This window comes from Megalops cyprinoides, chromosome 25 (assembly GCF_013368585.1).
Source record: "Megalops cyprinoides isolate fMegCyp1 chromosome 25, fMegCyp1.pri, whole genome shotgun sequence".
NCBI classification, from domain to species: Eukaryota; Metazoa; Chordata; class Actinopteri; order Elopiformes; family Megalopidae; genus Megalops; species Megalops cyprinoides.
In genome coordinates, this window is record NC_050607.1 from 19964521 (window position 1) to 20036609 (window position 72089).

General features: G+C 42.9%; 1 protein-coding gene, 1 non-coding gene and 1 pseudogene across 2 annotated transcripts; 2 read left to right on the forward strand and 1 right to left on the reverse strand.

Moving 5' to 3' along the window:
- Positions 1-1241: 1241 nt before the first annotated feature.
- On the reverse strand, positions 1242-27444 carry LOC118771742 (annotated as a pseudogene).
- Positions 27445-28510: 1066 nt separating this feature from the next.
- On the forward strand, positions 28511-28670 carry LOC118772236. The gene has a single exon (XR_005004645.1). It is a non-coding gene; the product is annotated as a U1 spliceosomal RNA (small nuclear RNA).
- A 24093-nt stretch (positions 28671-52763) lies between these two features.
- LOC118771743 (nanos homolog 2-like) lies at positions 52764-53231 on the forward strand. The gene has a single exon (XM_036519749.1). The coding sequence runs from the start codon at positions 52764-52766 to the stop codon at positions 53229-53231; it is 468 nt and encodes a 155-aa protein (XP_036375642.1).
- The last annotated feature ends 18858 nt before the right edge of the window (positions 53232-72089 follow it).

Genomic DNA, 72089 nt, shown 5'->3' on the forward strand with positions numbered 1-72089 from the left:
CAGATTTCTCTACCTCTACCTGAGAGCATCCTGACCAACTGCATCACTGTGTGGTATGCCAGCTGCACAGCTGCTGAGCGAAAGAGCCTGCATCAGGTGGTGAAGGTGGCCCTGCGCATTGTAGGGACGGAGCTCCTGAAACTGGACACCATCTACACCAGCCGACTGAGGAAGAAGGTGAGCAGCATCATCAGGGACACCACACACCCCGTCCACTCTCTGTTTGAACCGCAGCGGTCCGGCAAATGGTTCAAGGCAATAAAATCCCGCACCAAAAGACTGAGGAATAGCTTCTTTCCCAAGGCTGTGGCCTCCATCACACCCCTCCCTGCCCAACCGCAGAACAGAATGCAGGAGCTGTGAATGCATACACACATCAGGACTATGATACACACACACAGCAGTGTCTCGCACACACTCACACATCAAAGACTGTGACACACACACGCACGCAGGCACACACACCCATCCCCACCCCCAGAACTGCTACCACACAGACACAATTCTCTGCAACTCTGTGTATGTGTAAATTCTGCTGCTATTACTGCTATCTTGCTGCTACTACTACTATCTTACTGGCACTGCTTTTTATTTTTTTATTTGTTGTATTTATTTGTCAATCTGGCTTTTTTTACTACATTGGGAGAAGCCATGCAAAATTTCATTGTACCTGAGTATAATGACAATAAAGACCATTCTATTCTATTCTATCAGCAATGATTTATTATACAGCAACAACGTGGGGAATCATTTTCTCTTTAATAGACGTATGTGTTTCATAGCATGCTTTCATTTAACATGCTTTTCATGACTCGGATCATTTTAAAACTTGAAACTTTACAGGCCCTTGAAAAGTTCAGAACCTTACTGCTCCCTGCTGAAGAAGACAGCAGAAGCAACAGCAGAAGAAGAGGACCATTAAGCAAAACAATAGATGTGGCCAGTCAAATTAGCATGTCCATAGTGTGTGCTGGGGATGGAGGATGAGCAGTTGAGATGTGGGGAAATGCAATGACTGTGGTGGAGTTTCCCTACTTTCAAAATACAAAAATAGATCAGCACTGATTTATTATACAGCAGCAACTTGGGGAATCATTTTCTCTTTAATGGATGTATGTTTCATCGTAGTAAACAAGACAGAGACGAACTTATGTGGGTGAACGTCATGATAATACTTTATCACATATTTTAAACATGGACAGTTACATGTTTGCCGTTACTATTCATTCTGTTTCATCCTATTATGGGTCACTGGAATCAATCTGTGGTGAAGAGGGGGCAGAGCTGGTAGCGGAGGTGGCAGTGGTGGCCGTTGCTGAGGTGGTAGCAGAGGTGTTGGCAGTGGCAGCCGTGGCTGTGGCAGCATCACACGCAGAGTCTAAGACCATATCTGACTCGTGGGGCATATTGGTGATGTAGACACCACGCTTAATAAGCTCCTTCACCAACGCGAAACGACAGGGCCGGTGGGGCAGAATCTCACACAGATGGTGGTAATCCCAGGACTCGTTGGCCCGGACCCACTCCCTGGCGGATTTCTTGGCCTTCTGAAACTCAGCCGCTCTTTCTTCTGGCGTGTTCTTTTTCATACACACCCTAGCCAGGTGTACAGGGAGGTTCTCCTGAGGCTGTTTGCACCGCAAACAGTGCACAATGTTGCGATGTGCAGACCTTCAAGATAATGACAAAAAGATAGACATTCATAACAGTAAAATAAAGAAGCTCAAAATGCAGAAAAATTCCACTGAAGGAAACACCAATAACACAAGCAAATAAAGATAAGGAATAAAAATATAAGTCTTACCTCTTCTGAGCTTGTTCAGCCATTGTCAAAGCAGTTTAGCAGGAGCAAAAAAAAAGTTAAGCAAGAGAAAGCAAATAAGCAGGTAAAGCAAAGTCGCAAGCAAAAAAATCAAGCAATCGCAGGAACAGAGTATGTGTCTTGTCAAAAAACACAATGGGCTGACTTGAATTTACCTCCTGTATTTATACCAAAAATGTTTCAAGCTCTCCATCTGAAGGCATGATGAACCAATCACCTTCATTGAAAGCCCCTTTCAGGTGAGCTGGGGTTGGGCCATTTTCAGGGTATGGGTGCCTTGAAGTTGGAGTCTCCTGAGGCCAAGTGTAAACGACAGTCGTTGTTTTTGGGCAAACAAAAAGTGATGTCTACCTTTGCCTTCAACCAGACAGAAACTATTTTGAAGCTTGGCATCCTGATTGGGACTGACAAGTTATTTTTCTTTCATTCTTTTCTTAATTTGTATTATTCCAGTAATATAAGATGATTGCACATTCCATTCATCAAATGTTATCCATTGCATGTTTGAGTTCGAATACAGCATTTTCATTAAAGTGTAAAAGGATTTTATTGTCTCTTCTTTGCTTGCCATTTACAAACTTTCCAGACTGATGGGCCATTACCTTTGACAGTGGGGAGGGGGACTATTACAGTCACCTGAGGCCAAGTGTGAATGGTTGCTGAATCTCCTGGGAAGGGATGCAAGGACAGCTAAGGGGGTGGAATCAACAACAATACAAACAGGCCACAGTGCCCCTGCTGGTGCTGTTTGCTGCATAAGACGAGAACCCCTTGGCAGTGGTGGGGGCATGTCTCTTCTCTGCAGAAGACACAGACGTGTGTAGAAATAACATGGTTGTTATACTGTCTGAGTATGAAAATGAATAGAGCAGGTCATGTTCCGGAGAATCCACAGCGAGCGAGTGGGTGTGTTGATGACCTTTCTATCATGCGACTGGCGCGAAACCGGAAGAATACAAACATCAGCTCCGTACTCTCTTCTGCGTGCCTCTATATTGTTTTCCACTCTTTCGTCGATATTGCAGATACATCCAAATACATGTTATTCAATGAGTCCAACGATCGTTAAAGAGATAGTTAGCTATAGCTATACTGCCAAAACTTGTCTCATTAATAACGTTGGTTAGTAGTTTATTATCTGGTTAGTAGCTAGCTAAGCTGGGTACCCCTCTATTTATTTTATTCAATTTATTCTTTTGTTGTTTTGATGTGTGCCGGACGGTGCAGTTGTGACACTCAAATTTCCTTCGGGATTAATAAGGTATTTCTTATTCTCAATAGTGGTATAGTGAAGGTACAGTGAGATAAGTGAACTGGTGATTACATAGCGGACAACAAAAACTTACCTTCCTGTTATGATAAATGTATAATTAATAATAAATAATGTGTACCGGTAGCACCATTTGGATGGCTATGTGTGATGTTTTTATAGGCTACCCAAAAGTACAATAGCTATGTTTGCCTTCGCCTCCTCCGTGCCGCATTATGTGGCCGTACCACCGAAAGGTAAGACATTGAAAAGAAAAAAACCTGAAAATACGTAAACTCGCGAATACTTTTCGTGAACTCAATACTTTTCATTCGTGAGAACGCTAATGGCATCAAACTGGAAAATACCACGAAAAAATCTGGACATTTCTAAACTCGCAGTTATTTCACTCGACAATGTAACATGCTATAAATGTAATGATTAATGGTCGCATACTGGGTACTACACTGAAAAATAGCATACAGTATATACTTTTGTAATACGCAGTATGCAGTAGGCGGTTTCCAATACAGCCACTGCGATTTCTGCAGCGTAGTTTTTGCGTCATGTCCTGTCTCCTGCACACTCTACCTAGGCGCCGCCCCTCACCTAAACCAGACGGAATATTTCCAATAGGTGAGAAGGCGTCTGACACGGACAATCTACTGTTATGTGCTACATGTGTGAACGAGCAACTATCCGGACATTGTCCGGAGTTCATATGCAAAAACAGCTTATGAGTGTAACCTTCTCCCCCTCTCTGCTTCCCCTCCTCCACCAACACAAAGGTGTCTTTGTTTTTTAAATCACACCTTTGTGTACGCCCTTGTGTGACTCTGCCACAGAAGCAGAGTAAAAGAATTGTGTGCCTCTCTGGGAAGACTTGACATGACCTCAAAATGCTTTGTAACTGCTCACCGTATGGATCATCACAAGGCTTTGTAAATAGTTGTATTTCATGTATTTTTTGTCATATTTTCTTCTGTTTCTTGTCATGAATTTCAGCCACATGAATTAAGGCATGTATTGTATGTATGTCATTAATTTATAACATTTTTTCTGTGACAATAAAATGTATGTACTAGGGTTGGGCGATGTCTACAGTGAAACATCGCCATGGATGATGACCGGGGCGTGTAGCGGTTAGGGTTATTTGTTTTTCAGTTGAATTATATTTAAGGTTCAAGAAAAATCCCTGTTAAAAAGATAAGAGTTTTTTTTTACTCTTTCGAGCGTATGGTCACACCGGTGTGATTTGCCCTTTAGCACGTATGCTAAAACCGGTGCAATTTCAACAGGAGATTGGAAAAATTCTGGCAAATTTTAGCTTTGAAGAAACAGCTATTTAACGTTAAAAACATATAGCCAATGCTAGCTGAACATTATGAGAAGCTTAATTACGCTGATGAAAACATACATCAGCGAGAGTTTCCTCTAGTCATTACAATATTAATAATTCATTGATTATGATTTTCCTATACATGAAATATGGTTAAATGTGCAGGGTGAGACATGGTGAAAAGGGAATTATTTGTTTAAGACAGGTGTAGCAGAGAACGGGAGAGTTCGCTCTGTAGGTAAGCTTTAATCAGTTTTGCGATACAAATAAAGACTCGCCCCCTGATTTACTAAGGTAGGTGCAAACCAGGTAGATTTAGAAATAATGTTTGTGTTTGCGCCTAAATTAAAACATGCCTTCACTGGGCAGTATAGTGTTATTAAATTAGCTGTTTTTCCTTTAAATCAGGCGCAAGGAGCTAATATAATATTTAGAATAAACCCATCCTGTTTTTGTAATTCCTTGTCTTATTTTTCTGTCCATGTTTAAAATATGAGATAAAGTTCATCATGACTTTCACACACATAAGTTATTCTCTGTCTCTGTCTTATTTACTACGATGCAACACATACGTCCATTAAAGAGAAAATGATTCCCCAAGTTGCTGCTATATAATAAATAAATAACATTGGTAATAATAGGATAAAACAGAATGAATAGTAAAGGCAAAAATTTACCTGTCCATGTTTAAAAGTCAAGGGCTTGAATTTGGTGTATAGCATTCCTGTGCTGCTTTTAATTTGACCTGCAGGGCGGCGTTAAATCTGTAGCACTACTTTAGTCTTTTTTCACAAAAATGAAAAATGCCATAATTTGACTGCAGACAACTCCAAAAGTGTACTAGATAGCACACTCTGGTCACTGGTGAAAAGACACAGCTGAGAGGATTGTTTTCATGTGCACTTTGTTTTTGTGAAATTACACTTGGGGGATACGCAGAGGTCAAAGGTTACGGCAGTTCTGCACCACTGCAGGAGCATGGAAAATAGACATAATATTCCAAGCTGCTCCACCTTCTCTTGTTTCTTGGGACAGTTGCATATTGAATCTTAAGATAAACATCTCAATAATATTTTGCTTAAAGGACCAATTATGTCTGGATCTTAATTGAATATTAAGAAATCATTTATTTGTCTGTGTGTATATATAATTTAATATACTGTCATGAAATGACCTAAAAAGTCTGTATGTTATGTATTGGGAGGCATAAAACCCCACTGAACATGTTTTGCTCTTAATACTGGTTGTGCCAAGGTTATTGTGCTACCCACAACTGAACCTGTGCACCACAAATGAACTTTGACCACATTTTCTAGCCACTTGTGAGTCAGACACACAGATTATTTCGTAATGGTGACTAAAAATGCCAGATATGCCCCCATGAGCTGAGGCTGGTTTGAGCGCATAGCTTCCAGCGATTGTTCTGGAACGGGGCTTTTCTCCTTCTGTGCATGTTTTCCATTGCTAAATCATCTGCAGTCAGTCATTAGCTTGGAACAGCAAAGAGGACTGAGACTAAAGAACATTGCAGTTGACAGGAGGCAGACATGAGGTACACAGAGGCCTCTATGCCTCAAAAAAAGCCAGTCTGAAGATCAGACTCAGTCTGCATACCTGAGTCATAACTGAGGCACTGCACTGCATTCTGATCAAGGAGGAATGTTCTGTATGTACCAGAAGAGCAGGCTGTTAACACTGGCACATACCACATTACACAGATGACTTACAGATCACAGTCACACAGGGGAGAATAACAGATCACAGTCACACAGGTGAATCTAACAGATCACAGTCACACAGATCAGTCTAACAGATCACAGTCACACAGGTGAATCTAATAGATCACAGTCACATAGATGATTCTAACAGATCACAAAGTACATTTTCATTGCACAATTTCAAGTATTCTATGCAATTCTATCTCCCCAAATTCTATAGACAGCTATCAGTGTTCAGCAAGGTAACATTTAGCAGTTTGAAATCCATTAAGTCAGTTAGATTTTCGTACTTGAACTCAAAATGAACAATTGTTATTATCAAGCTGCTACAATTTGCAGATAGCCTGATTGCTATCGTAAACGTGTAAGAAATTATAGCTGCTTACTGCAGAGTAGGGCTAGCCAAGATCTAGCTCGAAATTTAGGCTGGTAGTTGATTTTAAGGTACAGTTATGATCGTGGGGATTTGCAATTATGATTGAGATTGGACTAAAATGTGGGTAATTGGATAGATGTAACCATAAACTGCCTTATTTTTGCAATTCAGCGTAGCTTGGCTGAGAAATAAACGTTGAAAAGTAACAGAGCTTAGAGTAACGTTACCGTTTTGCTGCATATATAACTGACAGGACAACAAATAAGTTACATATCAACAAAGCCTGTAAAATGTATGTAAGCTTGAGTAACAAACAAAAATGCACTTACTATATGTTAAATAGGGGTTGTTATTGTTTGTTGGATTTTCAACACTTCAACACTTACAGACCCACTGTGTGCACTGGCTACCTAATCTGGTGACTAGGAGGGGTGGAGCCAAGTGCAAGTGTTTCTTGTTATTGTTTTTTGCACGATGCAAGCTCCTGCTTGCCTTCCATCCTGCTGAGCTGTTGCCGTCCCCCTTTATCCTTGAAGTACGGTACAGTTCTGACCATCCAGGCTTTGGTTATGAGGAGGGGTGGAGCCGTCGTTGTTTTCGGGGATCGTCTTGTGATGAGGGCAGCGGCAATCCACCTCAGCCACATGCTGAGATTTCTTGTACACTGCAGTAGCGCGCAGCAGGGTGCCAGGGGGAGGGGGCTGTCCACCAGCATCTCCACATCTTCCTGCTTCCTTCGGGCTGCAGGGCTGACTTGGAAGATTCTTTGAAGCTGTCTACCTGCAGCATCCTGAAGTTATCTTTCTTTCTGTCACGGCCTGGACAGGCACAGACCCTCACCTCAAAACAGCGACGACCAAAACTTGCCCCTCCGGTGTTTCCAAGGTGATGATGGTAAGGATGGGCCTGCGATTCATGTCCCCGATGCAGCTGCTGTTGCACATGAAGTTGTAGGATGGTAGTGCACTCTGAACCAAGCTGTGGAGGCTAGTATTGCACCTGGACGCTGTGTCTCAGGATGTTGTTGTCTTCAATGTAGTGTGTGCGCTGGTTACCCTCTACACACAGTGTTCCTCAAAAACCCATTGTTTTCCCCATTCTCTGCCAATGCTTTCACACTGGACATTCCTTAAATATGTACGTAAAGTACAGTTTGTCACATATGAGTACGGCCCGGCGCGAGATTTACAACACTTGCAACCATACCTGTGTGGGTTATTTTAAATGATTTCAAGCAAGTCCTTAGAAATATACTCAAGAAAACATGTACAATGGAGAGAGGAGGTCCCAAGGAGTATTTTGAGGTATAGTTTGTCACAATTTATAGTCATTTTGTCGTGCAAAAGCTGACTTTCTTTCATTTGACTAATGGTGAGATATGGGGAAATGCAATGACTATGGTGGAGTTCCCCTATAGTTTGTCATATATATAGTAGTCACAATGTATAGTAATTTTGTTGTGCAAAAGCTGACTCTTTTTCATTTCATTGTGCCACGGGGTTTCGTGCGGCCCTGTGACTCGCGCGCGTGTTAGACTCCTTGGTCCATGTTTCAAGACAGGTCGGGTGGGTTGCCAGAAGTAGCCAACTGCAAGTGTTTCTTGTTATTGTTTTGATGCACGACGCAAGCTCCTGCTTGCCTTCCATCCTGATGAGCTGTTGCCGTCCCCCTTTATCCTTGAAGTACGGTACAGTTCTGACCATCCAGGCTTTGGTTATAAGGTCTGCATGCGTGCTCTCTATGGCTTTGGTTATAAGGTCTGCATGCGAGAGGTTTCCCCAAGCGTTCCTACGTAACGTTCCTACGTTCCTTCCGTCAATTCCTTTAAGTTTCAGTTTTGCAACCATATTCCCCCCGGAACCCAAAGACTTTGGTTTCCAGGACACTGCCCGGCGGGTCATGGGAATAACGCCGCCGGATCGCTAGTTGGCATCGTTTATGGCCGGAACTACGACGGTATCTGATCATCTTCGAACCTCCGACTTTCGTTCTTGATTAATGAAAACATTCTTGGCAAATGCTTTCGCTTTCGTCCGTCTTGCGCCGGTCCAAGAATTTCACCTCTAGCGGCACAGTGCGAATGTCCCTGGCCGTCCCTCTTAATCATGGCCCCAGGTCAGGAAACCCACAAAATAGAACCGGAGTCCTATTCCATTATTCCTAGCTGCGGTATTCAGGCGACCGGCCCTGCTTTGAACAAGTAATCGCTTCGGACCCCGCGGGACACTCAGCTAAGAGCATCGAGGGGCCGCCGAGAGGCAGGGGCTGGGACAGGCGGTAGCTCGCCTCGTGGTGGACCGCCAGCTCGATCCCAAGATCCAACTACGAGCTTTTTAACTGCAGCAACTTTAATATACGCTATTGGAGCTGGAATTACCGTGGCTGCTGGCACCAGACTTGCCCTCCAATGGATCCTCATCAGTTATCAGTTATCATATATCATTTTTATTGTTGCTTTTAATTTAGCTCTATTTGGTATATATACTTGTGTTTTAATGCAAAATGTAGACCTTCATTTTTATATCCAAGACATGGGTAAGATACAATGAAGTGCTTATCATCACTGAAAAGAAAAAAATTTAGATTTTTAATTTGATGTATATTACTTTTTATTATTATTATTTTTTCATTATTTTTTTTTTATTATTTTTACTTTTATCATTATTTTTAAAAATTATTCTTCTCATCATTAATATGATTTTAAATTGTGGTATGGTAAATTAACAGGTTTGACAATATGGCTTTGCCAGGATGCCTTAGCCAAATGGGCTGCTGAGACAAAATATAGCCCGACTTTCTTGTATGTTTTCCCAGAAATAGATATGATATAATGTTCTGCTTATCATCACTGAAAAGAAGAGACTGAGATCTATTTGATGTATAGGCTATTATTTGCTTTGGAAATTTTAGGGTGGCAGTCAGACCTATGGCGAAAGCACTATTAAGTACGTTTTAAGGTTTAACATCGGCTTTGGGTTTCCTGAACATCCTTTACGAAAGTTGAGTCGATGTGTAGATGCAAATTAGCAATTTGGCTCTATAACAGACAGTTAATCAGATAAAAGAGATCGGTTCCCAATTTAACCGAACATTATGTTTACATCTGTGCTAGTAATACACGCCACGCATAGCCTGTACAGTGCAGTGCCGTAAGTTGTTACATACGAGTGTTTAGCTGATGTGGGGTAACAACAGCTATCAGTGTTCAGCAAGGTAACATTTAGCAGTTTGAAATCCATTAAGTCAGTTAGATTTTCGTACTTGAACTCAAAATGAACAATTGTTATTATCAAGCTGTTAACGTTACTCAAAAGATTACTACAATTTGCAGATAGCCTGATTGCTATCGTAAACGCGTAAGAAATTATAGCTGCTTACTGCAGAGTAAGGCTAGCCAAGATCTAGCTCGTAATTTAGGCTGGTAGTTGATTTTAAGGTACAGTTATGATCATGGGGATTTGCAATTATGATTGAGATTGGACTAAAATGTGGGTAATTGGATAGATGTAACCATAAACTGCCTTATTTTTGCAATTCAGTGTAGCTTGGCTGAGAAATAGAGGTTGAAAAGTAACGGAGCTTAGAGTAACATTACCGTTTTGCTGCATATATAACTGACAGGACAACAAATAAGTTACATATCAACAAAGCCTGTAAAATGTATGTCAGCTTCAGTAACAAACAAAAATGCACTTACTATGTGTTAAATAGGGGTTGTTATTGAGAAATTATATGTTTTTGAATAAAAACAACCTTGCAATGATGACAGGGAACATATCTTCTATTTTCGGTCAGACAGAAGAAAACATATTTTTTGATTTGGGTGGATCAGAGAGGTCTGTACAAGTTGGTCATACCTGGTATGTCAAATTTGAGTGTTTTTTTTTTTTTTTTCGTAAACTTTCTTCCATGAATAAACTATGGAAATTATATCGCAGGCAGATGCTATCTTATCTCTTTGGTGCTTGAGCTTTATTTTCTGAAAATATTTTGGATTTTCAACACTTACAGACCCACTGTGTGCACTGGCTACCCTCTACATGAATCTGGTGACTAGGAGGGGTGGAGCCAAGTGCAAGTGTTTCTTGTTATTGTTTTTTGCACGATGCAAGCTCCTGCTTGCCTTCCATCCTGCTGAGCTGTTGCTGTCCCCCTTTATCCTTGAAGTACGGTACAGTTCTGACCATCCAGGCTTTGGTTATAAGGAGGGGTGGAGCCGTCGTTGTTTTCGGGGATAGTCTCGTGATGAGGGCAGCGGCGATCCACCTCAGCCACATGCTGAGATTTCTTGTACACTGCAGTAGCGTGCAGCAGGGTGCCAGGGGGAGGGGGCTGTCCACCAGCATCTCCACATCTTCCTGCTTCCTTCGGGCTGCAGGGCTGACTTGGAAGATTCTTTGAAGCTGCGTTTAGTCCCGCTCGGTGCCTTGTCAGCAGTCTTCTCCTACAGCTTCCTCAAGTTATCTTCCTTTCTGTCACGGCCTGGACAGGCACAGACCCTCACCTCAAAACAGCGACGACCAAAACTTGCCCCTCCTGTGTTTTCAAGGTGATGATGGTAAGGATGGGCCTGCGATTCATGTCCCCCATGCAGCTGCTGTTGCACATGAAGTTGTAGGATGGTAGTGCACTCTGACCCAAGCTGCAGGGCTGACTTGGAAGATTCTTTGAAGCTGCGTTTAGTCCCGCTCGATGCCTTGTCAGCAGTCTTCTCCTGCAGCTTCCTCAAGTTATCTTCCTTTCTGTCACGGCCTAGACAGGCAGAAACCCTCACCTCAAAACAGCGACGACCAAAACTTGCCCCTCCTGTGTTTCCAAGGTGATGATGGTAAGGATGGGCCTGCGATTCATGCCCCCCATGCAGCTGCTGTTGCACATGAAGTTGTAGGACGGTAGTGCACTCTGAACCAAGCTGTGGAGGCTAGTATTGCACCTGGACGCTGTGTCTCAGGATGTTGTTGTCTTCAATGTAGTGTGTGCGCTGGTTACCCTCTACACACAGTGTTCCTCAAAAACCCATTGTTTTCCCCATTCTCTGCCAATGCTTTCACACTGGACATTCCTTAAATATGTACGTAAATTACAGTTTGTCACATATGTGTACGGCCCGGCGCGAGATTTACAACACTTGCAACCATACCTGTGTGGGTTATTTTAAATGATTTCAAGCAAGTCCTTAGAAATATACTCAAGAAAACATGTACAATGGTGAGAGGAGGTCCCAAGGAGTATTTTGAGGTATAGTTTGTCACAGTTTATAGTAATTTTGTCGTGCAAAAGCTGACTTTCTTTCATTTGACTAATGGTGAGATGTGGGGAAATGCAATGACTGTGGTGGAGTTCCCCTATAGTTTGTCATATATATAGTTTGTCACAATGTATAGTAATTTTGTTGTGCAAAAGCTGACTTTTATTCATTTCATTGCGCTACGGGGTTTCGTGCGGCCCTGTGACTCGCGCGTGTGTTAGACTCCTTGGTCCATGTTTCAAGACAGGTCGGGTGGGTTGCCAGAAGTAGCCAACTGCAAGTGTTTCTTGTTATTGTTTTGATGCACGACGCAAGCTCCTGCTTGCCTTCCATCCTGCTGAGCTGTTGCCGTCCCCCTTTATCCTTGAAGTACGGTACAGTTCTGACCATCCAGGCTTTGGTTATAAGGTCTGCATGCGTGCTCTCTATGGCTTTGGTTATAAGGTCTGCATGCGAGAGGTTTCCCCAAGCGTTCCTACGTAACGTTCCTACGTTTCTTCCGTCAATTCCTTTAAGTTTCAGCTTTGCAACCATATTCCCCCCGGAACCCAAAGACTTTGGTTTCCCGGACGCTGCCCGGCGGGTCATGGGAATAACGCCGCCGGATCGCTAGTTGGCATCGTTTATGGTCGGAACTACGACGGTATCTGATCATCTTCGAACCTCCGACTTTCGTTCTTGATTAATGAAAACATTCTTGGCAAATTCTTTCGCTTTTGTCTGTCTTGCGCCTGTCCAAGAATTTCACCTCTAGCGGCACAGTGCGAATGCCCCCGGCCGTCCCTCTTAATCATGGCCCCAGGTCAGGAAACCCACAAAATAGAACCGGAGTCCTATTCCATTATTCCTAGCTGCGGTATTCAGGCGACCGGCCCTGCTTTGAACAAGTAATCGCTTAGGACCCCGCGGGACACTCAGCTAAGAGCATCGAGGGGCCGCCAAGAGGCAGGGGCTGGGATAGGCGGTAGCTCGCCTCGCGGCGGACCGCCAGCTCGATCCCAAGATCCAACTACGAGCTTTTTAACTGCAGCAACTTTAATATACGCTATTGGAGCTGGAATTACCGCGGCTGCTGGCACCAGACTTGCCCTCCAATGGATCCTCGTCATTTATCATTGTGGAGAAGCTAACTGATGCTCCTCCACTGTCCCTTCATTCCTAAAATAAACGCACGGAGATCGCTACGCATAGCGAGTGTGCTCAGGCGTACGATGGGTGCCTCACTAGTTGCTAGCTGGTTTCCTACAGCACAGTAGTTCGGTATCATGTAATGTGGTTCCAAATGATTTCCGGATTTAGTTTTCAGTCCAATAAACAACACTCCTCCAGTTATCGTTATATGTAGTTATAGTACTTGTTATGTTTTGTTTAGTTTCGTAGTTTAAGTAGGTACCGTGTACATTGGTTGTTTGTGTTCTCCCGCTCTGTCTCTGTCTCTCTCTCTCTCTCTCTCTCTTCCGGATGCGCGGTCTCGGTGTGTGGAGGAAGCCAGCTGCTCGGGGAAGGAGGTGGTCAGAGGAAGCGCGCGCCCTGACTACGTCCCTTTTCTGAGGTTTCGCCGTAGGTTTCGCGCGAACTTTAAGGAAGGTTCATCGTAGGAGTGGAGGGGGAAGGAAGGGATATTGGTAGTTTGTTTTATTAGTATATGTAATGTTTGTTTTATTGTTATTTTGGTTGTGGTTGTCATTTTGAATATAATGTTACCTTTTTTTGTTTGGTTAAACTGTTATTCAAATGTAATTCATCCAGTTTCTGAATGTAGACTCCCTAGGACTCCCCTGTTCAGGGGGTGTTCGAGTCTATATAAATATGGTCAGCATGATAGACAGAGAGGAGAGTGAGCTGGTGTCTGTGCAGGCCGGCATGCTGCAGCTGGGTGCAGCTGGTTAACTTGAGTCAATTTTGTTTAAGTTATTATTAACTTGTTTTTTTTTGTTCTTCTATTGGAATTTCATTTTGGTTTTTGTGTCTGCACTCCCTCTATGAGGAATATTGATGGCTACCATTTTTGCCTTCAATAATAAATAAAAAATCTTTCCCTGGGAATCCTGAGGCCTGCGTGATTACTGCTGAGCTGGTGTGGCCACTTAGCGTCATCCTGGAGACTCAGGTCATTGCCTAGGTCTCACAATCATATATCATTTTTATTGTTGCTTTTAATTTAGCTCTATTTGGTATATATACTTGTGTTTTAAGGCAAAATGTAGACCTTCATTTTTATATCCAAGACATGGGTAAGATGCAATGAAGTGCTTATCATCACTGAAAAGAAAAAAATTTAGATTTTTAATTTGATGTATATTACTTTTTATTATTATTATTATTTTATAATTTTTATTTTTATTATTTTTATTTTTATCATTATTTTTTTTTTTTAATATTCTTCTTATTATTAATATGATTTTAAATTGTGGTATGGTAAATTAACAGGTTTGACAATATGGCTATGCCAGGATGCCTTAGCCAAATGGGCTGCTGAGACAAAATATAGCCCGACTTTCTTGTATGTTTTCCCAGAAATAGATATGATACAATGTTCTGCTTATCATCACTGAAAAGAAGAGACTGAGATCTATTTGATGTATAGGCTATTATTTGCTTTGGAAATTTTAGGGTGGCAGTCAGACCTATGGCGAAAGCACTATTAAGTACGTTTTAAGGTTTAACATCGGCTTTGGGTTTCCTGAACATCCTTTACGAAAGTTGAGTCGATGTGTAGATGCAAATTAGCAATTTGGCTCTATAACAGACAGTTAATCAGATAAAAGAGATCGGTTCCCAATTTAACCGAACATTATGTTTACATCTGTGCTAGTAATACACGCCACGCATAGCCTGTACAGTGCAGTGCCGTAAGTTGTTACATACGAGTGTTTAGTTGATGTGGGGTAACAACAGCTATCAGTGTTCAGCAAGGTATCATTTAGCAGTATGAAATCCATTAAGTCAGTTAGATTTTCGTACTTGAACTCAAAATGAACAATTGTTATTATCAAGCTGTTAACGTTACTCAAAAGATTTCTACAATTTGCAGATAGCCTGATTGCTATCGTAAACGCGTAAGAAATTATAGCTGCTTACTGCAGAGTAGGGCTAGCCAAGATCTAGCTCGTAATTTAGGCTGGTAGTTGATTTTAAGGTACAGTTATGATCATGGGGATTTGCAATTATGATTGAGATTGGACTAAAATGTGGGTAATTGGATAGATGTAACCATAAACTGCCTTTTTTTTGCAATTCAGTGTAGCTTGGCTGAGAAATAGAGGTTGAAAAGTAACAGAGCTTAGAGTAACATTACCGTTTTGCTGCATATATAACTGACAGGACAACAAATAAGTTACATATCAACAAAGCCTGTAAAATGTATGTCAGCTTGAGTAACAAACAAAAATGCACTTACTATGTGTTAAATAGTGGTTGTTATTGAGAAATTACATGTTTTTGAATAAAAACAACCTTGCAATGATGACAGGGAACATATCTTCTATTTTCGGTCAGACAGAAGAAAACATATTTTTTGATTTGGGTGGATCAGAGAGGTCTGTACAAGTTGGTCATACCTGGTATGTCAAATTTGAGTGTTTTTTTTTTTTTTTTTTTTTTGTAAACTTTCTTCCATAAATAAACTATGGAAATTATATCACAGGCAGATGCTATCTTATCTCTTTGGTGCATGAGCTTTATTTTCTGAAAATGTTTTGGATTTTCAACACTTACAGACCCACTGTGTGCACTGGCTACCCTCTACACGAATCTGGTGACTAGGAGGGGTGGAGCCAAGTGCAAGTGTTTCTTGTTATTGTTTTTTGCACGATGCAAGCTCCTGCTTGCCTTCCATCCTGCTGAGCTGTTGCCGTCCCCCTTTATCCTTGAAGTACGGTACAGTTCTGACCGTCTAGGCTTTGGTTATTAGGAGGGGTGAAGCCGTCGTTGTTTTTGGGGATCGTCTCGTGATGAGGGCAGCAGCAATCCACCTCAGCCACATGCTGAGATTTCTTGTACACTGCATTAGCGCGCAGCAGAATGCCAGGGGGAGGGGGCTGTCCACCAGCATCTCCACATCTTCTTGCTTCCTTCGGGCTGCAGGGCTGACTTGTAAGATTCTTTGAAGCTGCCTACCTGCAGCTTCCTGAAGGTATCTTCCTTTCTGTCACGGCCTGGACAGGCACAGACCCTCACCTCAAAACAGCGACGCCCAAAACTTGCCCCTCCGGTGTTTCCAAGGTGATGATGGTAAGGATGGGCCTGCGATTCATGCCCCCCATGCAGCTGCTGTTGCACATGAAGTTGTAGGATGGTAGTGCACTCTGACCCAAGCTGCAGGGCTGACTTGTAAGATTCTTTGAAGCTGCGTTTAGTCCCGCTCGATGCCTTGTCAGCAGTCTTCTCCTGCAGCTTCCTCAAGTTATCTTCCTTTCTGTCACGGACTAGACAGGCACAGACCCTCACCTCAAAACAGCGACGCCCAAAACGTGCCCCTCCGGTGTTTCCAAGGTGATGATGGTTAGGATGGGCCTGCGATTCATGCCCCCCATGCAGCTGCTGTTGCACATGAAGTTGTAGGATGGTAGTGCACTCTGAACCAAGCTGTGGAGGCTAGTATTGCACCTGGACGCTGTGTCTCAGGATGTTGTTGTCTTCAATGTAGTGTGTGCGCTGGCTACCCTCTACACACAGTGTTCCTCAAAAACCCATTGTTTTCCCCATTCTCTGCCAATGCTTTCACGCTGGACATTCCTTAAATATGTATGTAAAGTACAGTTTGTCACATATGGGTACGGCCCAGCGCGAGATTTACAACACTTGCAACCATACCTGTGTGGGTTATTTTAAATGATTTCAAGCAAGTCCTTAGAAATATACTCAAGAAAACATGTACAATGGAGAGAGGAGGTCCCAAGGAGTATTTTGAGGTATAGTTTGTCACAGTTCATAGTAATTTTGTCATGCAAAAGCTGACTTTCTTTCATTTGACTAATGGTGAGATGTGGGGAAATGCAATGACTGTGGTGGAGTTCCCCTATAGTTTGTCATATATATAGTTTGTCACAATGTATAGTAATTTTGTTGCGCAAAACCTGACTTTTTTCATTTCATTGTGCCACGGAGTTTCGTGCGGCCCTGTGACTCGCGCGTGTGTTAGACTCCTTGGTCCATGTTTCAAGACAGGTCGGGTGGGTTGCCAGAAGTAGCCAAATGCAAGTGTTTCTTGTTATTGTTTTGATGCACGACGCAAGCTCCTGCTTGCCTTCCATCCTGCTGAGCTGTTGCCGTCCCCCTTTATCCTTGAAGTACGGTACAGTTCTGACCATCCAGGCTTTGGTTATAAGGTCTGCATGCGTGCTCTCTATGGCTTTGGTTATAAGGTCTGCATGCGAGAGGTTTCCCCAAGCGTTCCTACGTAACGTTCCTACATTCCTTCCGTCAATTCCTTTAAGTTTCAGCTTTGCAACCATATTCCCCCCGGAACCCAAAGACTTTGGTTTCCCGGACGCTGCCCGGCGGGTCATGGGAATAACGCCGCTGGATCGCTAGTTGGCATCATTTATGGTCGAACCTCCGACTTTCGTTCTTGATTAATGAAAACATTCTTGGCAAATGCTTTCGCTTTCGTCCGTCTTGCGCCGGTCCAAGAATTTCACCTCTAGCGGCACAGTGCGAATGCCCCCGGCCGTCCCTCTTAATCATGCCCCCAGGTCAGGAAACCCACAAAATAGAACCGGAGTCCTATTCCATTATTCCTAGCTGCGGTATTCAGGCGACCGGCCCTGCTTTGAACAAGTAATCGCTTCGGACCCCGCGGGACACTCAGCTAAGAGCATCGAGGGGCCGCCGAGAGGCAGGGGCTGGGATAGGCGGTAGCTCGCCTCGCGGCGGACCGCCAGCTCGATCCCAAGATCCAACTACGAGCTTTTTAACTGCAGCAACTTTAATATACGCTATTGGAGCTGGAATTACCGCGGCTGCTGGCACCAGACTTGCCCTCCAATGGATCCTCGTCATTTATCATTGTGGAGAAGCTAACTGATGCTCCTCCACTGTCCCTTCATTCCTAAAATAAACGCACGGAGATCGCTACGCATAGCGAGTGTGCTCAGGCGTACGATGGGTGCCTCACTAGTTGCTAGCTGGTTTCCTACAGCACAGTAGTTCGGTATCATGTAATGTGGTTCCGAATGATTTCCGGATTTAGTTTTCAGTCCAATAAACAACACTCCTCCAGTTATCGTTATATGTAGTTATAGTACTTGTTATGTTTTGTTTAGTTTCGTAGTTTAAGTAGGTACCGTGTACATTGGTTGTTTGTGTTCTCCCGCTCTGTCTCTGTCTCTCTCTCTCTCTCTCTCTTCCGGATGCGCGGTCTCGGTGTGTGGAGGAAGCCAGCTGCTCGGGGAAGGAGGTGGTCAGAGGAAGCACGCGCCATGACTACGTCCCTTTTCTGAGGTTTCGCGCGAACTTTAAGGAAGGTTCATCGTAGGAGTGGAGGGGGGAGGAAGGGATATTGGTAGTTTGTTTTATCAGTATATGTAATGTTTGTTTTATTGTTATTTTGGTTGTGGTTGTCATTTTGAATTTACATTTACATTTACATTTATTCATTTAGCAGACGCTTTTATCCAAAGCGACTTACATAGGTTACAGTTCTTTACAATGAATATAATGTTACCTTTTTTTGTTTGGTTAAACTGTTATTCAAATGTAATTCATCCAGTTTCTGAATGTAGACTCCCTAGGACTCCCCTGTTCAGGGGGTGTTCGAGTCTATATAAATATGGTCAGCATGATAGACAGAGAGGAGAGTGAGCTGGTGTCTGTGCAGGCCGGCATGCTGCAGCTGGGTGCAGCTGATTAACTTGAGTCAATTTTGTTTAAGTTATTATTAACTTGTTTTTTTTTTGTTCTTCTATTGGAATTTCATTTTGGTTTTTGTGTCTGCACTCCCTCTATGAGGAATATTGATGGCTACCATTTTTGCCTTCAATAATAAATAAAAAATCTTTCCCTGGGAATCCTGAGGCCTGCGTGATTACTGCTGAGCTGGTGTGGCCACTTAGCGTCACCCTGGAGACTCAGGTCGTTGCCTAGGTCTCACAATCATATATCATTTTTATTGTTGCTTTTAATTTAGCTCTATTTGGTATATATACTTGTGTTTTAAGGCAAAATGTAGACCTTCATTTTTATATCCAAGACATGGGTAAGATACAATGAAGTGCTTATCATCACTGAAAAGAAAAAAATTAGATTTTTAATTTGATGTATATTACTTTTTATTATTGTTATTATTTTATTATTATTATTTTTATTTTTATCATTATTTTTTTTAAAATATTCTTCTTATTATTAATATGATTTTAAATTGTGGTATGGTAAATTAACAGGCTTGACAATATGGCTATGCCAGGATGCCTTAGCCAAATGGGCTGCTGAGACAAAATATAGCCCAACTTTCTTGTATGTTTTCCCAGAAATAGATATGATACAATGTTCTGCTTATCATCACTGAAAAGAAGAGACTGAGATCTATTTGATGTATAGGCTATTATTTGCTTTGGAAATTTTAGGGTGGCAGTCAGACCTATGGCGAAAGCACTACTAAGTACGTTTTAAGGTTTAACATCGGCTTTGGGTTTCCTGAACATCCTTTACGAAAGTTGAGTCGATGTGTAGATGCAAATTAGCAATTTGGCTCTATAACAGACAGTTAATCAGATAAAAGAGATCGGTTCCCAATTGAACCGAACATTATGTTTACATCTGTGCTAGTAATACACGCCACGCATAGCCTGTACAGTGCAGTGCCGTAAGTTGTTACATACGAGTGTTTAGCTGATGTGGGGTAACAACAGCTATCAGTGTTCAGCAAGGTAACATTTAGCAGTATGAAATCCATTAAGTCACTTAGATTTTCGTACTTGAACTCAAAATGAACAATTGTTATTATCAAGCTGTTAACGTTACTCAAAAGATTTCTACAATTTGCAGATAGCCTGATTGCTATCGTAAACGCGTAAGAAATTATAGCTGCTTACTGCAGAGTAGGGCTAGCCAAGATCTAGCTCGTAATTTAGGCTGGTAGTTGATTTTAAGGTACAGTTATGATCATGGGGATTTGCAATTATGATTGAGATTGGACTAAAATGTGGGTAATTGGATAGATGTAACCATAAACTGCCTTATTTTTGCAATTCAGTGTAGCTTGGCTGAGAAATAGACGTTGAAAAGTAACGGAGCTTAGAGTAACATTACCGTTTTGCTGCATATATAACTGACAGGACAACAAATAAGTTACATATCAACAAAGCCTGTAAAATGTATATAAGCTTGAGTAACAAACAAAAATGCACTTACTATGTGTTAAATAGGGGTTGTTATTGAGAAATTATATGTTTTTGAATAAAAACAACCTTGCAATGATTGCAGGGAACATATCTTCTATTTTCGGTCAGACAGAAGAAAACATATTTTTTGATTTGGGTGGATCAGAGAGGTCTGTACAAGTTGGTCATACCTGGTATGTCAAATTTGAGTGTTTTTTTTTTTTTTGTAAACTTTCTTCCATAAATAAACTATGGAAATTATATCACAGGCAGATGCTATCTTATCTCTTTGGTGCATGAGCTTTATTTTATGAAAATATTTTGGATTTTCAACACTTACAGACCCACTGTGTGCACTGGCTACCCTCTACACGAATCTGGTGACTAGGAGGGGTGGAGCAAAGTGCAAGTGTTTCTTGTTATTGTTTTTTGCACGATGCAAGTTCCTGCTTGCCTTCCATCCTGCTGAGCTGTTGCCGTTCCCCTTTATCCTTGAAGTACGGTACAGTTCTGACCATCCAGGCTTTGGTTATAAGGAGGGGTGGAGCCGTCGTTGTTTTCGGGTATCGTCTCGTGATGAGGGCAGCGGCGATCCACCTCAGCCACATGCTGAGATTTCTTGTACACTGCATTAGCGTGCAGCAGGGTGCCAGGGGGAGGGGGCTGTCCACCAGCATCTCCACATCTTCTTGCTTCCTTCGGGCTGCAGGGCTGACTTGTAAGATTCTTTGAAGCTGCGTTTAGTCCCGCTCGATGCCTTGTCAGCAGTCTTCTCCTGCAGCTTCCTCAAGTTATCTTCCTTTCTGTCACGGCCTGGACAGGCACAGACCCTCACCTCAAAACAGCGATGCCCAAAACTTGCCCCTCCGGTGTTTCCAAGGTGATGATGGTAAGGATGGGCCTGCGATTCATGCCCCCCATGCAGCTGCTGTTGCACATGAAGTTGTAGGATGGTAGTGCACTCTGACCCAAGCTGCAGGGCTGACTTGTAAGATTCTTTGAAGCTGCGTTTAGTCCCGCTCGATGCCTTGTCAGCAGTCTTCTCCTGCAGCTTCCTCAAGTTATCTTCCTTTCTGTCACGGCCTAGACAGGCACAGACCCTCACCTCAAAACAGCGACGACCAAAAACGTGCCCCTCCGGTGTTTCCAAGGTGATGATGGTAAGGATGGGCCTGCGATTCATGCCCCCCATGCAGCTGCTGTTGCACATGAAGTTGTAGGATGGTAGTGCACTCTGAACCAAGCTGTGGAGGCTAGTATTGCACCTGGACGCTGTGTCTCAGGATGTTGTTGTCTTCAATGTAGTGTGTGCGCTGGCTACCCTCTACACACAGTGTTCCTCAAAAACCCATTGTTTTCCCCATTCTCTGCCAATGCTTTTACACTGGACATTCCTTAAATATGTATGTAAAGTACAGTTTGTCACATATGGGTACGGCCCGGCGCGAGATTTACAACACTTGCAACCATACCTGTGTGGGTTATTTTAAATGATTTCAAGCAAGTCCTTAGAAATATACTCAAGAAAACATGTACAATGGAGAGAGGAGGTCCCAAGAAGTATTTTGAGGTATAGTTTGTCACAGTTTATAGTAATTTTGTCGTGCAAAAGCTGACTTTCTTTCATTTGACTAATGGTGAGATGTGGGGAAATGCAATGACTGTGGTGGAGTTCCCCTATAGTTTGTCATATATATAGTTTGTCACAATGTATAGTAATTTTGTTGTGCAAAAGCTGACTTTTATTCATTTCATTGCGCTACGGGGTTTCGTGCGGCCCTGTGACTCGCGCGCGTGTTAGACTCCTTGGTCCATGTTTCAAGACAGGTCGGGTGGGTTGCCAGAAGTAGCCAACTGCAAGTGTTTCTTGTTATTGTTTTGATGCACGACGCAAGCTCCTGCTTGCCTTCCATCCTGCTGAGCTGTTGCCGTCCCCCTTTATCCTTGAAGTACGGTACAGTTCTGACCATCCAGGCTTTGGTTATAAGGTCTGCATGTGTGCTCTCTATGGCTTTGGTTATAAGGTCTGCATGCGAGAGGTTTCCCCAAGCGTTCCTACGTAACGTTCCTACGTTCCTTCCGTCAATTCCTTTAAGTTTCAGCTTTGCAACCGTATTCCCCCCGGAACCCAAAGACTTTGGTTTCCCGGACGCTGCCCGGCGGGTCATGAGAATAACGCCGCTGGATCGCTAGTTGGCATCGTTTATGGTCGGATCTACGACGGTATCTGATCATCTTCGAACCTCCGACTTTCGTTCTTGATTAATGAAAACATTCTTGGCAAATGCTTTCGCTTTCGTCCGTCTTGCGCCGGTCCAAGAATTTCACCTCTAGCGTCACAGTGCGAATGCCCCCGGCCGTCCCTCTTAATCATGGCCCCAGGTCAGGAAACCCACAAAATAGAACCGGAGTCCTATTCCATTATTCCTAGCTGCGGTATTCAGGCGACCGGCCCTGCTTTGAACAAGTAATCGCTTCGGACCCCGCGGGACACTCAGCTAAGAGCATCGAGGGGCCGCCGAGAGGCAGGGGCTGGGATAGGTGGTAGCTCACCTCGCGGTGGACCGCCAGCTCGATCCCAAGATCCAACTACGAGCTGTTTAACTGCAGCAACTTTAATATACGCTATTGGAGCTGGAATTACTGCGGCTGCTGGCACCAGACTTGCCCTCCAATGGATCCTCGTCATTTATCATTGTGGAGAAGCTAACTGATGCTCCTCCACTGTCCCTTCGTTCCTAAAATAAACGCACGGAGATCGCTACGCATAGCGAGTGTGCTCAGGCGTACGATGGGTGCCTCACTAGTTGCTAGCTGGTTTCCTACAGCACAGTAGTTCGGTATCATGTAATGTGGTTCCGAATGATTTCCGGGTTTAGTTTTCAGTCCATTAAACAACACTCCTCCAGTTATCGTTATATGTAGTTATAGTACTTGTTATGTTTTGTTTAGTTTCGTAGTTTAAGTAGGTACCGTGTACATTGGTTGTTTGTGTTCTCCCGCTCTGTCTCTCTCTGTCTCTCTCTCTTCCGGATGCGCGGTCTCGGTGTGTGGAGGAAGCCAGCTGCTCGGGGAAGGAGGTGGCCAGAGGAAGCGCGCGCCCTGACTACGTCCCTTTTCTGAGGTTTCGCCATAGGTTTTGCGCGAACTTTAAGGAAGGTTCATCGTAGGAGTGGAGGGGGGAGGAAGGGATATTGGTAGTTTGTTTTATTAGTATATGTAATGTTTGTTTTATTGTTATTTTGGTTGTGGTTGTCATTTTGAATATAATGTTACCTTTTTTTGTTTGGTTAAACTGTTATTCAAATGTAATTCATCCAGTTTCTGAATGTAGACTCCCTAGGACTCCCCTGTTCAGGGGGTGTTCGAGTCGATATAAATATGGTCAGCATGATAGACAGAGAGGAGAGTGAGCTGGTGTCTGTGCAGGCCGGCATGCTGCAGCTGGGTGCAGCTGGTTAACTTGAGTCAATTTTGTTTAAGTTATTATTAACTTGTTTTTTTTTGTTCTTCTATTGGAATTTCATTTTGGTTTTTGTGTCTGCACTCCCTCTATGAGGAATATTGATGGCTACCATTTTTGCCTTCAATAATAAATAAAAAATCTTTCCCTGGGAATCCTGAGGCCTGCGTGATTACTGCTGAGCTGGTGTGGCCACTTAGCGTCATCCTGGAGACTCAGGTCGTTGCCTAGGTCTCACAATCATATATCATTTTTATTGTTGCTTTTAATTTAGCTCTATTTGGTATATATACTTGTGTTTTAAGGCAAAATGTAGACCTTCATTTTTATATCCAAGACATGGGTAAGATACAATGAAGTGCTTATCATCACTGAAAAGAAAAAAAATTAGATTTTTAATTTGATGTATATTACTTTTTATTATTGTTATTATTTTATTATTATTATTTTTATTTTTATCATTATTTTTTAAAAATATTCTTCTTATTATTAATATGATTTTAAATTGTGGTATGGTAAATTAACAGGCTTGACAATATGGCTATGCCAGGATGCCTTAGCCAAATGGGCTGCTGAGACAAAATATAGCCCAACTTTCTTGTATGTTTTCCCAGAAATAGATATGATACAATGTTCTGCTTATCATCACTGAAAAGAAGAGACTGAGATCTATTTGATGTATAGGCTATTATTTGCTTTGGAAATTTTAGGGTGGCAGTCAGACCTATGGCGAAAGCACTACTAAGTACGTTTTAAGGTTTAACATCGGCTTTGGGTTTCCTGAACATCCTTTACGAAAGTTGAGTCGATGTGTAGATGCAAATTAGCAATTTGGCTCTATAACAGACAGTTAATCAGATAAAAGAGATCGGTTCCCAATTTAACCGAACATTATGTTTACATCTGTGCTAGTAATACACGCCACGCATAGCCTGTACAGTGCAGTGCCGTAAGTTGTTACATACGAGTGTTTAGCTGATGTGGGGTAACAACAGCTATCAGTGTTCAGCAAGTCAACATTTAGCAGTTTGAAATCCATTAAGTCAGTTAGATTTTCGTACTTGAACTCAAAATGAACAATTGTTATTATCAAGCTGTTAACTTTACTCACAAGATTTCTACAATTTGCAGATTGCTGTCGTAAATGCGTAAGAAATTATAGCTACTTACTGCAGAGTAGGCTTTGCAGATATTCACATCCCAGGCACTGAATGCGGCAGATCATGAGTTTTAATTTGATGTATAACTTTTCATTGTTGCATTTATTTTGGCATTAGGACAGGCCTGCAAACTGAGGCCTCTTTTAGGGCTTTTTTCAACCTGACCTCTGACCCCTTTCAGTACTGTTTGCTGTTTTCAGACAAAGCCTTGCATATATTCACATCCCAGGCACATGCAATGAGAAGAAGAGACCAGAAAGAGTATTTTGAGGTGCAATTTGTCTTATTATACTGACATTTTGATGGCGGCATACTGTAGAACTCCCTAGTAATCACAGAGGGTCCAACAGTGAAAAATGGCATAATTTGACTGCAGATAACTCCAAAACTGTACTAGATAGCAGACTCTGGTCACCTTTGCTGAAAAGACACCGCTGAGAGGATTGTTTTTATGTGCACTTTGTTTTTGTGAAGTTACGTAGATTTTGTTTCTTTTCAGAGCTCCACTTTCAGACTAATACTGACCTTGTTATTGTTCTGTAACGCACAGCATGGACACCTTGTTGACATGTCAGGGCCACCTCTTAATGATCAAGTACAGGTTCCAGATGTTGATGTATTTCTATCTGAAGCACAGAAAGATCAGCTACGACAGACTGACCCTCTGAAAGAATCCACAGACTATGGATTTGAACTGTACACAGAAGTGCTCAGAGTATTTGGCATGTAATTGGGAAAACTTTTGTAAATATGAATATGAGTTGAGTTACATCACTGTTACATAACTAAAGATGTTCTGATCAATATGCAATTGAATCTGCTTCCATATTACAATTACTATTGAAGCTATTTCTGAAAAGCTGTAGTCACATGCCCAAGTACATCACATGTCATCTTAATAGGCATAACAAATATCGTGTAATAAACAATTGTTTGCATCATTTTTTCATCGTCACTATGACGACAAACACATTCAGGTATAACATTCAAGTATGACAACCAGAAGCATGATAAAAGAACAGGAGACAAGGTAGGCCTCTTAACTAAACAGTTTAAAAAAAGAGATGATTTGACTATTCATCATCACTATGACAAACAACTATCATAACAAGAGGCGTGATAAAATAGGAGGCAAGGTAAGCCTCATAATCAACTTTCTCTAAACAGCTAAACAAACCAGTATTTTTTCATTATTTACTCATCATCACTATGACAAGTATGAAATCAAGAGGCATTGTAAAAGAACAGGAGGCCAGGTAAGCCTTATAATCAACTTTGTCTAAACAGTTAAACAAACCAGTTCATTTCATTTATTCATCATCACTCTGTCAAACACGTGGCATGATAAAAGAACAGGAGGCAAGGTAGGCCTCATAATGAACTTGGCCTCTTTAAATAAGGCCAAAACCAAACTTATTTACAGACAGTGCAGCCAGAAGCTCATCTTTGAAATCATCATACTGGCTAAATCCAAGAGGGACGGTTAGCATTTCAAAGCATGTGCTTGCCTTGAACTGCATTTCAGTTGAGTACTGCAGTGACAATTTTTTAGGGAGAATATGCCAGCCGGTCCAGAACATTACAAGTTCCTTGATCTGTTCTTCGGATTCTGTCAAATGGCAATGTTAGATGTTACATGAAATGTGGTTTGGGTTTTCAGTTTTTCAACTTGCTGCATTGTTCAATGTTACTTTTGAAAATTAATTTTACCTACGTATATTACATTCAACTCCTAGTCAGTAGCCCATCAACTTCATCACAGCACAGTATCCCTACCTTTGAGGATGAACTGTCTCAGGAAACCGGCAACTGTAGCTGCCCTCTCCATATCAAAATCTTCATTTTCATCTCCATCATCATCTGGAGATGGCCATTCAATGTCCAAAAGAGTCTGAAAACAGAAAGGTTAAGGTGTAGTTTGATCTTGTGTACTTTTCCAGTTTTACACACTCATCACTATTAGATCAACCCAGCAATTTCTGTAGGCATGCTCATTTCAATGTCCCTGACATAGTGTTTCAAAACAGTGCCTCACTGATTTATCTGCTGGTCGACTGTATCTTTCTCTGTGCATGGAAAAACCTGTTGAGCAAAGACAAAATTCTTCTGTATGAAGTCAAGGATGCCTGTTTCCATTAGACTTGTTTTCAGCTGCTGGATCTCTCTCCTCCTTCTCTCAAACACCTGCAAACAAAATCAGTAAATCATTGTGTAAAAACTGTCCTTTCCATTAAGCCTAAAACCTCTTGTCCAAACTGCATAAAATTTTAAAATGCCTACACCTACACACACTTGACATAAAGAAAGATTTAGGATACCTTGTACATTTTTAAATGCTGTTCAGTTAACAAGTCATGCAGTGTATTTGGTAGCTGCAGATGATAAAGACGACTTGTTCCATATCTGCTTTACATGCCCATTTCTAGAAGCTTCAAGCGATGCTAAGCGATTTGTAAACATGTAATACTTTTTGTAACATTCAGCAAATATCTCCTCACTATCCACTAGCTCCTTAGCACTTAGAGTGTAATTACTCTTTCATACTCTCACATACACTTCCATGCTTGGGTTCTTGTTTTGTCAGTCACCCACCCTCACTAACACTCTCTTCTCTGCAGCGCCATCCTGGGCCAGGGGGCGGGTGCGGCACAGTCTCCAAAGGCCAGCAGGCTTGTGGAAGCCGTCCTGCTGGAACTGTGTCGCGCGCACAGTCGCGAGGCGACTATGATCGCCGGGGTCCGCGTCCATCGCTGGGGTGCCGTCATGAGGGACTATAGTCGGATTCAGGAAACAGAAAAGAAGAAAAAGAAAAAGATAATGGCCCACCTCCTATTTCAATGGAGTCCCTTTCCTTTGTTTCTCTTAACACAAGGGGATTGAATGTTACTGTCAAATGTCACTCTGTATTTAGACATTTACTTAACACTTATGGGGACTGCTTTCTCCTTCAAGAATGCGGGATCCCCTTCTTAGAAAAATATAGATCATTCGAAAACAGATGGTCTGCAGGTAATTCGTTGTGGTCTGGAGACAATAAAAATCGAACCTCTGGAGTCGCCTTACTGCTCAAGGGCGGGGACTTTATCATTAAAAGGGTGAATCGGGTGGTTGATGGCAGGGTATATTGTGTGCTGATGTCGAAGCCAGAGGAGTGTTGGTGAGATTCATCAATATCTATTGCCCTCTATTGCCCTACTGACCTGCCTGGTCGTTTGGAGATCCTAGTAACCCCCCCCCTTATTAGGTTTTGGTGGCGAAGTGGTGATTGGCCTTGTTCATTGTAACTTTATTCAGACTCTATGAATTGTTAACTCTCCTTTTCTTTTTCTAGCCTCATCAATGAAAATGCTGATGTACTTGTATGTAAATGTGTATCTGTGATGTAAAGAAAATGGAAAAATGGAGATGTGCATTTGCATTTTGAACTAAGCAATAAGGAAGAAAAACTGTGAATCCAAAAAAAAAAATGGAAACTAGAGGGAAAAGATGATCTGATGTTCGCACTTTTCTAACCTCATCGTTGAAAATGCTTATGTACTTGTAATTTCGTATCTGTGGTGTAGAGAAAACCAAAAATGGATACGTAACATCTGCATTTTGAACTAAGCAATACAGGAGAAACAACTGTTAATCCAAAAAAAACGGAAACGTGAGGGGATAAATGAACTAATATATGCAATTTTATATTTATTCCTTGTATACTGTAACTGTGTGCTGGCATTGTGAAATTGTTAACCTTTCCCCTCCTTCGTCTACCTCGTCATTGAAAATGCTTATGAACTTGTAGGTAATTTTGTACGTGTGATGTAAAGAAAACCAAAAACGGGAGATGTTAAAAACTGAAAAACTGGTTCACCCAGGGTGAGACTCAGTCATTGCACTCCGGCTGTGTTGACCCCTGCGAATTCCCCAAATGTGGGAATCTCGACTGCATAATTTCTGGTAGTGGGGGACTGCGTTCGCGCTCTCCCCTGATTTTTCTTGTTTAAAAATACACCTTCAATGCTTATCTGTCATGCCGAATTTAAAAACCAAGGAACCAAAAAAAAAGAAACACAAAACGCAGGACAGCAACGAGCTGATGTATGCATTCTTACATAGGTGATGCTGTGTTGATTTTTGATTTCTTGTTTATCCTCGTTTAATGTTCACTGCATGAATTATTAATCGCTGCAATACTCTGTGTCCCTCGCCCCTGTGCGCTGCGCCTGCATTTTACAGCGCAATGGAAAGTGAGTGTAGTATCAAAACGAGTACAGAGCTAAGAATGAAGTGTACTAGTCTGTCGTATGGCTGGAGAGGAGAGGGCATGCGCAATGCGACAAGCCCCAGAGAGGCGCAATCACGGTCATATAGCTCACCCCGATGCCAGGTGTGACTAATATGCAATCAACAGTTCTCACCGTGGCCTGAAACCTCTGCGTGGCCATCACAGGAACTACAGGGGAAGCAGGGGGTCGTAACACTCTGAAAGAGATGTTCAATGCTTATCCGTGATGCTCTATTGAAAGTAATAAAAAAAAAAAAAACCTGAAGACAGCAACGAGCTGACGTATGCGCTCTTACATAGGGGATGTTGTATTGATTTGTTGTTTATCCTCGTTTTTTGCTCACTGCATGAATTAGTAATCGCTGCAATATTTTTGTTGTTTGTTTTGCCCAATGAGATCATTTGATAATGTGTACGTTTTTGTTTGTATTCTTGTATCAGTAACATGACTGAAGATGAAAAAGGAGAATGTAACTTGCGCTGCGCCTGCATTTTACAGCGCAATGGAAAGTGAGTGTAGTATCAAAGCGAGTATAGAGCTAAGAATGAAGTGGACTAGTCTGTCGTATGGCTGGATTTCGAGCAAGAGCGCTTTCCGCTTAAGGAAATTATTACACTTGCTGTGATGATTGTGTTGGATGAACCTCCAGGCTTCCATAACGACACGGATGACATAAACGGCAGCAAATGTATGGTGAAATCCATAAGACGTCGTGCTGAAATTCAAAGGTACACGTATGAGAGTGATATTTGAAGAAGTTGAAAGTTGACTCTATTGAAAAAATAAAAAATAAAAAAAGACAGCTCGAAGACAGCAACGAGCTATGGGATGTTGTATTGATTTCTTGTTTATTCTCGTTTTATTCTCACTGCATGAATTAGTAATCACTACAATATCCATAAGACGCTGTGCTGAAATTCAAGGGCACACATGAGAGTGATATTTGAGAGAGCAGTTGTCGCTTACGGCCATACCACCCTGAACACGCCTGATCTCAGAAATTAAGCAGGGTCGGGTCTGCTTAGTACTTGGATGAGAGTCCCCCTTGAGAATACCAGGTGATGAAAGTTTTTTTCCCTCGACAGGAGGCGCTATTTGACCACAAACAGATTTCTGTTATTACTCTTTCCCTTCAGCGTGAATTTATTTCTCTTTTGAAACAAGGCGTATTTAGTCCACAATTCCAGGCGATATATTTCAAAATAAAAGTCCTGTATGCTGTTTTCTCGAGTATCCATCAGAGGGACTTTTCTTCTTGCTTGTGTTTGCACTGTGTGTCTAATCATTGTCTGATTGTTCACACATGTTTGTAATTTCTTGAAGGTTTGGTGTATTTAAACCCTGCCTGTGGCAGTGTTCCTTGCTCAGTCTTGAGCTTGTCTGTGTTCTGTGCCTTCATGTGACAATGTTTGCCTGTGTGGTAAAGATTCTTTGTCTTTTTTTTTATTAAAAAAAAGCCCTTCTGTGTTTCAAATGGTCTCTGCATTTGGGTCCTTCCTGCTCAGCTGTTACATATTAGGTCAAAGGTGGTCCAATTTGGGACGTACTGCTGGACGCAGACTTCCTGTCTAACAAACATTATAACTACCAGGTACACAGACACAATGCCACAACAGAAAATGGATAAATGTATTCTTTTAATTTGTTTTTATAAACTACATATATGCTACAAATTTTCAATTGTTCCTGAAAGGGTGTTTGAGTAAGGTTATTTTAAGTTTATTTTACACTGCTTAAACAGTAGCGAGTGGCATGGCACATTAATTCATTCTTATCCATACATGCCCTGATCTTTTAGCGCATTTAAATGCCTTTTCCAGGCTGTATTTTGAGAGTCTTGGAATACAGGACATCTCCATGAAGCTGAATGCAACTCATATGGAATTTGATGTGAGTAAATGTTACACACCATCACTGCTTTAACAGAATTATAAGCAAAAGTTTGTTGTGTTCATACCTGAAATGATACTGGAAAACGGAACAAACGAGGAAAACCTAAAAAGGTCAAAATTTGGAAAATATCTCTCACAGATAATCCTGGCAAAAGAGGAATGAAAAAATAATCTCTCTGTGGCTGCAAAGATGATTCTGGGAGGCTGTGTGGCTCACCACAAAAAGGTAACCTTTTTCTGACCTCAGAATGACAACAGAATGCTCACTTCTGTTTGTAACAACTTCTATATTCATTATTGGTTACTCTGATGTCTGATTTTAGTCATCATTTATATTAAGACAATTCTTATAATGATTGTGTGATAATCACGTTGCAGGATGTCGGCCAGTTTGGAAGTTTTTTAACTAGCTAGTGGCCTTCATGGAGGAAGAATGGAACATTGAGAACATGACTGCTGTAGGGGTGAGCTCCCACATTGGCCATAGTTTCATACAGATCTGTATTCACTTTGAAGTTTTCACATTTCTTTTCAGATCCATCATTTTAGCTTTATAGACCTCATTTTAAATTCATCAGGTTTCATAGCCTTTGGCAGCAAAGACCACTGCCACCACCAGTAAGTGTCTCCTAAGTCAATACTAGGGTCGCTTCCATTTCTGTGTTAAGTCTGTGTTCGAGAGATCCCTGAGAAACTATAATACTAGTTCTAAACAGTTTGTTTCATTGGCGTGTTTTGGGCAGGTTAAAATTTTTTATATAAAATAACTTCAGTCCAGTTATCCTTCACTCTGTTCTGTTCTTAATCTAAATGACCTTAACCAATTCAATAATGGATGTTGTTGTTACATACAAGATTACAAATGTAATCTTGTATCTACTCATCGTCCTGACTTGAGAGTTTTATGCTATGACATCATTGCACCTTATCTGTCCTTCAGGAGCCAGTGTGTTTTCTCCACAAAGCCTACGAGTTGCTAGGATATGTATTTCAAGCAGACCAGGATCGTGCTCCTGAGGTGGCCCAGGTCCTCTTGGACATGGCTGTAAAGTATTGTTGAACAGAGATTTGCTCAGAGAAGTTCTAATGGGATGTTTGTATGACTGTTGTATATAGCCCTTCTCTTTATAGCCTTGTTTGTTTGCTGAAAGTAGGCTTGCAGTTCCTGCAATAGCTCTTCACTTTTGGAGTCTGAATAAAGTCCTATTATGTTTTCAGATCCAGATTGAAGCAGTTATGGATACTGTCTTCACCTGTGAAGATGTGGTGTACTGCAACAAGTAGGTTTTGGTAGAAGCTGTGTGGAGCTGAAACAGGCCACGCAGATTCTTTTGACCAGCCTAGACCCTGTGTAACGGGTGGTATCTTGCGTTGTGTTTTTTAATGTGATGTTACGTGGGTCGGCGAGCGAGCGAGTTTCGAACCGAGGTTCTTACTGCTCGCTGCCAACCCCTTAAAGCCAGCGTCGTTGCCAGTTGAGCTAAAGGCAAATTGCCGTTAGCCTGTCGGCGACAACGCTACTTTCCTGCGTAAAGCCTTAGGTAGCGGGTAGCAGGTAGCCGAGTGGTTGCAGCGGCTACGTCACTCCCCCTGAGACCTGGTTAAGTAGCGTTGTCGCCGACAGGCTAACGGCAATTTGCCTTTAGCTCAACTGGCAATGACGCTGACTTTAAGGGGTTGGCAGTGAGCAGTAAGAACCTCGGTTCGAAACTCGCTCGCTCGCCGACCCACGTAACATCATATTAAAAAAAAAAAAACACAACGCAAGAGACAACCCGTTACACCTGCATACGCTAAAACTGTGGACCTGTCTTTAGTCTTTAGAGGGTTGAGTTTCAAGGGTTAGGGGTTGAGGGTCAGGGGTTAGGATTTATGGTTGGGGTAAGGGTGAGGGTTAGGGGTTAGCATAAGGCTTAGGAGTTAGGTTCCAGGGACTGGGGTTTAGAGTTAGGGGTTAGATTTTGTGATGTGGTTACTATTTGAAAAATTGAAATGATTTGTACATATATAACTCATCGAAAAAAGAAAATTGACATGAAAACTGTGTATGGTGTTGTATTGGGGGCTACCTTCTGCTTATGAAAGTAATTTTATTTTGAGTAATTGCATTTATACTGTATAGTACTGCTCAACCTGTCAAAGTTTTCAAAGTGCTTTCCAGGGAAGGGGAGAACACATTTTAACCAGCACTAACACCCACCTGGGCAATGCATGGCAGCCATTTTCTATCAAAACACTCACCACACACCAGCTGAGGTGGAGAGGGATGGAACTATTTAAACAAATAAAGGCAAGATGGCCAGAGTGAAAGACTCCAATTGTGAGCTTCCTCTTTTCAAGAAGTGTCATGGAATCTTTAATGAGAGTCATGACATCAGTTTAACCAGTGCTCTGAAAGACAGCACCTCCTGCAGCACAGCCTCCCCTTTGTTGCACTGGAGCATTGGTGTTTCTGGAAGGCCTAGAAGTAAGGCTGCCCCATACTGGCACACCAACACACTTCCAGCTGTTACGGGTATGCCACATGACATCAGGTAAAGGGTGCACGGAAGTAGGGGTTATGGGTCACGTAACGTCAGGGTCACGGGTGCACGAAGGTGTGCACCTCAGGTAATTTAAACGTCTATGGCGGCAAGCACAGTTGTCGGGGAATTTGAGTGAGTACCAGCGTGTTATATTGTGCGAATTTAGTTGTTTTCTCACTTAGTGTACAAGTGCAGCTTTATGTGTAAAGTTCGTGAGACGGTGGTGCAATTTTTTTGTCGAGTTTATTTTCTAGTTTTGTTTTGTTGTTTTGGGTAGGACGATGGAGCCGGTCCGACGGTCTATTGCAGACTGGCCGGTCCCCACCGTTTTATTTCATTCTTTTGTGCACCGATCTCCAGATCTCCACTTTTCTTTACTCCACATTACCTTCTTCCCTCTCTCAAACCACTCTTTCTAAAACTCCTGTGCACTGCTGTCTCTCCAACTATCTTTTCTCTGATCCGTATAAATACTGTTCAGCCAGTTAAAACTCTGAAGCACTCGCCGCTGCGTCTTCTGCCCGGCTGGATCAAAAACAGAAGAGTGAGTAGGCGGGTTGTTGTACTTTTATGTGCGGAGTATTTATCCCGCCAACTGCCCTGTGAGTGCCTGTAGTCACCTTTGGCAGGAGTCTGGCCATAACACAGCAGCAGCCTGCTTTTCCTGTGAGGTCTCTCATCCAAATACTAACCAATCCCTTCCCTGCTTAGCTTCAGCCATCAGGCAGGAGAGGGTTATAAGGGTGGTATGGCCACTGGCTTCCCAAGTCACTTACATATCATGTCTTTCATTTTCAAATGGAATTACACCCCTATTTAGGCTTTAAGATTTTTCTTTAGTTATCACTGCAACTGTATTTGCAGTGCAGTGCAAAGTTAGCTACTGTGGTTTGATAGCTATAGAATCATCCTATGGTCTTTATTTTAAATGGCCGTCAATAATGCACTCCAGCCAGAGGTGGAAAACCACAGCTTCAGAAAGTAAAAGTCCTACCATGTATTTGTTATAGCCATTCACTAAACAAGGTGATTTCACTAATTAGCTCCTCTACCTGGCTGAAGAGTCGTGCTAATTAAATTTAGCTGGTGTAGTGCATGGGTGGAACAAATACGTGGCAGGACTTGTACTTTCTGAAGCCGGGGTTTTCCATCTCTGACTCATGGGTCTCTGGCTAATGGGTGGGCAATGGGCAAGATTTGAGCAAGAATTAGTGCTTCCCCCTTTACTGCATTAATGATTAAGGTAATATTGGAGCCGTTGTACGTGCTGTAATGTGTAAGGCTTTGGGTTTCTATTACAGGGATTTGAGAAGGACGTACCTAAGGTTACTGATATCCTTACGCTCCTGTAAATGCTGACATGCTCCTCTCAATGACAAATTCTTAATTATACCACCAGTTAGGCAACATATGCAATAGAAATATAATACAAGACTGCTCTCATCCAATGAACAAGGAGACTGCTGCTATGGCACAATCCTTTATTATTGTTAATATTTTTATTATTTAGAATGAGTACGCCCGACAGACAAGTTCACTATGGGTAAAGCATTCAGCATTTTCCCCTCACAGCATGTGTTTGTGATGAAGATATAGGAAGGATGAAACTTCAACAGCTTTTATTTTTATGAAAAAAAAATAGAACATTTGCAGTGAAATACAAGCAGGTTTATTATTTTTCCTCCAGTGCCTGAGTTAACTAACCTAGCTCTTTAGCTAGACCAAGTCAATAGCATAACAGTTGACATTATTGCATTTTGACACTGTATATTAATGTTTTACAGTGACTAGTTATCAACTCCATCTTTAAAACGCATATCTATTCATTGTTACCATTAGGGACAAAAAGGTTTTTTTTTTAGGATTTTAACATTATTTACATAATTATTTACAAACATTTTCCATTGAATCCTCATTACCGAAATGCGTCCAGACCCATTATTCTATGCTTTTCTTTTATTCTCTTAAAAATCCTTTCTCTATACATACATAAAAATCATGCAATGTTATGTAAAAATGTGTCTATTTACGATGTGTAGTGGTACTTATGGTATTTAGTTAAATTTCTTATTTTATTAAAAAACATTGTGTCCGCACTAAATGTTCCTCATTACTGCAACACATTTTCATCTGCCTATGAAAACTGTGCTGTCACTTTAAATTGACAATCAGTCCCATGATGCTTCATTTGAGGCAGAGGATTTAAAATGGACACAAGGTCAGTTAATCTCTCTTCTCTCACTTAAAGAAATTCATGTAAATGTCATTGAACGCTCCTTGTGTTACACCGTTGATTATCATTACCAATATGGGGTGATAATCTATACTTTTCAAAATAAATTAAATACTTTTTTGTTATAGTAAAGAAAATGCAAGCCTTAAACATCTGGCAGAAGAAGAGGTCATGTAGCATGCTAGTGTGACCTGGGGGACGTAAAGTAAAGCTCTCGGCTCTAGGGTACTCGACTACGCCACCTGGGGACTTTCACCCCAAGAAATGTTTTCAGCTTAGAGCCCCAAAATCTTTCACTGAGACAAGAGGGTTCTCACCCGCAAGTAAATTAGAAGTAATGACAGAGACATAGTATTTCAGTTGAATACAAAAGTTTATTAACAAATAAATTGATTAAAATATGAGTATGCAGTTTATTTCTACCAATGCTGTAAAAACAGATTAGTCTGTAATGAGTGACGAGCAGTGCCGCAGGAAGGGGTAATGGCTGCCACCAGAGGCGATAAATGGAAGGGAAAATGGAAAGGGATGAGTAGGCTGACCGCTGGGGAGGTTACCTTTGAGGGGAGAGGAGAGAGACCGCTACACCATGCATGCCCTTGATCCTGGTGCCTGCTTACACACACACGCACATATACACACGCACAGCAAACAGTGACCACAGTAAATGATGAAGTGCACTTTACCACTACGAACACTGCATGCAGTGCGTGAAGAAGGGGACCCAGATCCAGCGACCCGCCTCGCAGACCGGCAGCTATGCTCCCTGTTAGCTCTATGAAGGGGGGGGGGGGGGGGGAGTAATTAGGGCCCCAAGGACTAAATATCCACGTCATATAGAGAGATACTGGGCAAGACACAGTAAAAACAATTAAATAAAGGAGAAACACTGGGGCAGCCAGTACCAAGCCACTGGTCCATCACAATTAAAAACCACACCAAGAGGTGGCCAATCAACACCCACATATATATATATATATATATATATATAACCCAAGCAACGCAAAAAGCTAAACTAAATCTACAGGAAGCAAAGTAGCAGTGGCATAGTGATTAAGGAGCAGGACTCGTAACCGAGAGGTTGCCGGTTCGATCCCCGCTGGGACACTGCTGCTGTACCCTTGGGCAAGGCACTTAACCCACAGTTGCCTCAGTAAATATCCAGCTGTATAAATGGATAACATTGTAAAGAACTGTAACCTGTGTAAGTCGCTTTGGATAAAAAGCGTCTGCCAAATGAATAAATGTAAATGTAAATCTTCCTAAAGACGTAAAAACAATATTCATCACGGTTGTACATTCACATATCAGTAATCTACCAGTACACAACACACATGTTACCCCCAATTGCCATGAGCTACACACACAGGAAGAGACAGCCCTAGTTTAATTTTACCTCTACGTGCTGTCCAGTCAACCTGAGCGAGACTTGTGCTTACTCGGCGTCTCCAGCACAGACCTAAATTCAAACATCGCCGTTACATACACACATATCCAAAATACAGAATCACTCGGTCATAACACGGATTTGAACTAAGCTGCGGGTGCAAGAGATTGAAAAAACGCAGATACTTTCGGTGGAATACACACACACACTAACAGGAATCGTTTGTGGACCCGCAAACACCTGTCACCAAACAGTTCAAATTTAGTGAGTGAGCAACGGGAGCGATTTAATGGTGATAACAACCAAACTTGGAGCACATACCTTTCAGCATCGATCGCAATTCAAACTGGAAAGCAAGGAACCAGGGGACTTGAACTTCGTACCTGACGAAGCTGCCACGGTGACTGCAAGGAGGACAAATTGTGAGAGGCAAAAGGGTAATTGTGCCGATTACATTCGCATTTCATCTTATTTGCTAACTTAGCTAAGTGAGTCTGACCCTTACTCATGTTTCTCATTACTCGGGATGCACTGATCCGACTTTTTCAGTCCCAACACCGTTACTGATACCTTTGCTTTGGGTATCGGCCGATACTGAGTACCGATCCAAAACCAGTGTTAAACTAATAAGATGTATTCCTCACTGTGAGGAAGAGGCTGGGAATCATTCTTTTATTCTTTTAGGTGTGCAGATCTTGGACCGCTGCTAAGAAATGCAGAGGGAGACAGAGAGGATGAAATGACTGATCCACCTGCTGTCACTAACGCTCTGTATGAAATTGACCATGGATCTTTGCATGGATGAGGGCTATCGCTGTGATGTCACACCTGCATTCACACATAGGTTATGACTTCATACTGCAATCGTACAGAGGTTGTGATGTCATAACCGCATCTTACATGCACTCTTACAGAGCCTATGATGTCATACCCACGCTAGTACACAGGACGTGATGTCATCTCTCTGCAGGTATTCCTGGGTTACCTGGCAGAAATGGATCACATGGTCAGCCAGGACGGCCTGGCCTTCCTGGATTTCCAGGGAGAAAAGGACAGAGGGGCCCAGAGGGCTTTACTGGGCCAGCCAGGTATTTTGGAATTAAAGGATCCAAAGGTAATTAGTGGTACATAGACAGACAGCACAGACACTACTGACACACGGTAAAAACAAGTGCAGTCATGCAGTGCTGACACAGAGTAGGTGGATTTTATAAACGTTATTGACTTTGCAATAATAATTGTTTTGCATTCAACAGTTTCTTTTCACATTCCACAAAGCAGAGACAGATTTCTTATGAAAAGACACGTTGCATGAAATGTTAAAATTGTACAGCATTTTTAGTTGTTTTGAAATGCAGTGTCTGCCATAAGTAACATCTAAAGAAATTATTTGACACAATCAGAAGAATGAGTTTTGAGGCTTTGCTGCTGATATGTTTGGCATTAGTACAGTTACTGTTATCTGTCATCCTGCCGTGCTTTCTAGTTAAAGATGAAAACCTGTGTGCCCTCATTTTCCCTCTTCTCTGGTCAGGTATCAAAGGTCAACCTGGGCCACCAGGACCTGTGAACTTCTACAGCAAAGGCTCAGAGGGAAATCGAGGACCCAACGGTTCCCAACTGTTCAAAGGTTCCCAAGGTGAGAGAGGAAGGGAAAGGTCCGCAAACACTCTAAATTTATTAGTGAGTGGTGTGACTCATGAGGCTAGTTGAGCCAGTTTGTGGGCTTCAGTCATCATGACTCAAGCCAATGTGTTACAATTCAGTCACTTCTGACATGTGTGGAAGTGTTATGTTGTTTCTTTTGTATTAGGTGACAGGGGAAGGCCAGGAGAAATTGGCCTGCCGGGGCGGGATGGAGGGAGCAGCGCACCAGGCTTTGAACCTGGGCCGCGGGGGTTGTCAGGGAGTTATGGCCCACCTGGACCAAAAGGCCCAGTCTGGCCCCCAGGGCCCTGGGGAGCAATGGTTTTCAGGGTGGTAAGGGAGACCCGATATGCGCCGCGTCCACGTGTCTGCCTATTTTCCTCCTGCTAACTCCAAACTTGCTGAGGCCGTACCTGAAATGAGCTTCTCTCTCAATTGTGGGACTGTTTTTTTTTTTTTCTTGCAGGGTGATTTCGGGCACAACGGCCCTCCTGGCCTCCCTGAGGGTACCCTGGTGTAGATAGGGTGAGACACCTGGCAAGAAACCAAGGAAGGAGGCTGGGAGGTTATTTGGGGAGGAGGCTGAGGGAGGAAGATGGGTTGACAGAGCAAGGCGGTTGGTAGCAGTGTGTTAAAAGATGTGGTTTACTCACATGTTGCCTTTGTGCACGTGACCCCAGAGACTCATCTATTTTTCCAGGGCCACCAGGGCCACCTGGTCCTCCAGGCAATAGGGGAAACCCAGGTGACAGACTCTGGCTCATATGCAGCGTCCCTTTATTTTGCATAACGATGACATCATGAACAGTTCCAGCCACAAAGCAACAAAAAAGGCCGGCAGAGATCTAGATAAGAGTTGGGAGCTTGTTTTTGTTTGTCCCTAACTGACTTGCAACCTGTAGTAAGCATAACCATTCAGTAGATGATTAGCTTTACTTAATTTTGTCAAATATGGCAATATTATCTTTGTGCTCTTCAGATTAAATAAGGAAACTTGTACCTCAAGCTTCCTACTTTGTACCTCAGGTTCACTTGGAAATAAAATCATAATGGGTGCACTTTCAAACAAACAAGTACAAAACAAACAAAATGTATGTGCTATAGAAAAAGAACATTGTCGATTCCATTCACGGGCAACACAAAAGAAAGGCAGCTGAAGGAGCAGCAAAAACATAGTAGCATGGATACAACAGTTCTGCTCATCATTTCCAGTTGAATCTGAATATTTTCGTATTGCAAAAGGTTGTGGTAGACCAAAATCACAGACAAAGTGAATGCAGTTCCATTCTACAGCTGTGTCTGCTCAATGGTTTCATCTGCAATTTTAAGGCAATTACTTCACTATCAAAGTTTGTCATATAACTCCAGACAAATAAAAACAACAATTCTGTTCAGTTCAGGTCTCCAGGTGATGCATCCCTCTGCAGTGTCCCCTACACTATAGAGTCCTCTATTCCATACTCACCCCCTCTCTCCTCTAATCTATACTCACCCCATCTCTCCTCTACTCCATGCTTACTCCCTGTCTCCTCTAATCTATACTCACCCCATCTCTCCTCTACTCCATACTTACTCCCTGTCTCCTCTAATCTATACTCACCCCATCTCTCCTCTACTCCATACTCACCCCCTCTCTCCTCTAATCTATACTCACCCCATCTCTCCTCTAATCTATACTCACCCCATCTCTCCTCTATTCCATACTCACCCCCTCTCTCCTCTAATCTATACTCACCCCATCTCTCCTCTACTCCATGCTTACTCCCTGTCTCCTCTAATCTATACTCACCCCATCTCTCCTCTACTCCATACTTACTCCCTGTCTCCTCTAATCTATACTCACCCCATCTCTCCTCTACTCCATACTCACCCCCTCTCTCCTCTAATCTATACTCACCCCATCTCTCCTCTAATCTATACTCACCCCATCTCTCCTCTACTCCATACTCACCCCCTCTCTCCTCTAATCTATACTCACCCCATCTCTCCTCTAATCTATACTCACCCCATCTCTCCTCTACTCCATACTCACGCCCCCTCTCCTCTACTCCATACTCACTCCCTCTCTCCTCTACTCCATACTCACTCCCTCTCTCCTCTAATCTATACTCACCCCATCTCTCCTCTACTCCATACTCACGCCCCCTCTCCTCTACTCCATACTCACTCCCTCTCTCCTCTACTCCATACTCACCCCCTCTCTCCTCTAATCTATACTCACCCCATCTCTCCTCTAATCTATACTCACCCCATCTCTCCTCTACTCCATACTCACGCCCCCTCTCCTCTACTCCATACTCACCCCCTCTCTCCTCTAATCTATACTCACCCCATCTCTCCTCTAATCTATACTCACCCCATCTCTCCTCTACTCCATACTCACGCCCCCTCTCCTCTACTCCATACTCACCCCCTCTCTCCTCTAATCTATACTCACCCCCTCTCTCCTCTAATCTATACTCACCCCATCTCTCCTCTACTCCATACTCACGCCCCCTCTCCTCTACTCCATACTCACTCCCTCTCTCCTCTACTCCATACTCACCCCCTCTCTCCTCTACTCCATACTCACCCCCTCTCTCCTCTACTCCATACTCACCCCCTCTCTCCTCTAATCTATACTCACCCCCTCTCTCCTCTAATCTATACTCACCCCCTCTCTCCTCTAATCTATACTCACCCCATCTCTCCTCTACTCCATACTCACCCCCTCTCTCCTCTAATCTATACTCACCCCCTCTCTCCTCTACTCCATACTCACCCCCTCTCTCCTCTAATCTATACTCACCCCATCTCTCCTCTACTCCATACTCACTCCCTCTCTCCTCTACTCCATACTCACCCCCTCTCTCCTCTAATCTATACTCACCCCATCTCTCCTTTACTCCATACTCACGCCCCCTCTCCTCTACTCCATACTCACTCCCTCTCTCCTCTACTCCATACTCAATCCCTGTCTCCTCTACTCCATACTCACCCCCTCTCTCCTCTACTCCATACTTACTCCCTGTCTCCTCTAATCTATACTCACCCCATCTCTCCTCTAATCCATACTCACTCCCCCTCTCCTCTAATCTATACTCACTCCCTCTCTCCTCTACTCCATACACACCCCTTCTCTCCTCTAATCTATACTCACTCCCTCTCTCCTCTACTCCATACACACCCCTTCTCTCCTCTACTCCATACTTACTCCCTCTCTCCTCTAATCTATACTCACTCCCCCTCTCCTCTACTCCATACTCACTTCCGCTCTCCTCTAATCTATAATTACTCCCTCTCTCCTCCACGCTTACTCTCCCTCTCCCCTACTCCATACTGACCCCCTCTCTCCTCTACTCCATACTCACTCCCTTTCTCCCCTGCTTCTTACTCGCTCCCTCCTTTCTTCTTTACTCTTTGCAGGATCTCCAGGTCAGAGGGGTTCTCCAGGACTGGCTGGTCCAATGGGACCTCCTGGATAGCCTGGGCCTCTGGGACCCCCAGGAAGCTTTGGACGGCCAGGTAGTATGAGGCCAGTCTGCTGTTACTGGTTTTCTGCACACCCATCCCTCTTCTTGTCTTCCTCATCTAACCCCCATCCTTATTCCCTTTTTCTCTATTCCACTGTTATAGGTCGTAGGTCAAGAGTAGATTTGTGTATGAGCTCCAGGGGGTAATGTTGTCACATAATATGTATATGTGTGCTGTCAGTGCAGAGCAGCCAGGGAGTAGTACACTTTCAACTGGCATGTATCTAAACAAACCAGTCACAAATCAGATTGACAAGTGAATGTTATGGACAGGTGAGTGTGATTGAAAAATGAGTGTAATTGAGTGGTGAATCTGACTAACAGCTGAGTGTGATCGCTCTTCAGGTAGCCCGGGACCCCCAGGTCTCCCTGGTTTGGACGGCCTGAGGGGACAGAAGGGTGAGAAGGGGAGCAGAGGTAAGTAATGGCGGAGCTTGGGCAGTTCTTCATGTGGGGACGGGACCTGAATTCAGCAACGGTACATATATACAACCGGACGATTGGCAACCAGCCCTTAGTGTCATTTGTCACTCTCAACCTCCCAGGCTTAGATAGGACAGGCCCCCAGGGACTCCCAGGATCCCCAGGGGCAAAGGGCCCCAAAGGCAACCCGGGGCCTGAAGGACGCAGCTTCCCAGGTTGCAAAGGCCTGACTGGGTCACCTGGATTTCCAGGTATATATGATCACAGCATCCCAGTGTAGTGGGTAAATAGTAACATATAGCAGATAGTACAGCACTCCACAGAATAGTACATATATGATGACATACAGCTCAATCTAGTGTGAGGGGTATGTGTGGGGCAATGTTGGTGACAAAAAGAACTGAATTTATGTTTCACAGCTTTCACAGCTAGTTATTGAATACATCAACTGAATCTAAAACTGATCAAATTTTGTTTAAAATGTTAAATGTGAATTTCAGTACCTGTAATTCAATTTACTATCCTGAAATTCAAGTCACAAGGTAAGTGATATTGAAATTGTGAATGTGTTTTTGGTTTTAAAATTCAGTTCTTGAATTTTGTTAATACAACTCACATTCTACTGGGATATATTGACATGATTGAACCATGTTAACAACTAGCGCAACACTTTTGATATGACAAGGGCTCTGCTGAAAAATGAACTGGCATACAGCACTTTTTATACATCATATTCTAGAGACTTTGTGATTCTGCAGACAATATGAGTATGAATACTCCTGTTCAGGTATTGTGGGACATGTGGATGCCATTGTGAAATCTGAGGCCAGACAACTCCACCCACCACACAGAGAAACTATGTAAAATTTTTTCTGATTCCAAAGTGGAAACGAAAAATTGCGACCCTGAGTTGCAGGACACGACTACAGAAGACTCATCACTATGAATTGCATCAGACAGACCCCAGCCCCATGGCATCCCTAGCATAGCTGACATTGGTTATTTGAAGAGTAAGCACCTACACCACCCACTTTTTGTGATAAGTTTTGTTTAGTTATTTTAGTGGGTAATAAAGTAACTACTACTTTATTAATTATTAAAGTAACTACTTCTTTATCCACTAACGACTACTTGTTGGGTAGTGAAGAAAAGTTATGGCATTGTAGCCCATTTCGTATTTAAAAAGGTGAGTGATGTCCTCACAGCTTCTTCAAATAATTGTGTGTCAACTGTGCTGAGAATTCGATGGCAATGAGGTTTAATATGACAGAGAAGTGTCAGCTAATCAGGCATTATGGTCATCAGTGTGTGATTGCCAGCTCTCCACAGTTAAGGTTGCACCAGCTGACTGTATGCTTGACTTAATGTGTAAATCGGAAATGTTATGTCATTCAATGTGTGCATGTTACATCTGACATAAAGCTCTGTTGTATGTCAGAGAAATGTTTTCACCGCATGCACCACTTGAGTTCATGGCATTCTTTCTGCCAAGCTAGAGCACAGGCTCTGTGACCAGTAAAGAGCAGACACAGGATGTTAACAGTGTCCTCTGTGGTAACAGGAAGTGAAGTTATTCCTGCACTGTATTTGTTAATAAAAACTACAGCCGTGGCAAACGTTTTGATGACTGATTTTACATTTATTTGCATGAATGCATACTACATACACTGGACATGGTAAGGTTATTTTGGTTTGGAACTGGTGTTTAGTTACAAATCAGGCATACAGATGTCCCAGGTGCAATTGGCTCATGGTCTCTAAAGATTCTTTGTGGTCTGTATCGGCATTCACTGTGGTCTCTCTGCAGGCTTGCAGGGACCGCCTGGTCATCCTGGGGAGGCAGGCAGAGACTGCACAGACACCATATTTGGGCCTCGTGGGGATGCCGGTTTCCCTGGTCCACCTGGGCTACCAGGTGAGTGAGTGTGAGTCACTGTGTGTATATGTGTTTGTGTGTTTGTGTGTGTGTATGAGGATGTGTCTAAGCAGTGTGTCTGCCTCTCCGCTTTGTGCAGAACAGCACTCGACTTTTTCACCTGTCATGTCTTGTCACCTTCCATCTCGCTCACCTGTACCCCTTTCCACTCTCCCTCTCACTCCCTCTCCCCTCTGTTCCCCTACAGGTCCAAAAAGGTGAGAAGGGTGACGATGTGTATCGTGACCGTCCCCTCCAAGGCCTGGCTGGTCACCAAAGGCCCTCTGGATAGCCTGGTGGGCCTGGAGACCGTGGAAGACTGCGGCCTAGCAGTACGGGCTTGTGCTGAGATAGAATCGGTGAGCACCAGAGCTAGTGATTATGTCGGAAAGGCGCTTGTGTGTGCATGCTTGTGCATGCACGTGTTGTCTCACAAATGTCTTGTCTTATATTTCTGCGTTATATTTACACACTTTGTGTGTGTACCTGTGCAGTCCCAGGGTGAAAGGGTATGACGGGGACGATTGGGTTCCCAGGACCAGACGGGCCTGCGGGAAAGCCTGGATCACCAGGAGACTATGGAACCCCTGGAGAAAGAGGTTTTCCTGGACCACAAGGTAACTCCACTTCCAGCAATAGGGCTATAACTATATTGCCATGGAACCAGCAGAGTCATTCCTAGAATTCCAATACATTTTCTCATGGACGTGTTTCATCTGAATACTTTGTACTTTGAACACTGGCAGGTACATACATAGGTTTACTGTGATGCTAAACTTGATCGCAACACATATTTTGTCTATTCATGCATACAGTAAAAGTAGATGCTGGAAATTTTGCTTTCGCTTTGCCATGTAAAATGAATAACAGTGACAAGTAGTAAAAGCTACCACTCCTGATTTGCACGTCATTAAAGTGACGCGTAAAAAGGCATCATTATATTACTGTTAACACTTGACCATGTTTGGTCTTATATAGGTAGAGAGTGTTGGCAATGAAAGAAGAACTGGTCATCGGGCAGATATACAGTATATAAATATGGCACTTCATGCTGATTTTACATTTTCATTATGATACAGCGACGGAACTGAACATTGCATGAAAACAGTTATGATGTAAACAATGATCATATTCCTCTGCACTCTCATGACCACTATAGTCGATTTTAAAGCACTTGAAAGTACCCCAAATAACTATTTCAACAGCCAGATACTGGGCAGTTTGTTGTTTTACATTTACTAAGTTCAAAGTTGGTATGTTTGGTGGACACATATGAGATTTTATTTCTTAGTTTCCTTATACCCAGGCAGTCGTAGACCTTCCTTCACTGGCGTTCATTCAAGCCTCTCTAAATCTCTCAGTTTATCAGTCTTTCCTAGTCTGTCTGACTTTCCAAATCAGTGGTGCACAGACATTCTGAATGTTGTTATTGATGTTGATATCGTATTATAAAAACATTCTTAAAATTCATTGATCGCCATTACTGTTCATGGCCATTCTCCCACACCTCACAGTGTGAATACCAGTGCATTTTCTGCGCTTTGCTGTCAGTCACTTAGTGAGTTGTCCCTACTTCTCAGGTCCGTCTGGTCCAGAGGGTGACCGAGGATATCCAGGTTCTGATGGGCCGTATCACTGTGGCTTCCTGGTAGTCATGCACAGTCAGTCAGAGAAAACTCCTGTGTGTCCACTAAACATGGCCACTCTGTGGACAGGCTATAGTCTGCTCAATCTGGAGGGTCAGGAGAAAGCACACACACACAACCTGGGTATGTACTTCAAACACACATGCATACAAATACATTACACACACACCTATGCATGCACACACACACATACAAACATATGCATGTGCACACACATACACACACACACACACACACATACACATACATACACACACACAGTGTGACAGTGACGTTCCCCTACAGGTCAGGCTGGATCCTGTTTACCAATGTTTAGCACCATGCCCTTCTCCTACTGCAATATGGCCACATGTAACTAAGCCAGCTGTATTGACAAATCACTGTGTGTGTGCGTTGCTCTGCAATCACACTGTTCCATAAAAAGAAAACACTGTTGGTTCTACACATGAATGTGTGGACTGCCTCTCATTGCATGGGGCATGGGCCCATATCGACCTGGAGGTATCCAGCTAGCCAGTCAGAGGATGTGAGGAAATACTTGAGTTTCCCTTAAAAGTGCAGCCCCCACCCTGAAGGTGTTTTGAAGGCAGAGACGTGGACCCTCTCGTTTTGTAAAACAAACAGTCACTTAATGGGAAACAAGAGTAAATTTGTGCAACAAGTCTCAGGTTATTTCAGCCCTTGCCTGGCCACTAACTCTTTCTGTAAGAAAAAGGTGCTTGTATATAAACATTGAACTCATGTTCAAAACTGATTGCATAATCAAAAAATGACTTATTTTGCACTCCAAAACAAGCAAAAAATGCTAATTATGCCGGCAGTGCTTTTTTTCTGGAAAAATCATGAAAATTGTGCTTGTTGTGATGAATTATGCCAAAAATTGTGCTAGCACAATCTGTCAAAGCCTACAAGCTACCTGGCTATTTTGTTCATCCTCATTGTGCTTCCATTGTTTGTTGTGGTAGCTGTTGGTGGAATAAATAAACCTTCATGTGCAGGAAAATGCTGTTGTGTTCTGCTTGTGTCCAACATGCATTTCCAGCTTGGCATTTTTGTTTTTCTTATAACCCTACTTGCACATTGATTTTTGCTTTGGTCCTGCAGGAAACACTGGCAGTTTACAGAAAACCTGCTTTTCTTTGGTCACTATGTATTATTTAACGCAGTAGAAATTAATTTTAATACACCAAGAGGCATTGCTGTGGATGAGGGCGTAGCAGTACATCTCTTTGGTTTGGAGTGTGAGAAAGGGGTCATACCGTGGGCTGAGGTTGTTGACCACCACAAATCCCCCCAACAGAATTTCCATAAAGACAGCTGTGATCAACAAAATGTGTGCAGCATGTACAGCAGTTTACAGGAGAATCACCCTCATAGGCATGAAGTGTGATGGATATACGATCCATATGTCATACGTACATAAAGACATGTAATTATGTGATTAGAGTATCAAAATGATTATGCCTATAGCATTTGGATTTGGAGGGCGCGATGGTGAATAGGGTGTTGGTGTCATTACCTCACTGGGCACTCTATCCTCTTTACTACAGCAAGTACCTTTTCACCCGGAGGCAACAGAGCAGACAGTCTAATCAGTGTATCAATCCTTCTAGACACCAGACAGCATGTGTTACATTGGAAACAGCTAGAGAGAAATTTTTTTTTTTACCCTTTTCACCCTTCCGCTTCACTGTCATCACATTCTAGTGCTTCAGCTGATTATCTGTATTGTTGGTTTTTGGGTTTTGCCTTCCAAATGACTTTTATTCTGATACATATATCTAGAGAATCCATTCAAAGCTTAAATGAAATTCTTTAACAACTGTGTGCCACTGTTTGTGCTGTGGCATTGAATTTAACGTTTAATGTAAACTACAACCCCAAATCAGAAAAAGTTGGGATGGTATGTTAAAATTAAAACTGAAAACAGTGATTTGTAAATTACCTTTGACCTGTATTACATTGAAAACAATACAACAGCACATTATTTGATGTTTTACGTCACGAATTTTATTGTTTTTTCAAAATAAACACATTTCAATTTTGATTCTTGCAACATATTTCAGAAAAAGTTGGGACAGTAAAGCATTTACCACTTTGTAATATTTCCATTCCTTTTCACAACACTCAAAAGACAACTGAAGAAACCCAGTGATATAGCGTTTCAGGTATAATATTGTCCCATTCTTCCTGCAAACAACTCTTAAGGTGTGCAACAGTATGGGGTCTTCATTGTTGCATTTTGCGTTTCAAAATGCGCCCACATTCTCTATTGGGGACAGGTCGGGACTGCAGGCAGGCCAGTCCAGCACCCGCACCCTCTTCTTCTGCAGCCATGCCTTTGTAATGTGTGCATTTACATTTACATTTATTCATTTAGCAGACGCTTTTATCCAAAGCGACTTACATAGGTTACAGTTCTTTACAATGTTATCCATTTATACAGCTGGATATTTACTGAGGCAATTGTGGGTTAAGTACCTTGCCCAAGGGTACAGCAGCAGTGTCCCAGCGGGGATCGAACCAGCAACCTTTCGGTTACAAGTCCTGCTCCTTAACCACTATGCTAGTGTGCAGAATGCGGTTTTGCATTGTCTTATTGAAATATGCATGGGTGTCCCTGGAAAAGATGGCGTCTTAAAGGCAGCATATGTTGCTCCAAAATCTCTATGTACTTTTCGGCCTTTCTGCCATCACAGAAGTGTAAGTTACCTTTGAAAAGGTCACAGACACAACCCCATACCATCACAGACCCTGGCTTTAGGCCTTGTTGCTGGTAACAATCTGGATGCTCCTTTTCTTCTTTGGTCCAGAGTACACAGTGTCCATTTCTTCCAAACAAGACCTGAAATACTGATTCGTCTGACCACAATACACGTTTCCACTGTGTGATGGTCCATCCCAGATGCCTCCAAGTCCAGAGAAGTCGACGGAGCTTCTGGACATGGTTAACATAAGGCTTCCTTTTGGCACAGTAAAGTTTTAACTGACATTTGTGGATGTAACTACGTATTGTAGTGCTTCCTATTGTAGTATTGTAGTGTACGATTTGCCAAAGTAATCCTGAGTCCATGTGGCTATATCGCTTACAGATGAATGACGGTTTTCAATGCAGTGCCGTCTGAGGGATCAGAGATCACAGTTATTCAGCTTAGGCTTGCGCCCTTGCCCTTTAAGCACTGAAATTCCTTTAGATCCCTTGAATCTTTTAATTATGTTATGCACCGTAGAGGGTGAAATATCCAAATCCCCTCCCATCTTTCTTTGAGGAACATTGTTTTTAAACCTTTCAATAATTTTCTCACACATTTGTTGGCAAACTCGCGATCCTCGGCCCATCTTTGCTCCTAAAGGACTAGGCCTTTCCTGGATGCTGCTTTTGTACCAAATCATGATTGCAATCACCTGTTAACATCACCTGTTTCAAATAACATCATTATTTAATTATTTTACCTCATTACTAGCCCTAAATTGCCCCTGTCCCAACTTTTTTCGGAATGTGTTGCAGACCTGAATGGCAGGAATGGGTGTATATTTACAAATGAAATGAAGTTGACCGGACAAAACATGAAATATCTTGTGTTCATACTGTCTGCAATGAAATACAAGTCAAAGTAAATTTAGAAATCACTGCTTTCTTTTTTATTTGCATTTTCCATACCATCCCAATTTTTTCCAAGTTGGGTTTGTAGTAGCAACTCACACAAGTTGAACAATGCCATCGTTCACTGTCAGACTGTGAACAATTAAAGTAATAAAAATAACTGTTTTATTTTGTTGAGTTTTGACAACAAGTATATAAAAAACTTCATTCAAACATTCATTCAGTTACTCACAGAGTGGCTGATGGGATATGAAGTGCACAACATATTGCAAACCTCTAGGTCAGAACTTCAGCTCCCACTAGCAGTTCTGAAACAGTACACAACATTTTGTCATTTTCTGGTGTTGCCTCAAATGGACTTGTTATATATAAGATGACATCAGTACCTCATGGATAAGACCATTTCTTAAAAGTAACTCCTGAAGAGTTTCCTGAAGAAGAGGAGGGTGTTACATGACTTTACCTGACCAGTCAGTTGTGGTTCTACACTTACATGAAAATAAATTAACCCATAAAAAGATATTTAGCAGCAGATTCTCTTTAAATGATAAATATATTTCACAAAAGCATTTACATTTAAACAAAGTATAGGCTCGACATTGGTCACATATTTCCATGCAATGTCTTCTTTTGTCATGAGCTGTTGAAACAGACTGCCCAATGTTTTAATTATCTTATTTCCAAATCCATTTCAGAAAAATATGTTTTGTCACCATTGAGGCTTCAGCAAGGTGAGATACCATAATGGTTTTACACCTTTTTAAAGCTGCAGATCATGTTTTACGTTTAAAACAAGTGAGAGAGATCTTTGGTCCACATGTTTCAGCTGATGCCTGCTGGTGTTTCTAAAGAGTGTTGGGGGCACTACGATGTGTGGTGACATTGTGACTTTGTGGTTTTAAATCTTCTGTACATGCATTTTGTGGTGCTATCCATTTATGCATGTAGAGTCATGGTCTTTAGCCCTTAACCCTGCCCTGTGTTCTAACAGAGAAACAGAAACCAGTACATCCATTAAGCAAATGGAATAACTATACATTCCCATGCACCCATGTGGTTACAAATTGACATAAGCAATTACACAAAATTATGTTTCAATCTGTGTTTCTCAAAATAAAGTGATCTACATTAACGGTGCTGACCACTGCATTAAAATGACACATTTAAATACGGCGTTGATCCGTGGCCTCTTGGTTTTACCTGTTCTGTACATGCAATGGCGTGATGGCGCACCTTTGGTTACCTGCTATATGGTGGTGTCTATACTGATCTTCTACTCCCTGCAAGCAGGGGTATATTTAGGTACGATTCTCAAGTTCTGTCTACAAAAACGATTATATTCTTCTGAATATACGTCACGTAGCAAGTTTTAGTGGCCTATTTAATGCATTTAGCTAGCTAGCATTAGTATTTAATGCAGCTAGCTAGGTAACTTGGACATCAGCGGTCCTGAAGTTCCCTTCAACCCGCTAGGTAGCCAACTGCTTGCCTTGATAACAGCACACAGCTAATATTAAAAACTTGTCTCGTTTTATTTAGCGTTAATTTTAAAAAGCAGTGGTGACAATGCAATATTTTACTTAGGTTAGATGAGCGCGTTGTTGGTAAACTCACGCAACTATAAGCTCTGTTTGAACTAATCCTGACGTGACTTTGTCAGTGTCAAAGTAAAGAATTACATACGAACGTGTGCCATTGAAAACCGCTGTGCAACATGCCTTAACAGTGAAAGTATTCACGAAATTAGGCCGATCTTGTTATTGAAATAAACGTTAATTTCTCCGTCCTCCCAATTTAACCATTTCATCAGATGATAGGCACACAGAGAGGGCCGGCAAAGAGATAGACAGAGCCGGTAAAAACTTTATGGATTTTTTTACGGTCCACCGGGATTTGTCCCGGTATGCCCGATGGCCAGTACACTACTGCCTGCAAGGACCACGACATGGCTACTGTGTATGCAGAGGTCGCAAGGGCAACCTGAGGACACAAATTTTGGGCTGTCCAAAAAAAAGAGAGAAGCCAGACAGAGATCGATGGAGACAGAGTGGATACAATGTTCCCGTTACTCAGTCTCGACATCGTGGATGTCTGAAATGCACCCCATAGACATTTTGCTTGACAGCACCCTCATATGTGATGACCTTTAAACAGTTTAAACCTTTAAACTGTAGTTTGACTTTTACTGCTGCAGTTCCTTCATGCTTGCAGTTGGCCCTGTTTTTGGTGTCATTAATTTTCACTTGTCACTACTGTTCTAACAACATGATGTTAATAGGATGGGGAAATTAAATGTCTGCTTCTTCGTCAATCATGAAAAAATGCTGAAAATTGTGTTCTTTGGCTGCTGTGTTATTTGCTTGCAGTGATTTACTGTTTGTTGAATATTACACATCATTGCAGTGAAGATGTAAGAAAAGGAAAACGTTCACTATTGAAAATAAAGTGGAAATACTAAAGCGATCGGAAAGAGGTGAAACACCATTGGTCATTGGAAAAGCGTTAGGCTACAGTCGATCAACGATCGGAACAATTATTATCATTATGTTTAAGATGTTTTAGTGTATTTGGAAGTGTTTGTTAAGTATTTTATATGCATAGAAAAGTAAAATATATACTATATACTATAAGACAAACATTTGACTAATTGACGTTAAATAAGAACCTATATGTACCTGTTCCGACTTACCTACGGATTTCGTTCGTAACAAGGGGAATGCCTGTATTACAACAAATGATTTTCTTTTTTCCTAACACAGTCATATTTTTAGTTGCTCAAATACATTTAACAATATAGACTCAGACTTTGTAAACTGGTACTATGACGTAAATGGCAATGTGTGTTTTACTGGCATTAATTTGGCCATTAAAGAGGGTTAGAGAGGGACAATTAAACTTGTAAACACGCCAATCATCCCACTGAACTGATACATTTTACATGTACATTTATACCATAACCTGGTATAAATAGTCACAATGGGTAGGAAGGGGTACAACTGAAACAAGCCAAACATGCAGAGCGGGTCCGGTAAAGAGGAGAACGCCCTTAGCCGTAGTCGGCACTTCGACATGTGGCGCGACTACATGCAGCTGGCGCCTCTGATGGAGCAACTGTGCAGCCTGAGCAGTTGGGCAGACCCCGGCGGTCCTGAGCGTCACCAGCCAGGCCAGCAGAGGCAGCAGCAGCCGTATCAGAGGCAGCAGCAGCGCGCCTCCGGGTCTCTCAGCCCGAGCTCCTCCAGCAGCAGCACCTCGGACACGGGCGGCCGGGCGGCGGAGGACAGCGGCTGCGCCTTCTGCGCGCAAAACGGCGAGACACCGGAGGTGTGCCGCTCCCACCGGCTAAAGACCAAGTTCGGCAAGGTCGTCTGCCCCATCCTGAGGAAGTACGTGTGCCCGATCTGCGGGGCCACCGGCGACCAGGCTCACACGCGTCACTACTGCCCAGCGCGCAGCGCGTCAGAACGCAAGCTGCTCTGAGAGAACGCACGCGAACCAGCAAAAGTAATGTAAATACATATATGCTGTACATAGTTTTTAAAAATGAATACACAAAATGTCAATGTAAATAGTTTGAATACAGTCTTGAAAATTTGGCACGCAAAAATATCTATGCTGTTGAGGAACATTGCTTTCCAAATTAATGACACCATTGTTAAGTCTGTTAAAAATAAAAAAATAACATGTTTTGAACTGTGAAAATTGTTTGGTTTGTTTGTTTTCACACTAAGAAGCCCTGAATATATAAATATAACTCATAAATATAAAAATTAAATTCCCAAATATATAAATGTAACTCTGAATATATAAATATAATTCCTGAATATATAAATATTACTCCTAAATACATAAAGGTAACTCTGGATATACAAAAGTTAGTTTATATCACAAGACAGTCGATTTTCTTTTTTGAGTAATTTCTTTTTTTTTTCTTCATAGGTACATCTTTACAGTACAATCAAGGATAATCAAACAAAAACGTTAAATAATTTAAATTTGGCAATAATTTTAACTTCCTTCCTTATTTTCTTGGTATTAGGACCTTTCAAGTAGGGGAGCCAAATTTCACAGGGAATTGGTGAAGAGATGGCCCAAAGAGCTAGAGAAATAGTAAATAATCTCTTAACCAGCGAAGCTTTCATAGAAACCCTTGCTGCAGCATGCCACAGGAGCGGCAGGAGATCTTTCTCTTTTGGCTCAATGGCAAGTTCCAGTGCACACCAAACTACGGAGGAAGAGGTCTGCACGCTATTTCGCCGAGGCTCTCAACCAGGCAAACGTTTCTCTGCTCCTGTTTACAACCTGAGGCACTTCTCCACGCAAAGAGTACAGGTGAGATAAACATTTTGGTATACAGGATGTTATTATAAAAGCTAGGTGTAGGGATGTCGTCATATAAAATTTTGGTAGGCTAAGATCGGTGGTTCTCCTTGGTAATCCCAAAGGAGGGGAAGGACAAATGTGAGTGTGCCTCATATAGACCTATATCAGTTCTTAATGTTGATTATAATTGTACACTTCTATAATGGCAAGGAGGATGGAAACTCTGCTGCCAGAGCTCATATCCCATGATCAAACAGGCTTTATTAAAGAAAGGCAAACAGGATAATGTACGTCAGACTCTACATATTATGAGACACATACAAAAATATAAAATTAAGGCAGTCATATTGGGTTTAGATGCTGAGAAAGCCTTTGCTTCGGTTAGTTGGTCTTATTTATTTAGTGTTTTGAAAAAATTTGGGTTTCATAATGACTTTATTAAAGCTGTTGAATGTATATATGATAAACCCTCAGCCAGAATTAAAATTAATGGTAACTTGTCAAATGCCTTTACTTTAGAAAGAGGCACGAGGCAGGGGTGTCCTTTGTCACCCCTGCTTTTTGCTCTGTATATTGAGCCACTAAGCCAATGGGTCAAACAGAATAACAACATAAAAGGTATAAGCATAGCGGATACTGAACACAAAATCTCCCTTTTTGCAGGTGATGTATTGATTTATTTAAGTGACCCTTCCTCTTCCCTTCCCTCACTGATGACATCACTTCAAACTTTTGGATCTTTTTCAGGCTACAAAATGAATATACAAAAAACACAAGTACTCTCCTACAACTATGATCCTTCACATGACATTAGAAAACAGTATAAATTTGACTGGCAGGCAAATTCAATGAAATACCTAGGAGTATATTTACCTAAAGACTTAGATAAACTTAATTCTATAAATTATAATACTCTGAATACCAAAATAAAAGCAGATATTGCTAGATGGAATCTAGTTCCTTTTTAGACAAGAATAGCCTCAGTGAAAATGAGTATATTACCTAGAATCCTGTATCTCTTTCAGACACTTCCAATAGAAATCCCTAAAAAACAATTTCTAGAATGGGACAAAATCATTTCTAGATATCTGTGGCAAGGCAAAAAACTGAGGATACGGTACAAAACACTTCAACTGGGGAAAAATAAGGGAGGAATGGCTCTGCCCTGTCTAAAAGATTACTATGCTGCTGCTCGGCTGAGAGCACTCATATGCTGGTGTAATCCTAATTACTTAGCACGTTGGAAGGACATTGAAAGTTCACTGTCAGATGGTGTTCCAATCCAAGCAATGATAGCAGATACGGGCGGCAGTGTAGCATAGTGGTTAAGGAACAGGACTCGTAACCGAAAGGTTGCCGGTTCAATCCCCGCTGGGACACTGCTGCTGTACACTTGGGCAAGGTACTTAACCCACAGTTGCCTCAGTAAATATCCAGCTGTATAAATGGATAACATTGGAAAGAACTGTAACCTATGTAAGTTGCTTTGGATAAAAGCGTCTGCCAAATGAATAAATGTAAATAAGAAATTAAGATTCCACCTCTCAGATAGAGATAACCCATGGATTGGCCTACCCCTGAGGATATGGGATGATGTCATTAAAACCTTAAACTTAAAGAACCTTGTCAAGATTCTAAGATGGTGCTCTTTTGATACAGAGTTTATTCCTAATACTTTAGACAACAGATTTAAATCATGGGCTAACAGAGGGCTTTCAGCCTATTGCGCTATCATGACTAATGGTGAACTACAAGATTTTCAAACCTTAAAAGAAAATTTTGAATTAGAGCAAAGGGACTTCTACAGATACCTACAAATGAGACATTATTTCTATCAGGAAATAAAAGGGAGAAATACAGCAGAAACTTATAAAAATAGTATTTTAGAACCATTCTACGTAGCATATACATCACATGGCTGTATCAAAATTGTCTCTAAATTCTACAATGCTTTTTTGGCCCACAAAACAGAGTCCACACTGTATATAAAAGAAAAATGGGAACGGGAAAGTAAGCTAACAATGTCCGAGGAGGTATGGGAAAATATCTGTACCATTCAATGGGAATCAACCTTATCTAATAACTGGAGGGAGGTTTGCTGGAAGAACTTAACAAGGTTCTTTATTACACCAGCTCAGAAGAAACATTTCACGAGTGGCTCAATGTGTTGGAGAAAATGTGGGGAAAAAAATGTTCATCACTATCATGTCTTCTGGGGTTGTCCTGTAATTCAATACTTCTGGCAAGAAATACATAAGGCCTTAGAGGAAATACTAGCACTTCAGGTCCCTTATAGATTTGATGTTCTTTATCTAGGGAATATGCCTATGAATATAGTGAAAACAAGAGATAAATATATGTTTAAAATAATTTTGACTGCAAGTAAAAAAGCTGTAACAAGAAAGTGGCTGCAGTCTACATCACCTTCTTTACAGGAATTCCTAGAGGTAGTGAAAGATATTTTTGTTATGGAGAGAATTACATTTTCTTTGAGATTGCAAAAGGAGAGATTTTGTAAGTATTGGGCCAATTGGATTGAGTTTGTAGATTCCGTTGAACCTGGTCTCTTTACACTGTAGATCACTGAAATGGCATACTTCTATAGAATACTTATAGATTCTATTTGAATAGGGCACACCTAATCCATCTCCTTGTTATGTTATTATTTTTTTTTTTTTCTTTTTTTCCTGCTTGTTTTGTTTTCCTTTTTCTTACAGGTACTAAAATACATGGAAGAGCTTATCGATGAATGTATGTGAAGTAAATTATGTTGTGTATGTAAACCCTGCTTTTCCAATAAAAACTTAAATTACAAAAAAAAAAAAAAAAGACCAGTGGTTCTCAAACTGTGTGCCATCGCACACTGGTGTGCCTTGGGAGCTGGCCAGATGTGCCTTGGAATTACTCTTATTTATGATGATTTACATATCTATAATCATATATAAAGGTGTGCCTTGGAAATACTTGTTTTCATAAATGGTATGCCTTGTGACGAAAACGTTTGAGAACCACTGGGCTAGACGAATACCAGTGAAATTCCTCAGTTCTCAATAGGCTATAGCTATTTTTTTTCGATACCATAAAAATAGTCTAAATGCATATCTTCACTATAACATTCATCCTTTTACCTTTATCAAAAAATAAAATAAATAAAAACCTAAAATTTAGAATAGTGGCATAATCTTCAACTGTTCAGCAGTTAGTGGCAGCAGGTGTCAACTTATGCGGTTTGCTGGTGTAAAATACGGGTCTTGCACATTTTTGGAGGTAGCCTATAACCATTAACAGCTTCAAACCATTATTCAAGCAAAAACATTGTGCTTGTATTCAATAAAAGAACATAAAAAATAAACAACTACTGACAGCACGGTACTAATAGCACTTACGGTTACCACTGAAAACGTGGTATGCAACATAGTTGGCTACACAGCCACGCCAGCTGTCTAAAACAAAACAATGATAGCTAGCTGAGAAGACGTTAGCTATAATGCTAGTTGTTCATGTAAAGGTAACATGAATTGAAATCGCTGTTTAAACTCTTTGAATAACTCGCAATGTCGGTCTTTGAGGTGCTTGGCTAAGTTAGCTAGCTAGATGCGTTTCCTCCTTTAGTTTAAAATGAGCGATGACTGTTTTCAAACGTGTTTTTGAGCATTGACTATGTTGTCTTGATTATATCACCAAGGCAAAGTATTCACATGTTGAATGTTTTTTTTTCCTCAAAGAGTGGTATGTTTTGTGTAACTGTCATGGCAGGCGCACTTCCGCTAGTGTTATGAATTGTTTTCCTGTTTTTAGCCGTTCCCAAGCAGGCCAACTCAGACTAGAGGGCGGTACGAAAATGGGCTGGGTAGTATTCTGAAGAAAAACTAGAACCCTAGAACTGTTACTTACAATCACAATTTGATTTTGATTTGATTGAATTTTATATTTTTGTATATTTTATATTTTTTTATTATTTTATATCTTTAACAGTTTGCTGCTAGTCAAGGACCACATTAGTTAGGATAAGGATAAGGATGTTTTATTCTCATTCCTCGACATGTTATGCATGACAGGGAACGAAATGAGGTACTCAGGTCCCGGTTCGTAATAATTATGATAACAATATCAGGAAGAACAATAAAAAGAGGAAGCACACAATAGCACACTAGTGAAGATTAAATAGGTAAATAAATATATGAATATGAGTGCAAGTGAGCAGAGTAGTAGTCAGTATAGCAGCAAAAAAGAAAATGTTCAATGTTAGCAGCAGTTCTCTGTGAGATCCAGACTTAAAGTGCAAAGACTGAAGTTTTCAGTCTAAGAGACTGCAGCAATGCCCTGGTGGGTAATGATACCCAGATGTGGAGTGATGAATTGTTCAGTGAGTCCCAGAGTTTGTCAGTCTCACAGCGTCTGGGAAGAAGCTGTTCCTCAGCCTGGTGGTTCTGGCCTTGATGCTGCGTAGCCTCCTGCCTAAAGGGAGGGGAGCAAACAGTGTGTTGGCTGGGTGGGTAGAGTCCCTCATGATGCAGGAGGCCTTTTTCCTGCACCTGCTGCTGTAAATTTCACCGATGGTGGGTAGGCTGCTGCCGATGATCTTCTGTGCAGTCTTTACCACCCGCTGCAGTGCCAATAGTTAATGCCAATTATAAATTTACATCAATATGCACGCTCCTTTTTCAGTATTGATCCCTGTGTGTGCACCCCACCCAGCTTTTTTTTTTTTGGTAGACGAGCAGCCATGGGAATTTGCTCATGTCACGTGGCTGCCATTTTGAATATTTTATGCACAAAAACGAGGCTGAGGTTGTAGGAACAAGGAAGTTCGTTGGAAAGTTGCAGTGAGTGAAGGGAGTGATTGACAAGCCATGGCTTACTGCTGTGTGCCAGGCTGCCATTCTTAATCCAGAGCTGTCTTTTTATCATTTCCCAAAAGACAAGGACACCCGTCGGCAGTGGATTGTCAAAATAAGGCTTGATGTTGGACCATATTTTCAGGTAACTATGAAGTAATGCAACGAGATAAGCTAGCGTTAACTTTCAGTGTTGGCTAATGTGTGGGGTCAACAGATGCCGAAGCACCATCGAGTGCAGCAAACTTAGTTATAACGTTAGCTAACGCGGAAAGTTACCTTTGCAAGTTAATTAATAAATAAAAGTGAACTATTTTATGTGCTAATACTGATAATACATCTCTCATCTCAGATTACGGACAACACAAGAGTGTGCTCCAAACACTTTACTGATGACTGTAGAGTCAGGTCGCTCACTGGTTTAAAGAAACTTAAGAGTGGGAGTGTGCCGACTGTGTTTTCATGGTGTGACCCGAAAACCAGAAGGATAATATTAGGCTACGACTGAAGTTAGCTCTTCACGCTACCAGTATTTTGACGTTTGCTAAGCTAGCGTACTGATTGTTTACTTACCTTCTATATCAGTGATGTAGCCCTCTATGCAGTTGCTGTAACCTTTCAGTAATACTGTAAATACTGTAATGTGCATATAACAAATTACAATATTCCCATGTTTGAAAGTACTCTTTTTTGATTCTGGTCATTATCACTGAAAGTGATGCTGATGTTATCTTAGCTTTTCCAGTGTGAAATTGAATAAATGAATGTCTCTATTTCTTAGCCTGCAGATTCTCCTACCATACCATTTCAAACTGGTGGATCCATGTCTCACAAATGGGCAAAATGTTACTGGCAACATGCTGAAGACTATATTTCATCAGAAGTCAGTATATATTCAACCCGATTGAGCTCTCCTTGAAGAGCCTGGGAAGTCTGTAAGTATGATCAAAGAACACATTTTTTTTACACCCACACCTGGCCCTAGTCATACTCATACTGTTGAAAGGGTTAGTGTCGAAATATGGCAACCCGGAGGTAGGTATCCCCTCCAAATCAATAGACATGAGCCTCTGAAATGTATTGGAAGCATTTTGCATTCTGAATGCCACAACTGAGTATTGGAGGAAATGGTTAGGCATAACAAAGGCAGAGATCTCAGCAGCATGGGAAGTTAACGGGACCTGCAAATACCCTTTCAACAGGTCAAGTTTGCTTGCAAACTTTGCTGACCCAACTCTGTCGATACAATCCTCCATACGCAGCAAGGGGAAGGAATCAGGCACAGTCACTGCATTCACCTTACGGTAGTCCGTGCAAAAGCGGGCTGTGCCATCTCTCTTGGGTACCAGAATGCACGGTGAACTCCAGGGACTCGAGCTAGGCTGGGCTAAGCCATGGTCAAGCAGGTAAGACCCATCCTGGAGCATCAAAGCTCTTTTAACTGGGGTACACGCGATAAATGTGTTGCTTAATTTGAGAAATTTACATACACCTCTCTCACACACAGTTCTTGCTGTATAGTTATGAGACTTGCACACTAATACGTAAACACACAAAAACGTATTATAACACTGATTAATAACTAAATTACTATGTACATTACACTTCACTAATGTTTATTAACTGTACGGCATTATTATGACTTACTGAAGAACTGGTTTTGGATCGTCACGGTCTTTGTCATCGTCATCGCGTACATGTTCGGTAGTCCAAGGAGGACGAGGAGGGGTAGGTGTGGGTGCTGTAGAGGTGGGGGAGGCTGGTCTTGGTTCTTCATTGGTAACAGAGGTGGAAGGGGTGGGGGAGGCAGGGGTACGGGGTTTTAACTTCGGAAAATCCATAATGGTTTTGGTTTGGCTTTTTTGCCTCTTCATTTTTTAAAATATGGTAGTGTATGGAGACAATGCCTGTTCTACTGCTTCTCTTACTTTCAATGCACTTATCATAGATGGGTCGATGTCATAAAAATGTTCCATACCAGACCTGACCTTACGTAGAGCAGCTGCAGTCTCATCCAACATAAACTTCTGCCACTGTTTCTTCTTCGTCTTCTTCTTCGTCTCTTACGGCTTCTGCTTCAGGAGCAGTCAGCTCCATAAGGTCCTGATCTGCTAATTGTTTGACATTGGTTTCGAGCAACTCTTCAACTTCCCCTTCATTCATATCCTCAAACCCTTCCCCACCCACCTTCTTTGCCATCTCCACAATGTTTTTCAAAAGCATTAAGTTCACTCACTCTGGAGCATTTTCTGGAGCCTACGTAAAGCCAGAAAAAGCTGGACATTCTGGCCAAACTTTCTCTTAGCAAGATGTCACTGTCTCTGGGTTGATAGCTTTCAGGGCTCTTTCAGTGACATTTATGACATCAGCGATAGTGTACTCCTTCCACACTTTCATTACGTTCTCTTTGTTGAGGTCTTCCTCAATACCATCAATTATCCTCTCCATCGAGTATTGTGTGTAGTGTGCCTTGAATGTCCTTATTACCCCCTGAACGAGAGGCTACATGAGAGATGTTGTGTTGGGGAGCGTGTACACGACTTTCATGGCTTCAGCGTTGAATTCATGGGGTTCTGGGTGGTCAGGGGCATTATCCAGAATCAATAATACCTTAAATTCCATTCCCTTACTGTGAAGGTATTTTCTGACCTCCGGCACAAAACATCGATGAAACCACTTGCAGAAAAGCACTTTCATCATCCGTGCCCTTCTTATTTGACATCCAGAAAATTGGCAGCTGGAACTTAAGGTTCTTTTAAGGTTCGGGGGTAAGAGATACGGATCATGTGGCTTATGCAGATGCTTCGCAGTTGTTGGTGTAGCTGCAGCAATGGCTGCACAGGTCTTCTTTACTTTTTTTTTGATGGATCGGATAGTCAACTTATTAACTCCATAATGGCAGCAAGCAGCAGCAGCAGCTGACATGCTGGAACAAAGCTTATCGAGTAATTAAACCTTTTGGTCTAAGTTCATCACTTTCCTTGATTTCTAGGAAATAGGAGCTTTATGTTTAGGAGCCATGATTACATAAGGTATAACAGAAACTTTGCAAGATAAACGCGGGACACAAGATCACTACGCGGGAGGAGATTGCACACGCGTCACTGAGACGAGATGAACTGAGGGAGGATTCTGTTGTCCGCCATTTTGGTGTTCCGAAGCGTGGATATCCACAGTTTTTTTTTTTTTCTTGCAAAGTCTAACTTTTTACAAATCTTAACTTAAAAAAATGTGTATATTTGTGGTATTAAACGATAAAATACATTATTATTATACATATATTTTATGTATTTATGACATTTTTATGTTTTCTATATTTTTCGTCTGCTACACGTCGTCTGCCATGCTACGCAGTTTCTCGCACAGGGCCACAAAGCTCCCAAAAAAGCTCCCATTTAATTGTTTGTTGCTGACATGCGAAAAATCGAAGCCGCGACGTGGGAAGGTCAACTGTAGTCTGTTGTCGCTAGGGGTGGATGGTATAAACGATATACAAAGTACACCATTATGAATTTGCCATATGATATGGATTTTGATTGTACCGTGCTGACCGGTAGAGCCCTCACAGATCTAGGTGTAACTTCATCGAAAAGAGATGATACTTTGCTTTATTTACATACACAAATCTTTGCTGACCTGACAGTGAGTAATCTTTTCTGAAGCATTAAAATATTGTTGTCCCAGACACCGTGAGCCTGGCGGCTGTATAGCCTACGGGACACCATGAGTTTGCGCTACTGTCAGACCCGCACCCATTCTCTCTCACTCTCACACTACACACACACACACACACTCACATACACAAAGCAGTAGCCTAACCTCATAAAATATAGCCTACATACAATGACGTGACAAAACCCTTCAAAACTCCTGTCACACTATAATGGCCACCCATTAAAAGTCTATCTGCATGGTATTTTCTTTTAATAATAACATGTCAGTCTCTTTCCATTATTCTTGAATTATGCTACGCATTGCATGCATATGCTATGCATCAACTGCAATCAGTTGATTATATTGTATAATGAAGATGGCTAGGACATCTTCACAGGCCAAGTGCTAGGGATGAGGGGAAATTACTGTGCACATGCAGGTGAACACGGCATTCAGGCTCATTTAATTGCAAACTGTCATGATTCTTAGCTGCTTTGTCGTTAGATGTGGGTGGTTGCAAAAGGATTGCTTTCTTCTCGTTCGTTGGAGTGGTAAGTTTGCAGGTTGCTCCTTTTTGAATCGCGCCTTCTCGCTCCTACTTAGTCACAAACTTTGATTTTGATTGCAATCTTGATTAACCTTTTTTGTATTTAAACTATTTCTATTGCTTGCTGGATATTAAGACTCATAATTTGGGGGTTTTGGGGTTTACAAGTGTATACTTTAGTGTTAATCTAACGTCGGCTTGTGTGTAGACTAAAGTTGAGAGCCCGACCAATATAGGATTTTTAAGACCGATACCGTTTTCGATATTTGAGGATTTAAAAATCCGATAATATCAGGCAATATGCTTTTTTTTCTTTTCTTTTTTAAGAAACACAAAACATAAAGAACATAAAGATGTGTAGTTATTTGAATCCCCACCAAGATAGCATGACATAATGCATTTTAAAAATAAACTTATTTTATTGTCATAAAATAAGTTTGTACTTTGAATAAAGGCACAACAAAATGTGTAAAAGTTTTGATAAATAAGAGTGAAATGTATAAAAATACAAAAAAGTTAAAAAAAAATATCATGCCATCTTAAACTATGCAGTAGGGGTGGGCGATATATCGAATATACTCGATGTATCATGGCTTGTTCTACGTGGGATGTAGTAAATGACTATATTGCAAACATCGAGTACAAAATGTTACATAATTTTTTTAAGCCGCTGGCATGAGACTCGCATTCTCTCACTCTTTCCTATGGCTCTCTCCCTCTCGCGTTATTAAGCTTCTCATAGTTTCACCGCTGCATTTGCTATATTTTTTAATGTTAAATCACCGTTTCCTCAAAGCTAGAATTACCTAGATTTTTCCAATCTTGTGTTCTAATCGCATCGGTTTTAGTATATGTGCTAAACGGCAAATTGCACCGGTGTGACCGTACGCGCGAAAGGGTTAAAGTTCAAGAAAATCCACTGTTAAAAACACAAGTTCGATAAATGCATGATGTTTTCAAGGTCAGTGAGTAATCATGTTAAATAATTGTGATCTCAATATTGACCAAAATAATTGTGGTTATGATTTTTGCAATAATCCAGCAGCCCTAGTTCCGTCTGTTTGTTTTTTCGAGCGTCCCAGTGCAATAGCATGTCATCTGTCTACAGCAAGAGGGCTAAAATACAATTGCAAAAGGTGAAGCAAACCTGGAGCACTTTGTGTTCACAGTGCACAGATTAAGCGAACCGCAACAAAGACTTGAAGCAAACCAAACCCGTTTCAGAGGGGTCTGAGTTCGTTTGGAGTGTTCACATATGCGCAAAAAATGCTGACTAATCGCTCTGAGTTCATTTTGAGGGCTGAAAGGGATCAAGTGTGCAAACACCCTAAGAAGTTCGTATAAAAAGGACTATATGTGAAAACACCCTCTGTCTTGCCATTCATCGGGGACCATGTTGAAGTCACCTGTGACAAATAACTTTGTCTGTTGAATACACATATTTTCATTCATCAATCATGGTACCTAAATTAGAAATCCATCTCTTATTTTAGCCCGATTATTAAAGCCATATATTTTTACAAGAATGCATTTCGAGTCTTCAAGTTCAATGATAACCATGATCCAATGGCCCTCAGTATCACCCTGTGGTGGAGTGCTATCACTACGGTTGAGTATGCGCTCTGACTGACTGGTGTTGTGCTCAAAGCTGCAGTTTGGTACCCCGTAGACCCGGGTTCGAGGCCGGGGGGGGGGACGGGGGATTGACTGCTCTCGCCCTTTGCTACAAATGGTGTCAGTAGTGGGATGGCTGGCCACAAGGCCATTGGAGGCGTGCCCACTGTGTGAGCCGTACGAGGGACCCCCAGGTTTGGTTGACCCCGGTGTGTGAGGGACCCCAGAGATGGGTGAAGCACGGTGTGAGTTACCCCAGAGAGGGGTGAAGCACTAGTGAGTGGGGCACCCTGGGATGGGAGAAGTACGGTGGGGGATGTGCGAGGGACACCTGGTGTATGAAGCGCAGGGGCGCACTTCCCGAACGGGAGGGCAGTGTGACGGAGTGCCGTCACTACGGTTGAGTATGCATTCTGACTGCCATACCAATGAGCCTGGCTCTGCAAAGCTGCAGTCTGGTACCCTGTAGACCCGGGTTCGAGGCCAGGTGGGGTGACTGCTCTCGCCCTCCGCCACACACCCTTATGATCAATAACCTTGCCACCCAGCAAGGTTACATAAAATTGCCACGCCCCCTGAATGTGACGTTCTATGTGAGAAGAATATGTCACGGATGCCCCATTGAGATTTCCAAAGACTGACATCATTATCAATAGAATGTGTCTCTTGTAAGAAAAAATGACTAACCCTTGGTTTCTCCTTGCAAAAAATAAATATTGCCTTGCGCTTTGTGCTATCCCTTAAACGTCTTACATTTAACGATAATAAGGAAAATGGCATACAGTAGCCTATCTATGACTCAAATATGTTCAGTAACTCAACACAGGACTGAAGTAAACAATAGCCTTCCTGAATCATGTTACTTTCACCAAACAATCAAAAACAAACTGCCCAATTATTAGGCTGAAGAAAAAAGCTTGGAATAACAAGCAAACTGTCAATTGACATTATCTGTGCTTAGCGACACAACGGCTGTCAATGACTGCATAGCCATCCTGGAGATAAGCTTTCAGTCCCCTTTTCCTTGCTTCCTCCACCTTTGGCCAAAGGCGAGCGTGGGCTTCTTGGTTCTCTTTACAGAAGTCCTGCCTGAAGCAGATTTTCATCTCATTGCAGATCCTGGCATTTTTTGACATCTTCCAAACTTGGTCAAGAACAGTTCTCATAGAAAACTGTAGAATAACCTGCCTTGGTCTGTCAGCTCTAGTTTTCTGTCCCAGCCTATGGGCTGTATCCACTGTGTTTCGCAGTTGCTCTGCTGAGAGGGGAACAACCTTGGTCAGAATCCCAATCACCTCTTCTCTGATGTTTTCCCCCTCTCTCAGGGACACCATTCAGCCGTAGCAACCATCTCCTTTTGTATCTTGCATGCTCCAGGCATGATTCACGCAGTTCTGCATTCTCTTTCTGAGGTATCACCACTTGTTTCTTCAGCGTTTCCACATCTTCAGTAACTCCTTTCATGACTGATGTATTCATGTCGACCAACTTTTTGATTTTGACGGTTGCCTGAGTATTTTCCTTAAGTTGCCTCTGGAAAGTTGGATAAGGTCCACTTGATCATCAAATTTACGAATGAGACTCTGAATGGCGTTAAATAGAACCCTGTTGGATATCTCTACCTTCTCAGAGGTTTTTTTTCATTCTCTTCAGGTTTTCAGCGGCGTATATTGCCTGTCTGGTTGTGAATCATGAACCTCGGTCGGGGTCTCAACTTACTCTTGTTTCATCAGAACAATGTCTTCCTCCTCACTCACTTGTGGAGCGGTTAATAAGTAGTCATGATCCGCTTGTTGTAGAAAAGGAGCTTTTATACGTGTAAAAGTCTTGATTGAAGTACAATATTAACGTACGATGGCAGCCGTGTATTTTTATAGTTTGACTGTAGGTTTTTTGATTTGAAGGCATTTTAAAATTCTCATCACAGAGCCTGCAAAAAGTTAGACCGCTCATGCCACCATCTTGACACACCCCCCTGAACACATTAACATGTTGTCAGTGAGTGAACTGGTTTTTGCACATGGATAAGATGGATTAAGAATTCTGTAAGACTCTCTGTTCTCTATTTATTGTGTTGTTTTTTATATATATTCTTTGAGATCAATGTCAGAATTTACCTCAGTTTATGTTTTGGTGTGCATTGTGACGTTACTTATGTTTGTAACGACTCAGGCAAGGACTCAGTCGCAGACCAAGGGAGCTTCAGGTTCCAGGCGGGTTTATTAATGATGACAGGCAGGTTGCGAAACAAAAGCAGGCAGGGTCGAAAACCGGAAGGCAGTCCGTGGACAAAAACAGGGTCGGTAACCGGGGCAGGCAGGGTCAGGAACTGGGCAGGCAAAATGATCAGGCAACGGGACAAGACAGCAGGCAGAAAACAAAGAAGAAGGGCAGGCTGAGTCAAAAACACGAAGAAATCAGAAATCCGGAAAAACTGCGGGAACGAAACAGGTACGAAAACGCTGAGACAAACTGGCAAACAAGACAGGAACAAGCAGGGTAGAAATAGGGCTGGGCTGATGAGATGGGAGATGGGATGCAGGTGGGCAGGCAGGCAGGTGAAGGTAATGGGGCAATCAGGTGGGCGGGGACCAGGCGGGGAGCGGGACGGGGCTGGAACACAAGGAAAACAAAAAGCATATGGACAGGGAAAAACAAAAACACCACAGCTAGGGGGGCGGAGCCCTGACAGTACCCCCCCCCCCCCCCACAGATGCCCCCAGGCGTCACAGCGGGTTCGCCAGGGTGCTGGCGGTGGAAGTCCCGGATGAGGGCGGGGTCCAAGATGTCCCTGGCAGGGACCCAGCACCTCTCTTCAGGACCGTAGCCCTCCCAGTCAACCAGGTACTGGAGTCCGCGCCCCGTCGCCGAACCTTAAGCAGGCGGCGCACAGTGGAGACGTGGAAGGTGGGATGTATGCGGCGGAGTGAGAGCGGCAGCTTCAACCGGACCACCGCGGGACTGATCACCTTAGCAATGGGGAACGGCCCGATGAAGCGGGGGGGGCGAGCTTGTGGGAGTCCGTTCTGAGGGGAAGGTCCCTGGTGGAGAGCCACACTCGCTGACCCTGGCGATAACGAGGGGCTTTGGAGCGGCGGCAGTCGGCGAAGTGCTTAGCCTGGGCTGAGGCTCGCAGCAGGGCGAGCCGTGCGCGCCTCCAGGTGCGGCGACATCGTCAGATGAACACAGCAGCCGAGGGGACGCCGACCTCCTCCTCCTGGGCAGGAAACAGAGGGGGCTGGTAGCCCAGGCAACAGTGGAAAGGGGACAGCCCCGACGAAGAAGATGGCAGGGAATTGACGGCGTACTCCACCCAGGGCAGGTGCTGGCTCCACGCCGATGGCTCCTGGGAGGTCAGACATCGCAGCACCGTCTCCAGTTGCTGGTTCGCCTGCTCGGTCTGGCCATTGGACTGGGGGTGGAACCCCGACGACAAGCTGACTGTAGCGTCCAGCAATCTGCAAAACGCCCTCCAGAAGTGGGAGGTGAACTGGGGCCCCGGTCAGACACCATGTCGGAGGGCAGGCCGTCGACCTGGTGTCTGACCGGGGTCTGAAAAACGTTATGTATCAGCAGCTGCGCTGTTTCTTTGGCGGAGGGAAGTTTAGGCAAAGGAATGAAGTGGACAGACTTGGAAAAACGGTCAAGGACGGTGAGAATGGTGGTGTTACCGTCTGATGGGGGCAAGCCGGTGACGAAGTTCAACGCGATGTGGGACCAGGGTCGTCGGGGAACCGGCAGGGGTTGCAGCAGACCGGCAGGCGGCTGGTTGGACGTCTTATTCCGGGCGCAGACTGAGCAGGCGGAAACGAAGCTGGGGATGTCCTCCCTCATGGTGGGCCACCAGAACCGCTGACCGATGAACGCCGCTGTACGTCGGGCGCCAGGGTGGCAGGCAAGTCTGGACGAGTGCCCCCACTGCAGGACCTGGGATCGGACGGACTGAGGAACAAAGAGGCGGTTAAGGGGGCAGGAGCTAGGACCCGGCTCGGTCCGGAGGGCGGCGCGGACGGTGGTCTCGATGTCCCACTGCGCTGCCGCAACCACGCACCGGGTAGGCAGGATGGTGCTGGGTTCTGGGGTCTCGCCTGCTGGCGCGAACTGGCGAGAGAGAGCGTCAGGTTTCCCGTTCTTGGTACCTGGTTGGTAGGACAGGGCAAAGTCGAACCGGGAAAAGAACAGGGACCAGCGGGCCTGTCGGGGGTTCAGACGCTTAGCCGACCTGATGTATTCAAGGTTTTTATGGTCGGTCCACACCAGGAACAGCATCTTTGCCCCCTCCAGCCAATGCCTCCACTACTCCAGTGCAAGCTTCACCGCTAGCAGCTCCCGGTCGCCGATGTCGTAATTGCGCTCGGTGGGTGTGTGGCGGTGGTAGAAGAACGCACAGGGATGGAGCTTGTTGTCGGCAGCCGAACACTGAGACAGGACGGCCCCCACTCCTATGTCTGAAGCGTCCACTTCCACAATGAACTGATGGGCAGGATCAGGCTGTGTCAGAATGGGCGCAGAAGTGAAGCGGCCTTTCAGGTTGCGAAATGCTGCCTCGGCTGCCGGGGTCCAGGAGAATGCCCTGTTGGTAGATGTCAGAGCCGTGAGGGGAGCTGCTACGGTGCTGTAGTCACGGATGAAGCGGCGGTAAAAATTGGCGAAACCAAGGAAGCGCTGCAGCTCCCGACGAGAGGTGGGGTGGGGCCACTCCTCCACCGCACGGACCATCCGCCGGTCCATTTGTATGCTACCTGCTGTGATAACGAAACCCAGGACGGAGATGGTGTCTCGGTGGAATTCGCTCTTCTCAGCCTTGACATAGAGGTGATTCTCCAGCAGGCACTGGAGAACGCAACGGACATGCTGGACGTGTTCGGGCAGGGAGCGAGAAAAAATGAGTATGTCATCGAGGTAGACGAAAACAAACCGGTTCAGCATATCCTGTGGGACATCGTTCACCAGTGACTGAAACACGGCAGGGGCATTAGTTAACCCGAATGGCATAACCAGATACTCGTAGTGACCGGTGGAGGTGTTGAAGGCTGTCTTCCACTCATCTCCCTCCCGGATACGGACCAGGTGGTAGGCGTTGTGGAGGTCGAGCTTGGTGAAGATGGTGGCCCCCTGCAGCGACTCAAAAGCAGAGGACAGGAGCGGGTAGGGGGTAGCGGTTCTTCACAGTAATGGCATTGAGACCCTGGTAATCGATACACGGATGAAGAGAGCCGTCCTTCTTCCCAACGAAGAAGAAGCCGGCCCTGGCAGGCGAGGAGGATGGGCGAATAATTCCAGCCGGATGTAGCGATTCATGGCCTCAGTCTCCGGCAGGGATAGGGAGTACAGACGCCCCCTAGGTGATGAGGAGCCGGGCAGGAGGTCGATCGCACAGTCATAAGGACGATGTGGGGGAAGCGAGGCTGCACGGGACTTACTGAACACGGGCTTCAGGTCCAGATACTCTGGCGGCACTGCCAAAAGGTCCGGAAACTCCTCTGGTGTGTGAGCGACAGGTGACACAGGAGCTAGGGCCTCATGCAGACAGTGGGAGTGGCAGAACGGACTCCAGCCCAGGATCTTGTTGCCCTGCCAGTCGATGTGGGGGTTATGCCGCGCCAGCCAGGGATGACCCAGGACTACGGAAGCTTGCGGGGTGTCAATGACATGCAACACTATCTCCTCGCGATGGTTGCCAGAGATGAGGAAGCTCACGGGGGGAGTGGTGTGGGTTATACGAACCAGCGGGGCCCCGGTGATGGCATGGGCCTCCAGAGGCGAGTGCAGCGGGACATGGGGAAGATGCAGGCAGGCCGCCAGGTCAGTGTTGATGAAGCTCCCATCGGCCCCCGAGTCAATCAGGACGGAGACTGCGTGAGGCTGATCCTCGACGAGCAAGGTGGCAGAAAATAGAGGACGGACTTCAGGGGACTGGCTTAAGGGGGTGACGCTCACCTGTAATCCCCTTGCTACGGAGCCCTGACAATGTTTTTTAGTCAATACAGCCAGGGGTGTATTTGTCAGTTTTACCCCCCCCAGTTTTTGTCAGGACCATTTAAATGCCACCACACATATGCCTGTTCGGTCCATGATCCCAGATCAATATCAAGCAGGAATACAGTGAACAACCCATTTACTGCCATTAATATGATAATGTTTCACTGTGTTTTATGTGAATATTGTGTTTTCAGAGGTGAAAATGGTAAGTTCGCCAGTTGCTGGGCAAACGGATGCACCTTGCCAAGGTTTAGAAGCACCTCCACCACCACTGTGGTTCCTGAATCTGAGCCTGCTACATCTAGTACTTGCTACAGGTATGGTTATTTCAGCTCAGTTGTAGCCACATGCCAATACACACCTGCTGTCCAAGATCACATATCACATTGTTGTCTTAAAAGAGAAATATAATTCACCTGTCCCCATATTCCAAGATCACACCCCCTTACACAATTCTAAAAAAGTTGTTTCAAGAACAGCATACTCAAGACACCTTCCATACTCTGTTATATTTTCTAGCCCCTATATGTAATTTACCTTAAAAATCAATTGTATCTTGAGCCAGCTATTGTCCTTACGAGAAATTTGTTTCATTTACCATAGCCATTCCCAAGGCCACAATATCCATTTATTGTGTAATTTAATATGTATAACTTGTTTTTCAGTAATTATGTCAATCTCCTTCAAGGTAATGAGGACCTTTCAGATGATAGCGATATCCAAGAGGCAATTTCTAGATCACTGAGAGACCAAACAGAGAAACAGTAAGTTAATATACATTACTATCACCTCATCAAGCTTTATGTATTACAATCATCAGCAACGTTGCCGGTATTATAGATTTTTCCCAGTTCCTGTTTGTTCTTTTGCGCATCAGTTAGCGTCTTTAATAGAAAACGTTTTGTTTTTACAACAGGTCTAATGAATTCACTGTTCTGTTTCACTTTCCATACAGTACTGTGACTTAATTTGTGTCTATTTTCCAAGCCCTTCAAATGAAAGACCTAGAGAATACAATAAGGATGTGCCGCACGTAGTAATTTTTCTGTTTGTACACTTACACAAGGATATCTGACAGTGAATAAAGTTTTCTTCAACTTTATTGTGTCTCTGCGCATTCAGAATTAATATCGGGGCTCCGTCAGCAGAGATGGGAAATAAAATGAATAAAGGCGCCGATTGCCAAGCTTGTGTTTTGGGATTCAAACTGAGGGCCTAATGGTTTCGATCAACACCTAGCTAAATTTCTCACCCTGGCAGCATGCTAGCTGTGTGATGATAAGCTTTTGTCTGCTTCCTGAGCGGTGTGAAGCCTATTTTAAACATCGAGGCTCCGTCAGCAGTGACGGCGATGGGAACAAAATGAAGCCGGCAATCGCC

Bases quoted from the DNA above. Each gene is read 5' to 3' on its own strand.
- LOC118771743 (XM_036519749.1), top strand. From the start codon at position 52,764: ATGCAGAGCGGGTCCGGTAAAGAGGAGAACGCCCTTAGCCGTAGTCGG.